This window comes from Apium graveolens, chromosome 4, assembly GCF_009905375.1.
Source record: "Apium graveolens cultivar Ventura chromosome 4, ASM990537v1, whole genome shotgun sequence".
In the NCBI taxonomy this organism is placed as follows: domain Eukaryota; kingdom Viridiplantae; phylum Streptophyta; class Magnoliopsida; order Apiales; family Apiaceae; genus Apium; species Apium graveolens.
Genome location: NC_133650.1, coordinates 301305739 through 301366686, shown reverse-complemented (window position 1 = coordinate 301366686; position 60948 = coordinate 301305739). Strand labels below are relative to the sequence as shown.

At 36.4% G+C, this 60948-nt stretch overlaps 4 protein-coding genes across 4 annotated transcripts; 3 read left to right on the top strand and 1 right to left on the bottom strand.

Annotated features, from left to right (window-relative positions):
- The first annotated feature begins 5832 nt into the window (after nt 1–5832).
- On the top strand, nt 5833–6345 carry LOC141719948 (transcription factor bHLH94-like). Its single transcript, XM_074522307.1, has one exon. The coding sequence runs from the start codon at nt 5833–5835 to the stop codon at nt 6313–6315; it is 483 nt and encodes a 160-aa protein (XP_074378408.1). The 3' UTR covers nt 6316–6345.
- A 40083-nt stretch (nt 6346–46428) lies between these two features.
- On the top strand, nt 46429–48052 carry LOC141721417 (histone H3.3). Its single transcript, XM_074524342.1, has 5 exons — nt 46429–46577; nt 47079–47150; nt 47255–47331; nt 47435–47525; nt 47625–48052. Exons 2-5 carry the CDS (start codon nt 47079–47081, stop codon nt 47793–47795), a joined length of 411 nt encoding a protein of 136 aa, XP_074380443.1. The 5' UTR covers nt 46429–46577; the 3' UTR covers nt 47796–48052.
- A 1680-nt stretch (nt 48053–49732) lies between these two features.
- Nucleotides 49733–53996, top strand: LOC141721415 (uncharacterized). Its single transcript, XM_074524341.1, has 4 exons — nt 49733–50080; nt 50173–50240; nt 50434–50590; nt 50746–53996. The coding sequence occupies exons 2-4, from the start codon at nt 50221–50223 to the stop codon at nt 53656–53658; spliced, it is 3090 nt and encodes a 1029-aa protein (XP_074380442.1). The 5' UTR covers nt 49733–50080; nt 50173–50220; the 3' UTR covers nt 53659–53996.
- A 2144-nt stretch (nt 53997–56140) lies between these two features.
- On the bottom strand, nt 56141–57917 carry LOC141721414 (14-3-3-like protein). The gene is made up of 4 exons (XM_074524340.1): nt 57329–57917; nt 56896–57018; nt 56537–56653; nt 56141–56455 (listed from the first exon to the last, which is right to left on the bottom strand). The coding sequence occupies exons 1-4, from the start codon at nt 57803–57805 to the stop codon at nt 56405–56407; spliced, it is 768 nt and encodes a 255-aa protein (XP_074380441.1). The 5' UTR covers nt 57806–57917; the 3' UTR covers nt 56141–56404.
- Between the last annotated feature and the right edge of the window lie 3031 nt (nt 57918–60948).

Here is a 60948-nt window from a genome sequence, read left to right as displayed (position 1 = left end):
TAACCAATTAAAAGGTGTAACGCATTCCGTGAATGCGCCACAGGTGTGTAACGCATTCCCGGAATGCGCGACACCCTTATTATTTTTTTTATTATTTTCTACAGCCGCCTGACAGATTCCCTTTCTCGGTTGCCGTGCAGCTCTGTGTCTTTGTCTCCTTTTCTCCGTGCAACAGCAGACAAGCAGTTATATATACATATACAAACTTATAATTTATATATATATAGATATATGATTTATTTAATTATGAATTTAATTGTAAGATCTTCAAAAATTCATAATAAAAAATCTATACATCATAAAATTATGAAAAAAATACACAGACGATCTACAACACTTGTAGAACCCAGATCAACATTAAAAATTATTCTGAGAAACGATTTCTCATCAGACAAAATTAAACCATGATATAACTTCTAAAAATCATAATTAATTCATACAAGCACATAAAATTCTGAAATTTTTACCACAGATCTATATGCATACAACCTATGCTCTGATACCATTGTTGGATTTTAAACGCAGCGGGGGCATGGCAAAACACTTTTACACATATAAAATCCAAATAAAAGCATACAGATCATGAATAAAAATTCGAGGGATCGAATCTAACCTTTAAAATAATTCGGAGACAACGATCAGAGATCCTTAGCAGTTGCTCCTCAAGTGTGAAGCACTCCACCGGTATCCACCAAGAAAACGATGTTAAGGAGGAGGAAGAAGGTGGAGAGAATTGGGTTTTCCAAACTTTTTGGGTTTTGGGGTTCGTCGGTTCGAATAAAAATAGGGTCTATAATAGTGTATTTATTGGCAAAATTTTCAGCTGAAATTTTCCCATAAATATTATTATTATTATCCCATTTATTATTCTCATTAATAATTAAAACACCTTTTAATTATTAATCCTTTTTCTAAACACTTTAGAAATAATTCTCTCTCTTGATTTAATTTCCAAAAATTAAATCCTTAATTAATAATATTAAGAACTTTTCTTAATTAATTTATAATCAATTAAATCTCATTTAATCAATTATTAAATTTTCCAATTAATTATTTTTTTCACAAATAAATAATTATTAGCCATTATTAATTAATTCATCCACCATTAAATCATTCTCTTTTTATGGTGTGACCCTGTAGGTTCAATATTAAACCGGTAGTAGAAATAAATAATAATAAAACTATTTTATCATTATTTATATAAATTCTCTAATTTATTAAATATGATTAATTAATTTATCACATTTTTCTACATCGTGAGGGATACTTCTCAGCATATCGCGACTATCCAGATAATATGAATTCACTGCTTAGAATACCAATAACCTATTCAGTGAATAGTTACCGTACAATAAACTCCTTCTACCCTAAAATGTCCCGATTAAATACAAGGCATGGATCTCGTGTCAAGCCTATCTAATTCAATCACTTGCTTACCATTTACTATGCGTAGTTCTATGCAAATTAGAAACTCCTTTCTAATTTCATTCACTCTGGCCAGAGATTCCTGAACTAGCATAAGTGGATCAGCCTTGAACATTCGCTTCCTTCACTGGAAGGGGTAGATCCTTTATTGATCATACACTATCTTCGTGTATAAATTCCTATACCCAGTAGAGCCCTAATAATTGTCCCTGGAGACTAAGAACTAAACCAAAGCATAGTTCAGTGTACACAAGATGACTATGATGACCTCAAGTCTAAGAATACTTGTACAACTATCACTATGTGAACAACTGCTGACACGTGAGTGAACTCCATCAGTTGTTCAGCTGTGCGAGTCATGTTCAGTGAACTTATTCCATAATAAGCACCTACATACTAGCTATAGTGTCACCACACAAATGTCTATGAGAACAGACATCCTTCATAATGAAGCAAGCATAGTATGTACCGATCTTTGCGGATTATTAATTACCAGTTAGTAATCCTATGACCAGGAACTATTTAAGTTTAGAGTTATCATCTTTTTAGGTCTCACTATTATGATCTCATCATAATCCATAAAAAGCTTTACTCTAAACTATGGTATATCTTATTTAAACACTTAAATAGATAGAGCCCGTAATAAAAACAAAATAAGTCTTTTATTAAAATCAATGAAATCAAAACAAATTACATAAAGAGTTATTCCTAAATCCTAATACATGATTGGGCTTAGGACATATTCCTTTCAGTTATCTCGTTTGAAGGAGTGTCTTGGAATCCAATTAAGCAACGAAGATCTGAAGACGCTAATTCTGGAAACGTAAAAGAATGGAGATCAGCATGAAATAGGACTTCATAAGCGTGCAGATACGCCCCTCGCAAAGGAAGAAAGGCTTCGCGACAGTGAATGCCCTCATCCCGGAAAAAGGTAAAGAAGCTATGAATATAAAAGGAAAGGAAAAGAACCCGAAGACGTCGGTTGTAGGAGCCATAGCTGGGGAAGTAGAGGCAATACTCAGAATGGCTCATACTGACAATGATGGAGGGGTAGAGATACACACACCCCAATAGTTAATGATGGAAGAAGGCCACATGAAAAATATCAAGAGTCAACAAGCTGATAAAGGACCAATGCTCATAATTCTACACGGTAAAAATCATAAGTAATAGTGCCACCGCAGCCGCAAGGTGTTGCGCCACCATAGCCGTAATATGTTACACCGAAGCATCCGCGAGGAGTCATGCCACATCCACAAATTATTGCACCACTGCAACCGTAGGTTGTAATGAAAACTCAAACTCATATCACAGCAACACATGCGATCTTGACGTAACCTAATACTCAGAACATACCTGGAATAGAAAATGTCAACATATTACGATCACATTTTATGATCTTCGTCCATGGAGGTAGAACAAAATCTGAAGATTGCGGCCACGGCTATGAAGTAACTACGTTGGATGAAGGTTTGGATTTATTGGGCAAGACAAGAGATTGAAGAATTCTATTTAGGTTACAAGAAATTAAGAATTCTATCGAGTTTTAAAGACTTAACTAGGAGCAAATTGGAGGATGATCATGAGGAAAATGCTTCAAGAAGAAGGAAGAAGATCGTAAAGGAGATTTTACATGAAGGAAATCCCCACAAAATTCCTTGACAAGGATATTCGAGGCCCAGATCACTTCCAACAATTTTCAAGAGATTTCGTTGATCGGACATGTCCGTATATCTAGGATGTGTCCTCCAGGTAACATTTAAGGTTCTATTTTACTTAAAATTTCGCATGTGGAGAATCATATATAGGATTACAAAGACAATTAGACGCTCTAATATATTAAAGGTGCGGGCACGCTTTTAAGAGAAAATTCAATTCAACTGTTTAAAGCTCCGGAGGAAGCGAGGAGGATTTTCTCGCTTGAAGAATCACTTGGACAAACTTTTTGAAGGATGAATACTCTTGTCGTTATGACGCTTATCTAACAGAGGAAGCTCTCTCCAACGGTAACCGCTCTTGTCGAGGTATGACGCTCCTCTAATAGAGGAAACTCTCTCCAATGGTAAGCGCCCTTGTCGAGGTATATGACGCTCCTCTAATAGAGGAAACTCTCTCCAACGATAACCGCCCTTGTCGAGGTATGACTCTCCTCTCGCTCCTCTAATAGAGGAAGCTTTCTCCAACGGTAACCTCCCTTATTGAGGTACGATGCTCCTCTAATAGAGGAAGCTCTCTCCAACGGTAAATACCCTTGTCTAGGTATGACGCTTCTCTAACAGAGGAAGCTCTCTCCAATGATAAGCGCCCTTGTCGAAGTATGACGCTTCTCTAACAGAGGAAGCTCTCTCCAATGGTAATTTTAGAAGTATGCCTGATCTTGAAAAACTTTGGAGTAATTCTGCACTGAGCACTTATAATCTAAGGATGTGTCTGATACTTGAGGTGAACCATGGCTATACCTGTATTCGTAATCAAAAGGAACAGCTGGTGGAAGAATGTTATTCTTATGTAAATGGTGCATTATTAGTGAAGTCCCGCGATTATAGATGAGCCTTGAGCCTTTGCGGTTGAACCCCGTAATTAGACATTTTTAAAGCCATAAAAGGACCTCGCAAAATGGAATTTTCGTAAAAAAAAGACACGGAATCAACGCAAGAGCTTGAAGGAAAATAGATGAAAGAAAAGCTCAGTCCTAGTTTGTGTATCCTGCTTGATTAACACAACGCTGAAGCTATGAATGAGAAATAGAATGAATGGCGCGGCATAGGCCCCTTATTAGCATACGTATATTATTATTGATTCAAGTAGGGATTAGCCTGAATGGTAGACTATTAGAAATAAAATTCCTTCTAGCCTAGGGGGTAGTACATAAGCAAGAGCGTATTAAGCTAAAGTGTATTGCACATCATTGATGAAATTTTGAAGTTTTTGATTTCAAGATATAAAGATCAATTCTCGTCGTTATGTTTATTTCAAAATGCGAAGTGCAAATAAAAAGACGCATGAAAGTCGAAGACAATTTCCGAACACGCAAAGAATAAGAACATCGTTCAAGTAAACGAGAAGATGCAAAACTTTCGAGGAAGCTCACCACCCTTAGGGCGCGCCCTAGAGGGTCCTCCTCCAACATTGAAGTTTTTTAATTCAACTTGTTTGATCTACGAGTTTACTCGTCTTCTTATTTTAATTTTAAATTTCAAGACTATCAAGAATAACTTATGGGCACGCAAGGAGGAGCAAGGCATTCCGAAGGAGCCGTATACTTTCCAGGGCGCACCCGAAGAGGGTTTCCCCCCAAGGGAAGAATTTTTGGAGTTACTTCATTTTAGTTACAAGTTCCTTGGTTTTTTCGCAAGATGAAAATAATCTAAGACAAAAGTGAAATGACAACATGCGACAGGATACACAATATGGAGTTTAAATGCAAAGTGTGATAAGTAAACGAGTTTGTATAAATTACAGAGATTTTACAGAGGCTTGCACCTCAAATAAAAGTCATAGCGATAGTCAAAATATAACAAAACATATGGATAGCAGCACAAGACCTAAAAAGCCTAAAAGGGGCACTTCCATAAAGAAGAAGGGCTTAGCAAGCAAACCCCTACTTTCTGGGGGTGGACAGAAGATAGAATGTGTAGGGAGAAACCATAGTGGGAAGAATATCACTCACTAGGAGTAATATCATCTTGAGGAGCACCACCTCTTACACCAACTCTCATATGCTTAGGAGAAGGAACTTATAGCATCATTTTAGTCCATTTGAGTATTTATGACTTACTGACTTAAAACGCATCTAAAAAATTTTTAATATATGTATATATATATTATTTATTTTTATTTTTATTATTATTTTTAAATTACAAGAAACACGACATAAAACGTATACAAAATGAAGGTACGCCAACACGAAATGAATCATTAACGCTTGGGGTTTGGGTTAGGCATTCGTGACACGAAACATAAAAGTACATGACACGGAAGTAAACGAAACGAACAAATTACCCGCTCTAGTTATATGTATGCAAACACACGTACAAATACAGACATCTTAAAGTTATACAAGACGATTTTATAATCGAAATTAATCAATAAGATAAAAATTAAATCGAAATTTTTAAAATCAAAATTAAACCAATTAATTCGATTGAGATTGCTACTATGAATTTTAAAAATCGGGAATATAAAATTTTGGTTTCAGTTTTATCCAAAATCCGCTACGATCAGACCTGCCCTCTACTCTGTATTAAACATACAAATTCGCCCCCGCATGGCCTTTAAAAGGCGAGCAAACAAACCTACTTTCTTATTCTATTTACACTTCTCTCTTTGATTCTTATTTCCTCCATCTTCTTAATTAATCTCTCTTTCTCTCTTACACACATCCACAAACATCAAAAACACATATAAATGGCACTAGAGACCATTGTATTCCAAAAGGACCCCTTCACCAGTACTTACGGATGTAAAGATATTTACGCAATTGATGATTCTGAAGGTGCTTACTACAAAGGAGTCATGTTGAGTCATTTTAATGATTCCAAAAATCAACAAAACATGGATAGTACTAATATTACTTGGATCTCTCCTCCTAATTCTTCAGTGGCCCAAAGCTACGCAAAAGATTATTATTCGCCTGAAAATGAGGTCAGCACCGATGCATTCTTTACCGGAACATACCCTCCTCCAGCCACTGCTTATCGGAGAAAAAGGAGGCGGATCAAGGCATCGAAAAATAAAGAGGAGGTTGAGAACCAGAGAATGACTCACATTGCCGTTGAACGTAATCGCCGTAAGCAGATGAATGATTACCTTGCTCTTCTCCGATCACTGATGCCACCATCCTATGCTCAAAGGGTACGCATTTGCTACTTAACTTCTAAATCTGACTAGTTGTAGTTTTCTTTTTTATCCTTTCAAACATTTATACGGTTTTAACTTCTTTTTTTGAAACAAATTATATTACTGCAAGAATATCACTCACTAGGATAACATCATTTGTAGGAGCAATATCATCCTGAGGAGCACCACCTTTTACACCAACTCTCATACGCTTAGGAGAAGGAACTTATATCGCATGAACAACCTCCATAGGAGGAGGACTAGGACACATCTTGTAGGGAAAAGAAGGCTCAATAACGTTCATCTTGGGAACCACCTTCTCAGAAGTCAACTCAAGCCTAAAGCATTTCACAATCTGAGGTGCCATACCTGAGCGTTAAACATAAGACGACTCAACACGATATACGCAAGTAAGGTATGACATTTGAAGTGAATATATGAAGAAATGATATATATGTAAAGACATGAGCAAAGTGAGCATGGAGATGATATATGTGTGTATGAAGTAATATATGCAAAGTGTAGCACATAAGGGTGTGTAAAAGAAGTTAAGGTAAAAAATAAAGGGAGACTACTCCTAACGGGTGCACCTCTAAGGATTTACACCTCTCAGGGTGTATACTACCTAAGGCGCACCCGGGATATACCGGAGGAAGAAGGGAAACCCTTCTTGGAATCTGCATCATTCATTTTCTTAAAAAAAACTCATTTCTTGCACTTCAAACCCATAACGGGGTGGAGAACATCAATCTTTCTAAGATTATCTTCCTTACCCAGAGTCTAAAGAATAAAGGAAGTAATGTCACAAAAAGAAAAAAATATTGATAAGACGCCAAATGAAAGACAAGTTAGAGAGACGTACGAACACCCAAGTTAAATTGACAACTTGTGATGAAGATCAAGTAATGAAGACGACAAAGGAGATGGTGATCTAAGTGGGGTGGTGAAAAACCCCAACTTATGATTGAATTCCACAAACAGATGGAAGGGAGTAGGCGAGTCGTCGTCTAGTTGTATAAAGAAAAAGGAAAAGTAGTTAGGACGCGCCACAACACCAACAAAAATTATAATATATTTTAAAGGAGTTAAGGCACGTCCCAACAAGGAAACAAGATCGCGACCTGGGCTCCGAATCAGCTCTGGGCGCGCCCCGCATAGTGCAGGCCGCAATCAAAAAGTCCAAAGGCTCCGTGCGCGGCCTATACTATGTGAAGATCGTGACGCACAAACCCGGAAGCTCCGGAAACGCCCCCATGTATGAAGTGGGTGTAATTGATGTCCTAATTTTCAAATTCAAACTATGGACAAACATGATTGGAGCACAATGTGAAGATTTTATAAGATCTACAAGTTATGCATATTTAATATGCAAGTCAATGGGAAAGTGTATCAAGATGAAGAAGAGATTTATGCCTAGAAGCAAAATTTAAAATTCATTAAAGTTTCAACCCCGGAATGAACCCCCGGGGGTACGGCGCGCCCCGACGGAGAGGAAGATATTTACGGAAATATTTGCAGAAGACATTTGAGGAAAATATTTATGGAAGATTTTATGGAATAAAAATTGATGTACTTGTCATGGAAACTTAGAATTTTTTTACGACAAATCATATCAACTAGACGTTTTTCAACGAAAGAACAAGGTTACGCATATTTATGGAAGGAAGCTTACTAGGAAATGATGAAGTACAAATTTTGCGAAAAAAAAGACTAGAGCTACTCACGGAAGATAGAAGGAAGTAAAGAAGATTTTCCACTTTATTTTTTAACAAACTAGAAAATCGGGGGTATTTGTTATGCCATAAAATTGTCATGGATATTTTATTAGATCTTCGAGGAAATGGGTCGGATCACCATCAAGTAAGAAGAAGTACGGGCGTCGGAGAACGCGTTTCCGGCGCGCCCTATACGGGGCTAGCCCTGAATGGGATTCGTTTACGACGAATATCGAAGATAAGGAGTTACGACGGCGATTACTAAAGTTCTATATAAAGGCGTAGGATGATCATTACATTGAAAGTATATAGTGATTATAGTGAATGAGGCATACGACGGCTGCTACGACAAGAGTGTTACGACGGCCGCTACAGCAAGAGTGTTACGAAGGCCGCTATAGTAGAAGACGACGATGAACAAGTATTGGTGAAGAAGTCCTTAATAGCTGTTGTGAAACTAGGGGAAAGCGTAGGGCTTTTAAGAAGCAAGGAATGGTCCGGGCTCTGGGGAAATGTCCCCGGACCCCTTAGGGCGCGCCCCGTGCTATATGGCCACACGGGGTGGCCGCTCCATAAAACAAGATGAAAAACTATCAAGGATTATTAAGGAGGCTGCTCCCACAACTAAAATGGGAAGTGAATGAAATATTAAAAGAATACAAGTGAAGAGGAGGAGCCCCGAAGGGACCTCCCATGCCTAAGGCGCGCCCTAAGTATGCGGGAAGCCTCTAGAGGACTCCAACCTTCTTAGGGCGTGCCAAAGAAGAATAAAGGGGCCTCCGGGAGCCCATTTTCTCGAAAACATATTGAAAGCATCGTTCTGTAGTCTTGCGAATTGTCCTCGTAGGGAACGATCGTAAACACTTAGTGTATGCTTTGGGAGCCCTGTCTCTGCATTCGTCGGGTTGTCCTCGTCAGGAGACTTTGGGGTTATCTCACACTTTGCACTTATATGCTTGGGATTACTTGTGTTTTAGTCTGGTAGGTTATCCTCATCGAGGGGAAAGGATGCGCTTGAGTATTTGCGGTAAGTAATGGCTATATCTGCGGTTACGATCTACGAAGATTGCGGTAGCGGATGGGATATCCATTAGCCGGGGAGTTTCCATATCTGTGAAGTTCCTAAGTCGTAACCGAGCCTTGGGCCTTTGTGACTAGTTCACATCACTGGGCACTCCTAAAGCAAATCAATGTTCGAGTTATAATTGGAAGTTGGTTCGACAACTCCTATTGGGCCACGGAATGAGAAGCCAAGTCCATCTAAGTTTCTTGCTCCAAGAACTACGTAGGGCTTGATCCTCTATAAAAAGAGGTACATAGGCACATTGTAGGGAATTAGAAGCGATAGTTCTATACGCCACACCAAATAGCCTTGCGATCTCAACCCCCGATTCTGAATATAGCTAATCGCCGGAAAATACGTTTTTTTAGAGAAAAACGGTCAAAATCTTATTAATCAGGTCAAGAATCGGGTAAGGAAGTTGCATTTGGAGAAGACGGTTACATAAAAATGATAGGCATAATTATTGAACAGAGTAGTCGTCGATGACACAATTTTTGAGATACCTTAGATCTGCCTAAGAAAATGAGAGTGGAGAGAGAAAATGGAGAGAGATAGTGAAAAGGAAGGGAGAGATGCTTGACGGAGGAGATAGAAGTGTACAAATTACTCTTTTCTTAGTTCAATATTGAATAATAAAGATGTACTATGTAATATTTGTATAGTAAGCATTTTCGGTAAAATGCGAAAACTTTACTTTTTTTAAAAAATAAAAAAAAAATTAATATTCAACATTTTTACTTTTAAATTATAAAAATTATCATTATGTTTATTTATTTATTATTTAAATGTTATATTCAATTTTCTCTTCGATTAATCCCCAATTTACCGATTAAATCATAATCAATACATACACCAATTAATGTCGATTTCCGATTTTTACAACCATGCAAAAAAGAGATATTTAAATAAAAATAATTAGGTAAGACACTTTTTTTACACGTGGATAAATTGTATCAGGAACCGGAGCAAGGAAATCTTTCATTCAAGAAAGTTTATCACGTAACCATCGGACATGCAGAGATGACTGTGAACATTTTGATTATAAATCTTTAATGTTTGGGAGGAAAACACCCATCTAGAATCTCTATCAATGCACCCTAAAAATAAGAAGAAAAAAAGTAGATAAGTCAATTAATACACCAAAAATAAGCATATAATTTATAAGGATTAAAAAGTGAAACAATATTGAATACGTGAAATTAATAAAATATACAGAAATATAATTACTATATAATACACGAAACATTAAAATTTTGGTAGTCGGTTGGTCGATAGTTGATGAAATTACTTAATTACCCTTACTTAATTATTCATGTTATACTTGAAAAGGGCAGGGGTTCCACTAGATTACCTAGAATGTTCTTCTGATATTAAAATTGTATAGCGTATCCTTGTGGGTTGTGGGTATTATGTTGCATGTTTTAATTATGTTGTCTTGCCAATTTATTTGGATATGGGTTCTTTTGATGGGTGGGTTCAAAAGTTACTAACAACAAAGAAGTTGTGTAATTTGCCGTTATGATGTGTTGGACAGCTTGGAAAGAGCAAAATAAAAGGTACTAAATGAACATATTCATTATGTCTCGGAATTGGGGTTATGCGCAAAACAAAATCTTGAATAATGTAAAAATGCTCAAATATCTAAGTGTTGTTTGGTTATTGATTCGTCTTAGGTAATCAAAATCAAGAACATTGGATTAAACCCCAATTGAATCAACTCAAAGCTAATGTAGATGCTGACGTCTTTAAAGAGTCACATTGTTTTGGCTTTAGTTGTCTGGTTAGAGATTATCATGGATGATTTATTCAAGCTATTAGTGCTTGTTTTCAAGGCACACGTAGTCCGCTTGAAGCTGAAGATTTTGGAGTGAAAGAAGTGCTTAATTGGATCAAGCTAAATGGGTGGCATGATGTTATAATTGAGTCTGACTGTCTCACGATCGTACAAGCCATACAAAGTTCTATTATTATGATCTATTTCTTTGACTCAATTATCTCATGTTATAAAGTTTTACTAGTTGATTTTTGTAGAGTTTATGTTAATTTTTTTAAATGATTTGCATCTTGTTCATCTTCAGGTTATATTAAAACGGAGATCAATGCTCCTAATGCTCTGATTTCCTTCATTTATGAGGAGAGAGCTTATTGTTAGAAAATGTGGGTATTACACCCCACATTTTCGAGTCATTTTGACCCGCGCTTGAGTGGTTGGTTGTTGCGTGTGTGCAACGAGTGACGCTTGGAATGTGTTCTCCTTCACGAGAGCTTTCCGAGGCACTTTGAATCACTCAAAATAATTAAGGGATTAGTGAGATATGATTATCCAAAGATGGTCCCTTAAGAGTGGAAAACATTTTACAAAACCTTAAGTCCCACATTGGGAAGGAAAAGAGATCTCCTTAGCTTCATATAGCAACACACATATGTAGTGTTCACTTGTGTTGTCTATGTGTTTCTCCATCACCTACGCGGGCGTGCAGGGGGGTGCAAATTGTGGGCTTTCGAGGGACAATCCAAGGCTTGCGAAGCCTTCGAGCTTGCCCGCATGTGCGACGTGCGGACATGAATGTAGCATAAAATTGGCCCGAATAACGCCAGACTAGTTTTTCTGATTTTTATTTTTCGCTGGGCCTGGGCTCAAATAAATTGACTTACGTTTTTATTTTTTTATCGGTCGGATTAATTGATTAATTAATTATAATTGATTGACCACCGACCTACCGACCTAATTAATTAATGTGTTTTAATTAATTATGGTAATTGTGTAGCGCACAAGTTTTTCCTCCCTATATAAACACCTCTAGGGCGTTAGGGTTAAACACACAAATACACAGTTGTTCCTAAACACCTACCCTTTAACCCGTGATAGTTTCCTACTTGCTTTCAAGCTCGCTGATAATGTCAACCTTCGGCGTCGCCACTGTAATCCGTTTTATCTTGGGAAGTTTTTCGCTCGTACAATACGGTGAGGGAAAATAAGCTTCAAGGAGACAGTTCTACACTAGACCCGGATTTTTCTATTCTTCGCCATATGCTTCATGTCTCTGTTCTTTTTCTGTCATTCGATTATCGCTTTTGCACACACACACCTATACTTATATTTGTTTTTTACATAGATTGTTGCTAACAATCTTAAAGCTTATTTTATAATCTGTGACTGACAAATCTGTCTTGCGTGGTTTTTGTTTAACAGACTAATGGAGAACGTGAACAATATGACTGGTAACGATGTGGTTGTTCCCAACGCACAAATTGTAACATCTGATGGGGATCACCAGCCACCGCTAAACCCTAACGCACAGGTACTGGTACCTGATAGGGGTCAGCAGCCGGTTAGACATGTGCTTCCGGGACATGTGCCTTGGGGAAGAACACCTTGGGGACATACTGCCTTTGGACAGTTCCAGGTGCCTCTTGGGCAGAATACTGGTGTGAAAATAACGGTAGTACAAACACTTATTACGACTGTCACACATGTTGCGCCTACGCATCCTGTAGTGCCTGTTGCACACGCTGAGAAACCTGAGAAGTTCAATAGATCGAACTTCAAGCGCTGGCAGCAAAAGATGCTACTTTATCTGACCACACTGAACCTTGATCGATATCTAAAGGAGGAAGTATCGTTACTCACTGCTGAGAGTGATGTGCAGACTGTGTATGCTGCGGATGCCTGGAACCACGCCGACTATATCTGTCAAAATTATGCGCTAAACTGTTTGGCTGATTCATTATATAATGTATATTGCTCAAAATCATCAGCTAACGTCTTATGGGAATCACTTGACCATAAGTATAAAACTGAGGATGCTGGGGCAAAGAAGTGGATTGTTGGTCGCTTTCTTATTACAAGATGGCAGATTCTAAGACTGTGGTCAATCAGGTGCAAGAACTACAAGTGATCATCCATGATATTCATGCTCAGAAGATGGTCATAAGTGAGTCCTTCCAAGTTGTTGCTGTGATTGAAAAGTTGTCGTCTGGTTGGAAAGATTTCAAGAACTACCTTAAGCACAAACGTAAGGAGATGTCTATGGAGGATCTTATTGTTAGACTTCGTATCGAAGAAGACAACAGAGGATCCGAGAGGAAAATCAATGTTGCCACTGAAAAGGCGAAAGTGGTGGAGCATATAACGACTCGTGTATTTGTGTATTATTTAAATACGTAATTATGGAATTATTAAATAAGCAAAATATGTGTATAGCTTCTGTCAGCTATGTGTTGTTTTATTATTATGTATGTGTAATTTTTTATATACTGGAATTGTCATCGTAATTAATTATGGACTTGTATTGAATTATTTTCACTTTTAAAAGTGGATTTAATACAAGATTATTTGTGTAAATATGTGGATTGTCTCTAAAATTGTCTTCATGACTTTATAATCTCAATATTTATTCTTGAGATTTTATAAAATTTAGAAATCAATATTTCATCAATTATTTAGCCCTGTATGATTTTCTGATTGCATTTATTTGAAAAATCTGTATTTAATTCCCGAATTCTTCAAAAAATTATGAAACTCATATTTATTTAAGTTGGGAATATTCCGGGAATTTTAAAATTATTTTGGGGATTTTTGAGATTAATTTCACCCGCGCGTTGATTCTTTTATTTGTTAAAAGCAGGTATAAATTGCGTTTCAAAAATTATTTTAAAATTATGAGAATTGCATTTTTATAAACTTCGGGATATTTATAACATTTTAAGACTGTTTTCGAAATTTTCTGGATTTGTTTAAAGTGTAGCTCGAATCGTGAATCGTTAAATGCAGGTATGTTTTGTTGTTCGAAAAATGCTTTAAAAATTAAGAAAAATTTTATTTTCCTAGTTTTTAATTACTCTTGGAATTTTAAAATTATTTCGATAATTTACCGGGTTATTTTCACCTACATATTATATCATCAAAAGACGGTGCGAAATCAGGCAGTCAGAAATATAAACTACACGTGTCAGGAGTTTAGATTATAAACTGATACGTGTACTTTAATTTGATATACGTGTCTGAACCTGGTTACTTCAGATTCTCAGCAAAAGAAATTATACAAAACAAAAGTTTTGTTTTGTTTTTTTTATATATACACCCTCGACAACAACCCCCCATTTCTTTATTCCCTGGCTTCCCTATTGTTTCGCCTTGTATGCTAGTGAGTTCAGCTGGTTAATTCTGATGGTTCCTTTGATTTCTACCCCTGTTTCCGCTTATTAGCCACTCACCACCGTGTTCTTTTTCAGGCGAGGCTGTGCATATCGGTGTGGATTCAGGTGGTGGTGTGAGCTGTTGTTGGTGCCGTCTGTTATCTCTGGTCATTTGTTGGTGTTGCTCCGGTAAGCTCGGCCGCCGTCTAAAATCCCGGCCATTCCCCTGTTCAACTATTTGTTTATGCTTCGTCCGATTGGAGGATGATGTATACACTATGTATTTGCATGTGTGCTGACTGCGTTTTGTTTTTCTTCCTGGTGTTCCTAATTTTCAGAGATTATTCGTCGCTGTCCTGTGGCTATTGTTCGATGTTCGTGATTGTAATTTGTATACTCTGTAGTTCCGATATACGGTGATTATTTCGGATAATTGATGATTATTTATTCGATAATTTTCTGAAATTCTGAAATAAATATTTAATATATATATATCCAGATTATTTTGGTAGATATTTCGAATAATCGGCGGAATTTCGTGTTGGAAACCCGAAAATTATTCGGGTACCCGCGAGTATAAATATAAGATGTAGTAATAATAATTAGTTGGTTAAATCGGTGTTTGGGATTTGTGAAATGGATTTCATTTGTATTGGTGGAATGAATCATTGGATTGTTTGTTGTTGTGATTTGACGTCGAGTTGTTCGACGGGTAGGCCGATAAACAGTGGAGGTGTTGCTCGAATTTTTGGAAATTAAATTCATAAATTCGGGATATACCCTATAATTATTGGAATGTCGAACGAGTATAAATAAGTATATACACATATTCTGTGTGAAACGTGATTGTATGTTGTGGTGAATGTTCTGTTAAAACTCAATAACCCTAACTTCGTAAAATGATGAGTATACGTATTTCCTGAAAAAGAACACAGAACCGATTTCCGAGATTGTGAACCCTAATTGTTGCGTGTGTTATTATAATCTTCATAATTACGAGTCGGGTTTGAGTATCGTTGGGTAGAATTGGTATCGAGGATATGTCAAGCATACCTGGTCGTTTAACGTAGGGTATTTCGGCTCTGTAGGTTCTAGTCGAAGGACTCAAGAGTTGATATCGAACTAAGATAACCTAGTGATCAGTCGACAAGCGCAGCGAGGTTCCTAAGCGAAGAACCTGGGCTTTGAAGTCAGATCCAGGATAGTCAAATAGTAAAGCGATAAAGCCGAATGTCCCGAATCGGTTCAAGGTCAACCAGAGATAGTTGTAACGCTCGGCAAGGCAAGTACCCCTGACCATTCTTTTATGGTTTAGTACGTATGAATAGCTAAATGTTTTATTCTCGTAATGGAACAGAAACGTTTTAAGTTACATATCCCCTGTACTTGAAAATGTTGTTTAAAATTATATTTTGGGGAAAAGTAACTTCTGAAAAAACCTATCTCTAAACGTGATTAAAATGAAAAGAGGATTTGAATAGTGTGTTGTGACAGAATTGATTTTAACAAGAGATAGGTAAAAGTGATTTTGAAAACTGGATAAAACGATCAGATATGGGATACGTTGGGGCCAGAGTAGGCCTATTGAGGTTGCGTAAGAGGCTAATTCGGTTATGCGCACTGTATAACCGATTAGTCCAGCAGGTCAGAGACCTAGCTATTCTCTGAGTCCGAAACAGGTATATAGGCTGGCAGTGGGAGCTGTCCAGTGTTGATAGCCTGATCAACTGTCACCACATATCCACTACGTATCTGATTTGGGTTTTGTGGTTCCCGTAACGGAACAAGTGGTTATATAGTGGATTTGGAAATGAAGATAGCATGCTAAGATTAAACTCCGGTATTTATACACAGCACACTACTGATGATATTATTTTACAGAGCATGCTAGTTTTGAATATCCAGTTTACGTATATTTTTACTTGATGTGCAGCAAATTAAAATTTCTGTCCCGATAATCTTTTTATCATAAATTGTTTTATCTATTATTCATATAGCGGTACAGCTGAGCAAGCAATTGCTCACCCTTGTAGAATGTTTTATACATGTATTGCAGATGCCTAGGAGATTCTTCCGTGATAGTCAGGGCAGAGTTCCAGTTCCCTTCGTGTCAAACTCCTCTGAGATGGTTGTGCTGGACCAAGGGTGGTCTGTTGAGTTGATGTGTTAAGTTAGCTGCATCGAGATGATTGTTGTAAGTTTGAGTTGTGTTAGATGGGTAACCTAAGTCATACTTAAACCTGGAAAAGGTCTTGGTAAAGGGGTCGTAGTTATGTATTATTAATGAGTTGGACTGAATTATGATTTTTATTACTGTTGTTGATGACATCAACTCCTGACCCCGGGGTTGAGGCCGTCACAGTTGGTATCAGAGCTACAGGTTTGAGTCCCTGATTTAGGTTAGGAGTAGAGTAGAAAGAGTACAGGAAGGTTTATATATATATATATGTGAGTCAGCAACTCAATCAGAGGAGCGAGTCTAGGAGTTCAGTAAGGGGTTTCGGAGGTGTAACCCTGACGTTTATTGGGGATTGACTAGAACTGCCCTAGCCTAGAGTACACTTCCTTCGCCTATGTATTATTAGTAATGTTCGAAAGAGAATCATAGTTCTCCCTTCGAGGAAACAAGTCTGATCGCGGGAATTCAACCCTTGCACGAATCCTTGGTGTGTCAGTTATAGAAACACCCATATTATCCCTAAGTATAGCATTTTCGACGTCAAGGAATGTTAAAGAATCAAGTGTGCGACCTCGGTGAATTTAGATGGAATGCTAATAATCAGTGGTTGTTATGATAGCCAAGTCTCGTAATGAATGGAGACTAGTACGGTGGTTTATATCTTGAACCCTATACTTCTTTCTTGAGGCATAATTTTGTTTTTGGAATAATTGTTTACTATTTCATAAGTTGCTTATTCATCCTGTGAGCAAGTTAGGGGCGCGAAATAAGTAACTTAAAGTTCTGTTGACCTCATTATAAATCAGATTCTTTCTTTTCTGTTTGTGAATTTCTTATCTAAAAATTATTTCTTTCCTCGGTGACTTTTTTGGTTGATTGGGGCAAACAATGCATATGAATTGATCATTTGTCTATATGACAAAAGGGTCTGGTAGGACGCCACCGAGTTATGTGTTGTGACTGTGCTGTACTAAGACTGGCCATCTTATGTACTTGTATGGTTGCTCTCAGTCATACCTACATCTTCTTCACAGTTTCTTCTTATTCGATTCCCTTGAGTTTGAAATTTCCTTTGATATTCTATGATGATAAATTTCTGTGATTGGATGGTCCTCATTATTGAAAGCAAGTCAGAGTAACTGTCAGGAAGAAGGAAAGCCTTATATCAGGGTATTATTTAAGAGTAATGGTAACCGTGAGAGCTCAGGATCTAAGGATGAAGTTATAGCCTCGGGAAAGGTAATTCAGTGATTGATGAATAACTAGAGGGTGATAATAAATCATCCCTGGAGAAAAGGTTGGTTAAAATTTGGACTATGGTGCTTAGAAGAGTCCAGCGTTCCTTAAGTTCACCTGATTTACCAGTTGTTCTAGGTAATTGGTGGTTGATATAGCCATCCAAGTTTTGTGGCATATCAGATTAGTGGTAATATGGTAATTGAGTAGTGACGGGAAGTTAATCAGCTATTGTTATATTGAGGAGCCATTCTACGATGTTTAGTTTCTTTGTATTTCAGTTTTCCTGTACTGTTGTTGATTCTGCTACTGTTAGTGTTGCTATTGTTGCTGGTGCTGTTAATCTAGATCCCTCTTATAAATGGACCCTGATATTAAGGCCATGGGTATTTGATTGGGCAGCATTTTCCCGATTCAGGTGCACCGTTTAAATGGTGATATCTTCTGTCAAACCTTTTTGATATATTTTGAATAAACTCATTTCTATAGCTCAGGAAAATGCCACCCAACAAGGTTACCCAGTTTGAAAGAGAATAGTAGTAGTTTTGCTGTGGGTCCATTTATCAATGAAATTCTGGATTTGTTGTGCCAGCAGCAGCAACAACAATTGTAGTTAATCCAATAGGTTCGGCAGTGGTAACTACTGTTGCACTAGCAACAGCAAGGAGGGAACCCAGGTGTTTGTTTCAAATCTTATCAGAGTGTTAAGCTCTCTAAGTTTAAAAGTGACCCTAATCCAGTAACTGTTGGAGCATGGGTAAAAGAAATCGAGGAAGTTTTCAACCTCGTTCTAGTAAGTGATAACCTTAAGACGGACTATGCAAGCTATTTTTTCAAAAAATGAAGTGAATTATTGGTGGAAGTCAATCAGAGTGTTAGAAGGAGAAGGCCCTGTTCTATGGGCTAGGTTTACTAAGTTGTTTTTGGAAAAGTTTTTCCCAGATTGTGTGCGGAGTCAAATGAAAATTAAGTTTCTAAAACTGAAACAAGGTGAAAGAAGTGTGTTGGAATTTGAGGCCAAGTTTACATAATTGGCCCGATTAGTTCCTGAGTATGTAAGTACGGAGAGTCAGATGGTAAGGAGGTTCTAACAAGGGTTGAAGCCTGAAATTCACAGAGGAGTTGTGGCATTGTAACTCAAGACATACTCCTCTATGGTTCAGGCCACCCTAGTAATAGAAGGTGACCAGAAGTTGACTGTTAGGGATGAAAGTGAGAAGAAAGTAAGTCGGAAGGTGTTAAGGATAAAGCACACCAAGGAGAACCCATTTAAGGATTTGAGAATTGGCTTGGCTGGAACATGAGTAAGAAATTTCGGAGGTAAAGTTTATTTCAAGATAGATCTAGTGCTACTTCAGTTGCTTCCACTCCAGCTCAGTCAGTCGAGTGAGCAGTGGATTGCAAGTTCTGTGACAGGATACACAGTGGTTCGTGTAGAAAGAATGTGCAATGTTTCAAGTATGGATATAAGGGTCATTATGCATCGAAATGTAATCCAGAAAATCCAGGAGTTATGCATCGCAATTATGGGAAGAGTGGCCATATTGCAAGAAATTGTAGAACGGTTATTCAAGATATTACATCCCAAAGGCCAACATCCAGCACAGTTAGAGATATAATTTTTCACAAGAACCAAGAAATCAAGCGTTTAGAAGTTGGACGTAGTTGCAGTTGATCTGACACCCTTCGAGCTAGAAGAGTTCGATGCGATTTTTGGATCGAGTTGGTTGTCCTGTAGTAAGGTAAGGAGTGGTTTTTAGAAGAAGCGAAGTGTAAAGTGTACAGAAGCCAATAGTAAGGTAAGTTGCTGAATGCAGAAGCAACATAAGAAGTTCTTCCAATTATGCTGGGAAAGGAGTAATAAGCTAAGAATATAAGGTAGATCCACCATGTGTAAAGATACGAAGAAGAGAAAGTTGGAGTAATAAATAAATGCCCTGGAGTCTCTAGAGGTCAGTGGAACGAAATAATTAGTGCGATGATTGTGAAAGTGATTGGAAGGGAAGTGAGTATACTAGATAGAGACCCCTGAGATGCACCAGTAATGTTGCTGGAAAGAGGAATGAAAATTATGAGATTGTGTACTGATTATTGGGAATTTAACAAAATGATAAATAAGAATAGGTAACCTCTGTAAAGGATTGGTTACTTATGTGACCTAATTCAAGGAGTGTATGATTTCTACAGGATTGACTTAAGATACATCATGAAGGCATGTCAAGGATTGCGATTAGGATGAGTTATGAGCGTTGTATGGTGGGTGATATCATGTGGAGTGACAAGTATATGAGTCGTCTATAAAGATTTAAAGAACGTGGTGTATAAGGAGTACTTGGAAAAGCCCATTGTATTTATTGATAACATCCTCGCCCATCTAAGGGCTAAGGAAGGCCAAGTTGAAAACCTAAAGAAATGTCTGCGAAAGGTTGAAAAGTAGCAATATATACTAAGCTTCAAAAGTATGAGAATTTGATCAAAATTGATTATGAACCATGGTTGTTTAAGTGATTACCCACCAAGAAGGGTCCATTCAGGGATAGATGTCTTGAATACAAAAGAAAATTGAATATTATTAAGATTATTGAAGAGTTATCAGGGGAATGGAGGAAGTTAGAAATTGAATATGTAAGTACCTAGAAGTAATGGGGAGTAAGTGTATGAGATCACTTTTCAATCAGAAGGAATGGGAAGAATCAAGAAGTGTTAAAAAGAAGTTATGAATCAAGAATTGGGTAGTTTAAATGGAAAGGAAAGTTGTATCCAAAAGGACAGTAGATGGTCCTATTTACCTGGAAGCATTCGGACGTCCCAAGACATGACAAAGAACTTTTGGGCAATTGTTGATTAGTCGACGAAGTCTGCATGTTTTTCCCCAATTAATGAAAGGTACCCTTAGATAAGCTAACAGAGTGGTATTTGAATAAAATTATGACAAAGTATGGAGTATCTGTTCTTAATGTGACTGATTAAAACCCGAGGATTTACTTGAGGTTTTGGATGAAGTTCCAGGAATGCTTGGGGATCGAGTGAAATATAAGTACCACTTGTCATCCCCAGACAAATGGTAAAAGTGAAAAGACGATTCAAACAATATAAGCTATATTAAGAGTATATATTTTGGAATTTAAAAGGAAATTGCGATAATCACCTACCATAGATTGAGTTTTTATGATAATAGTTACCCTGATAGTAAGAGAAAACTACTTTGTGAAGTGTTGTGTGGACATAAGCGTGAGTTCTCCCTCTGTTGAGAGAAAGTGGGAGTAGAGATATTGTTAAGTCCTGAATTAATTTAGTACATCAAGAGTTTGGTGGTGTACTCGGGAAATAGTTGAAACAACTCGAGATATACAAAGCGAGAAAGCGGATTTGCATCGAAAGGATATGAATATATAGAATGAGGATCGGGGTATAGGCAAAAGTTTTACCTTGAAAAGATTGGTTAAGTTGAATAGAAGGGACAAGTAAAGTCCTAAATGTGTTGAACCGTTCGAGGTATTGATAAATATAAGTAAAGTTGCCCATGAGTTGGCGTGGCTGCTGTAGTTGCAGTATATATATATATATATATATATATATATAATGTGTCTTGCATATCAATATTAAGGTGATATGTATCTGATTCGGACCAAGTTATTGATTAGGAGCCAATGGGCTCTTATCCAAATTTATTCCGCATGGAATGATTGATCCAAATTCAAGATCGTTAAGAGCGAGTTCTATGAAATGAGTCTATATCCCTAACGAATATGCGTTGAATAATCCTTGAGTCGGAAAGTTTACTTGAGAGTTAGAGTCAGATATGCTTGACAAATATCCTCATGTATAGTAAGATCAGATTCTGAGGACAGAATCTTTAAGGGAGGAAGGATATAACGACTCGTGTATTTCTGTATTATTTAAATACGTAATTATGGAATTATTAAATAAGCAAAATATGTGTATAGCTTTTGTCAGCTATGTGTTGTTTTATTATTATGTATGTGTGATTTTTGATGTACTGGAATTGTCCTCGTAATTAATTATGGACTTGTATTGAATTATTTTCACTTTTAAAAGTGGATTTAATACAAGATTATTTGAGTAAATATGTGGATTTTCTCTAAAATTATCTTCATGACTTTATAATCTCAATATTTATTCTTGGGATTTTATAAAATTTAGAAATCAATATTCATCAATTATTTAGCCCTGTATGATTTTCCGATTGCATTTATTTGAAAAATCTGTATTTAATTCCCGAATTCTTCAAAAAATTATGAAAATTATATTTATTTAAGTTGGGAATATTCCGGGAATTTTAAAATTATTTTGGGGATTTTTGAGATTAATTTCACTTGCGCGTTGATTCATTTATTTGTTAAAAGCGGGTATAAATTGTGTTTCAAAAATTGTTTTAAAATTATGAGAATTGCATTTTTATAAAGTTCGGGATATTTATAACATTTTAAGACTGTTTTCGAAATTTTCTGGATTTGTTTTAAGTGCAGCTCGAATCGTGAATCGTTAAATGCGTGTGTGTTTTGTTGTTCGAAAAATGCTTTAAAAAATAAGAAAAATTTTATTTTACTGGTTTTTAATTACGCTTGGAATTTTAAAATTATTTCGATAATTTACCGGGTTATTTTCACCTACATATTATATCATCAAAAGACAGTGCGAAATCAGGCAGTCAGAAGTATAAACTACATGTGTCAGGAGTTTAGATTATAAACTGATATGTGTACTTTATTTTGATATACGTGTCTGCACCTGGTTACTTCAGATTCTCAGCAAAAGAAATTATACAAAACAAAAGTTTTGTTTTGTTTTTTTTTATATATACTCCCTCGACAACAACCCCCATTTCTTTATTCCCCGGCTTCCCTTTGTTTCGCCATGTATGCTAGTGAGTTCAGCCGGTTAATTTCGATGGTTCCCTTTGATTTCTGCCCCTGTTTCGGCCAATTAGCCCCTCGCCACCGTGTTCTTTTTCCGGCGAGGCTGTGCATATCGGTGTGGATTCAAGTGGTGGTGTGAGCTATTGTTGGTGTTGTCTGTTATCTCCGGTCATTTGTTGGTGTTGCTCCGGTAAGCCCGGCCGCCGTCTAAAATCTCCGGCCATTCCCCTGTTCAACTATAAGTTTATGCTTCGTCCGATTGGAGGATGATGTATACACTATGTATTTGCATGTGTGCTGACTGCGTTTTGTTTTTCTTCCTGGTGTTCCTAATTTTCAGAGATTATTCGTCGTTGTCCTGTGGCTGTTGTTCGATGTTCGTGATTGTAATTTGTATACTCTGTAGTTCCGATATACGGTGATTATTTCGGATAATTGATGATTATTTATTCGATAATTTTCTGAAATTATGAACTAAATATTTAATATATATATATCCAGATAATTTTGGTAGATATTTCGAATAATCGGCGGAATTTCGTGTTGGAAACCCGAAAATTTATCGGGTACCCGCGAAATTTTACCGCCGTCCGCGATGACTTTTACGAGCGGACGGTGGACGGTGATGACGTTGTTCTGAGTCTTACAGATTAATAAATAAATACGAGTATAAATATAAGATGTAGTAATAATAATTAGTTGGTTAAATCGGTGTTTGGGATTTGTGAAATGGATTTCGGTTGTATTGGTGGAATGAATCATTGGATTGTTTGTTGTTGTGATTTGACGTCGAGTTGTTCGACGGGTAGGCCGATAAATAGTGGAGATGTTGCCCGAATTTTTGGAAATTAAATTCAGAAATTCGGGATATACCCTATAATTATTGGAATGTCGAACGAGTATAAATAAGTATATACATATATTCTGTGTGGAACGTGATTGTATGTTGTGGTGAATGTTCTGTTAAAACTCAATAACCTTAACTTCGTAAAATGATGAGTATACGTATTTCCTGAAAAAGAACACCGAACCGATTTCCGAGATTGTGAACCCTAATTGTTGTGTGTGTTATTATAATCTACATAATTACGAGTCGGGTTTGAGTATCGTTGGGTAGAATTGGTATCGAGGATATGTCAAGCATACCTGGTCATCTAACGTAGGGTATTTCGGCTCTGTAGGTTCTAGTCGACGGACTCAAGAGTTGATATCGAACTAAGATAACCTAGTGATCAGTCGACAAGCGCAACGAGGTTCCTAAGCGAAGAACCTGGGCGTTGAAGTCAGATCCAGGATAGTCAAATAGTAAAGCGATAAAGCCGAATGTCCCGAATCGGTTCAAGGTCAACCAGAGATAGTTGTAACGCTCGGCAAGGCAAGTACCCCTGACCATTCTTTTATGGTTTAGTACGTATGAATAGCTAAATGTTTTATTCTCGTAATGGAACAGAAACGTTTTAAGTTACGTATCCCCTGTACTTGAAAATGTTGTTTAAAATTATATTTTGGGGAAAAGTAACTTCTGAAAAAACCTATCTCTAAACGTGATTAAAATGAAAAGAGGATTTGAATAGTGTGTTGTGACAGAATTGATTTTAACAAGAGATAGGTAAAAGTGATTTTGAAAACTGGATAAAACGATCAGATATGGGATACGTTGGGGCCAGAGTAGGCCTATTGAGGTTGCGTAAGAGGCTAATTCGGTTATGCGCACTGTATAACCGATTAGTCCAGCAGGTCAGAGACCTAGCTATTCTCTGAGTCCGAAACAGGTATATAGGCTGGCAGTGGGAGCTGTCCAGTGTTGATAGCCTGATCAACTGTCACCACATATCCACTACGTATCTGATTTGGGTTTTGTGGTTCCCGTAACGGAACAAGTGGTTATATAGTGGATTTGGAAATGAAGATAGCATGCTAAGATTAAACTCCGGTATTTATACACAGCACACTACTGATGATATTATTTTACAGAGCATGCTAGTTTTGAATATCCAGTTTACGTATATTTTTACTTGATGTGCAGCAAATTAAAATTTCTGTCCCGATAATCTTTTTATCATAAATTGTTTTATCTATTATTCATATAGCGGTACAGCTGAGCAAGCAATTGCTCACCCTTGTAGAATGTTTTATACATGTATTGCAGATGCCTAGGAGATTCTTCCGTGATAGTCAGGGCAGAGTTCCAGTTCCCTTCGTGTCAAACTCCTCTGAGATGGTTGTGCTGGACCAAGGGTGGTCTGTTGAGTTGATGTGTTAAGTTAGCTGCATCGAGATGATTGTTGTAAGTTTGAGTTGTGTTAGATGGGTAACCTAAGTCATACTTAAACCTGGAAAAGGTCTTGGTAAAGGGGTCGTAGTTATGTATTATTAATGAGTTGGACTGAATTATGATTTTTATTACTGTTGTTGATGACATCAACTCCTGACCCCGGGGTTGAGGCCGTCACAGTTGGTATCAGAGCTACAGGTTTGAGTCCCTGATTTAGGTTAGGAGTAGAGTAGAAAGAGTACAGGAAGGTTTATATATATATATATGTGAGTCAGTAACTCAATCAGAGGAGCGAGTCTAGGAGTTCAGTAAGGGGTTTCGGAGGTGTAACCCTGACGTTTATTGGGGATTGACTAGAACTGCCCTAGCCTAGAGTACACTTCCTTCGCCTATGTATTATTAGTAATGTTCGAAAGAGAATCATAGTTCTCCCTTCGAGGAAACAAGTCTGATCGCGGGAATTCAACCCTTGCACGAATCCTTGGTGTGTCAGTTATAGAAACACCCATATTATCCCTAAGTATAGCATTTTCGACGTCAAGGAATGTTAAAGAATCAAGTGTGCGACCTCGGTGAATTTAGATGGAATGCTAATAATCAGTGGTTGTTATGATAGCCAAGTCTCGTAATGAATGGAGACTAGTACGGTGGTTTATATCTTGAACCCTATACTTCTTTCTTGAGGCATAATTTTGTTTTTGGAATAATTGTTTACTATTTCATAAGTTGCTTATTCATCCTGTGAGCAAGTTAGGGGCGCGAAATAAGTAACTTAAAGTTCTGTTGACCTCATTATAAATCAGATTCTTTCTTTTCTGTTTGTGAATTTCTTATCTAAAAATTATTTCTTTCCTCGGTGACTTTTTTGGTTGATTGGGGCAAACAATGCATATGAATTGATCATTTGTCTATATGACAAAAGGGTCTGGTAGGACGCCACCGAGTTATGTGTTGTGACTGTGCTGTACTAAGACTGGCCATCTTATGTACTTGTATGGTTGCTCTCAGTCATACCTACATCTTCTTCACAGTTTCTTCTTATTCGATTCCCTTGAGTTTGAAATTTCCTTTGATATTCTATGATGATAAATTTCTGTGATTGGATGGTCCTCATTATTGAAAGCAAGTCAGAGTAACTGTCAGGAAGAAGGAAAGCCTTATATCAGGGTATTATTTAAGAGTAATGGTAACCGTGAGAGCTCAGGATCTAAGGATGAAGTTATAGCCTCGGGAAAGGTAATTCAGTGATTGATGAATAACTAGAGGGTGATAATAAATCATCCCTGGAGAAAAGGTTGGTTAAAATTTGGACTATGGTGCTTAGAAGAGTCCAGCGTTCCTTAAGTTCACCTGATTTACCAGTTGTTCTAGGTAATTGGTGGTTGATATAGCCATCCAAGTTTTGTGGCATATCAGATTAGTGGTAATATGGTAATTGAGTAGTGACGGGAAGTTAATCAGCTATTGTTATATTGAGGAGCCATTCTACGATGTTTAGTTTCTTTGTATTTCAGTTTTCCTGTACTGTTGTTGATTCTGCTACTGTTAGTGTTGCTATTGTTGCTGGTGCTGTTAATCTAGATCCCTCTTATAAATGGACCCTGATATTAAGGCCATGGGTATTTGATTGGGCAGCATTTTCCCGATTCAGGTGCACCGTTTAAATGGTGATATCTTCTGTCAAACCTTTTTGATATATTTTGAATAAACTCATTTCTATAGCTCAGGAAAATGCCACCCAACAAGGTTACCCAGTTTGAAAGAGAATAGTAGTAGTTTTGCTGTGGGTCCATTTATCAATGAAATTCTGGATTTGTTGTGCCAGCAGCAGCAACAACAATTGTAGTTAATCCAATAGGTTCGGCAGTGGTAACTACTGTTGCACTAGCAACAGCAAGGAGGGAACCCAGGTGTTTGTTTCAAATCTTATCAGAGTGTTAAGCTCTCTAAGTTTAAAAGTGACCCTAATCCAGTAACTGTTGGAGCATGGGTAAAAGAAATCGAGGAAGTTTTCAACCTCGTTCTAGTAAGTGATAACCTTAAGACGGACTATGCAAGCTATTTTTTCAAAAAATGAAGTGAATTATTGGTGGAAGTCAATCAGAGTGTTAGAAGGAGAAGGCCCTGTTCTATGGGCTAGGTTTACTAAGTTGTTTTTGGAAAAGTTTTTCCCAGATTGTGTGCGGAGTCAAATGAAAATTAAGTTTCTAAAACTGAAACAAGGTGAAAGAAGTGTGTTGGAATTTGAGGCCAAGTTTACATAATTGGCCCGATTAGTTCCTGAGTATGTAAGTATGGAGAGTCAGATGGTAAGGAGGTTCTAACAAGGGTTGAAGCCTGAAATTCACAGAGGAGTTGTGGCATTGTAACTCAAGACATACTCCTCTATGGTTCAGGCCACCCTAGTAATAGAAGGTGACCAGAAGTTGACTGTTAGGGATGAAAGTGAGAAGAAAGTAAGTCGGAAGGTGTTAAGGATAAAGCACACCAAGGAGAACCCATTTAAGGATTTGAGAATTGGCTTGGCTGGAACATGAGTAAGAAATTTCGGAGGTAAAGTTTATTTCAAGATAGATCTAGTGCTACTTCAGTTGCTTCCACTCCAGCTCAGTCAGTCGAGTGAGCAGTGGATTGCAAGTTCTGTGACAGGATACACAGTGGTTCGTGTAGAAAGAATGTGCAATGTTTCAAGTATGGATATAAGGGTCATTATGCATCGAAATGTAATCCAGAAAATCCAGGAGTTATGCATCGCAATTATGGGAAGAGTGGCCATATTGCAAGAAATTGTAGAACGGTTATTCAAGATATTACATCCCAAAGGCCAACATCCAGCACAGTTAGAGATATAATTTTTCACAAGAACCAAGAAATCAAGCGTTTAGAAGTTGGACGTAGTTGCAGTTGATCTGACACCCTTCGAGCTAGAAGAGTTCGATGCGATTTTTGGATCGAGTTGGTTGTCCTGTAGTAAGGTAAGGAGTGGTTTTTAGAAGAAGCGAAGTGTAAAGTGTACAGAAGCCAATAGTAAGGTAAGTTGCTGAATGCAGAAGCAACATAAGAAGTTCTTCCAATTATGCTGGGAAAGGAGTAATAAGCTAAGAATATAAGGTAGATCCACCATGTGTAAAGATACGAAGAAGAGAAAGTTGGAGTAATAAATAAATGCCCTGGAGTCTCTAGAGGTCAGTGGAACGAAATAATTAGTGCGATGATTGTGAAAGTGATTGGAAGGGAAGTGAGTATACTAGATAGAGACCCCTGAGATGCACCAGTAATGTTGCTGGAAAGAGGAATGAAAATTATGAGATTGTGTACTGATTATTGGGAATTTAACAAAATGATAAATAAGAATAGGTAACCTCTGTAAAGGATTGGTTACTTATGTGACCTAATTCAAGGAGTGTATGATTTCTACAGGATTGACTTAAGATACATCATGAAGGCATGTCAAGGATTGCGATTAGGATGAGTTATGAGCGTTGTATGGTGGGTGATATCATGTGGAGTGACAAGTATATGAGTCGTCTATAAAGATTTAAAGAACGTGGTGTATAAGGAGTACTTGGAAAAGCCCATTGTATTTATTGATAACATCCTCGCCCATCTAAGGGCTAAGGAAGGCCAAGTTGAAAACCTAAAGAAATGTCTGCGAAAGGTTGAAAAGTAGCAATTATATACTAAGCTTCAAAAGTATGAGAATTTGATCAAAATTGATTATGAACCATGGTTGTTTAAGTGATTACCCACCAAGAAGGGTCCATTCAGGGATAGATGTCTTGAATACAAAAGAAAATTGAATATTATTAAGATTATTGAAGAGTTATCAGGGGAATGGAGGAAGTTAGAAATTGAATATGTAAGTACCTAGAAGTAATGGGGAGTAAGTGTATGAGATCACTTTTCAATCAGAAGGAATGGGAAGAATCAAGAAGTGTTAAAAAGAAGTTATGAATCAAGAATTGGGTAGTTTAAATGGAAAGGAAAGTTGTATCCAAAAGGACAGTAGATGGTCCTATTTACCTGGAAGCATTCGGACGTCCCAAGACATGACAAAGAACTTTTGGGCAATTGTTGATTAGTCGACGAAGTCTGCATGTTTTTCCCCAATTAATGAAAGGTACCCTTAGATAAGCTAACAGAGTGGTATTTGAATAAAATTATGACAAAGTATGGAGTATCTGTTCTTAATGTGACTGATTAAAACCCGAGGATTTACTTGAGGTTTTGGATGAAGTTCCAGGAATGCTTGGGGATCGAGTGAAATATAAGTACCACTTGTCATCCCCAGACAAATGGTAAAAGTGAAAAGACGATTCAAACAATATAAGCTATATTAAGAGTATATATTTTGGAATTTAAAAGGAAATTGCGATAATCACCTACCATAGATTGAGTTTTTATGATAATAGTTACCCTGATAGTAAGAGAAAACTACTTTGTGAAGTGTTGTGTGGACATAAGCGTGAGTTCTCCCTCTGTTGAGAGAAAGTGGGAGTAGAGATATTGTTAAGTCCTGAATTAATTTAGTACATCAAGAGTTTGGTGGTGTACTCGGGAAATAGTTGAAACAACTCGAGATATACAAAGCGAGAAAGCGGATTTGCATCGAAAGGATATGAATATATAGAATGAGGATCGGGGTATAGGCAAAAGTTTTACCTTGAAAAGATTGGTTAAGTTGAATAGAAGGGACAAGTAAAGTCCTAAATGTGTTGAACCGTTCGAGGTATTGATAAATATAAGTAAAGTTGCCCATGAGTTGGCGTGGCTGCTGTAGTTGCAGTATATATATATATATATATATAATGTGTCTTGCATATCAATATTAAGGTGATATGTATCTGATTCGGACCAAGTTATTGATTAGGAGCCAATGGGCTCTTATCCAAATTTATTCCGCATGGAATGATTGATCCAAATTCAAGATCGTTAAGAGCGAGTTCTATGAAATGAGTCTATATCCCTAACGAATATGCGTTGAATAATCCTTGAGTCGGAAAGTTTACTTGAGAGTTAGAGTCAGATATGCTTGACAAATATCCTCATGTATAGTAAGATCAGATTCTGAGGACAGAATCTTTAAGGGAGGAAGGATATAACGACTCGTGTATTTCTGTATTATTTAAATACGTAATTATGGAATTATTAAATAAGCAAAATATGTGTATAGCTTTTGTCAGCTATGTGTTGTTTTATTATTATGTATGTGTGATTTTTGATGTACTGGAATTGTCCTCGTAATTAATTATGGACTTGTATTGAATTATTTTCACTTTTAAAAGTGGATTTAATACAAGATTATTTGAGTAAATATGTGGATTTTCTCTAAAATTATCTTCATGACTTTATAATCTCAATATTTATTCTTGGGATTTTATAAAATTTAGAAATCAATATTCATCAATTATTTAGCCCTGTATGATTTTCCGATTGCATTTATTTGAAAAATCTGTATTTAATTCCCGAATTCTTCAAAAAATTATGAAAATTATATTTATTTAAGTTGGGAATATTCCGGGAATTTTAAAATTATTTTGGGGATTTTTGAGATTAATTTCACTTGCGCGTTGATTCATTTATTTGTTAAAAGCGGGTATAAATTGTGTTTCAAAAATTGTTTTAAAATTATGAGAATTGCATTTTTATAAAGTTCGGGATATTTATAACATTTTAAGACTGTTTTCGAAATTTTCTGGATTTGTTTTAAGTGCAGCTCGAATCGTGAATCGTTAAATGCGTGTGTGTTTTGTTGTTCGAAAAATGCTTTAAAAAATAAGAAAAATTTTATTTTACTGGTTTTTAATTACGCTTGGAATTTTAAAATTATTTCGATAATTTACCGGGTTATTTTCACCTACATATTATATCATCAAAAGACAGTGCGAAATCAGGCAGTCAGAAGTATAAACTACATGTGTCAGGAGTTTAGATTATAAACTGATATGTGTACTTTATTTTGATATACGTGTCTGCACCTGGTTACTTCAGATTCTCAGCAAAAGAAATTATACAAAACAAAAGTTTTGTTTTGTTTTTTTTTATATATACTCCCTCGACAACAACCCCCATTTCTTTATTCCCCGGCTTCCCTTTGTTTCGCCATGTATGCTAGTGAGTTCAGCCGGTTAATTTCGATGGTTCCCTTTGATTTCTGCCCCTGTTTCGGCCAATTAGCCCCTCGCCACCGTGTTCTTTTTCCGGCGAGGCTGTGCATATCGGTGTGGATTCAAGTGGTGGTGTGAGCTATTGTTGGTGTTGTCTGTTATCTCCGGTCATTTGTTGGTGTTGCTCCGGTAAGCCCGGCCGCCGTCTAAAATCTCCGGCCATTCCCCTGTTCAACTATAAGTTTATGCTTCGTCCGATTGGAGGATGATGTATACACTATGTATTTGCATGTGTGCTGACTGCGTTTTGTTTTTCTTCCTGGTGTTCCTAATTTTCAGAGATTATTCGTCGTTGTCCTGTGGCTGTTGTTCGATGTTCGTGATTGTAATTTGTATACTCTGTAGTTCCGATATACGGTGATTATTTCGGATAATTGATGATTATTTATTCGATAATTTTCTGAAATTATGAACTAAATATTTAATATATATATATATATCCAGATAATTTTGGTAGATATTTCGAATAATCGGCGGAATTTCGTGTTGGAAACCCGAAAATTTATCGGGTACCCGCGAAATTTTACCGCCGTCCGCGATGACTTTTACGAGCGGACGGTGGACGGTGATGACGTTGTTCTGAGTCTTACAGATTAATAAATAAATACGAGTATAAATATAAGATGTAGTAATAATAATTAGTTGGTTAAATCGGTGTTTGGGATTTGTGAAATGGATTTCGGTTGTATTGGTGGAATGAATCATTGGATTGTTTGTTGTTGTGATTTGACGTCGAGTTGTTCGACGGGTAGGCCGATAAATAGTGGAGATGTTGCCCGAATTTTTGGAAATTAAATTCAGAAATTCGGGATATACCCTATAATTATTGGAATGTCGAACGAGTATAAATAAGTATATACATATATTCTGTGTGGAACGTGATTGTATGTTGTGGTGAATGTTCTGTTAAAACTCAATAACCTTAACTTCGTAAAATGATGAGTATACGTATTTCCTGAAAAAGAACACCGAACCGATTTCCGAGATTGTGAACCCTAATTGTTGTGTGTGTTATTATAATCTACATAATTACGAGTCGGGTTTGAGTATCGTTGGGTAGAATTGGTATCGAGGATATGTCAAGCATACCTGGTCATCTAACGTAGGGTATTTCGGCTCTGTAGGTTCTAGTCGACGGACTCAAGAGTTGATATCGAACTAAGATAACCTAGTGATCAGTCGACAAGCGCAACGAGGTTCCTAAGCGAAGAACCTGGGCGTTGAAGTCAGATCCAGGATAGTCAAATAGTAAAGCGATAAAGCCGAATGTCCCGAATCGATTCAAGGTCAACCAGAGATAGTTGTAACGCTCGGCAAGGCAAGTACCCCTGACCATTCTTTTATGGTTTAGTACGTATGAATAGCTAAATATTTTATTCTCGTAATGGAACAAAAACGTTTTAAGTTACGTATCCCCTGTACTTGAAAATGTTTTGGGGAAAAGTAACTTCTGAAAAAACCTATCTCTAAACGTGATTAAAATGAAAAGAGGATTTGAATAGTGTGTTGTGATAGAATTGATTTTAACAAGAGATAGGTAAAAGTGATTTTGAAAAATGGATAAAATGATCAGATATGGGATACGTTGGGGCCAGAGTAGGCCTATTGAGGTTGCGTAAGAGGCTAATTCGGTTGAGCGCACTGTATAACCGATTAGTCCAGCAGGTCAGAGACCTAGCTATTCTCTGAGTTCCGGAACAGGTATATAGGATGGCAGTGGGTGCTGTCCAGTGTTGATAGCCTGATATGCTGTCACCACATATCCACTACGTATCTGATTTGGGTTTTGTGGTTCCCGTAACGGAACAAGTGGTTATATAGTGGATTTGCAAATGAAGATAGCATGCTAAGATTAAACTCTGGTATTTATACACAGCACACTACTGATGATATTGTTTTACAGAGCATGCTAGTTTTGAATATCCAGTTTACGTATGTTTTTACTTGATGTGCAGCAAATTAAAATTTCTGTCCCGATAATCTTTTTATCATAAATTGTTCTATCTATTATTCATATAGCGGTACTGCTGAGCAAGCAATTGCTCACCCTTACAGAATGTTTTATACATGTATTGCAGATGCCTAGGAGATTCTTCCGTGATAGTCAGGGCAGAGTTCCAGTTCCCTTCGTGTCAAACTCCTCTGAGATGGTTGTGCTGGACCAAGGGTGGTCTGTTGAGTTGATGTGTTAAGTTAGCTGCGTCGAGATGATTGTTGTAAGTTTGAGTTGTGTTAGTTGGGTAACCTAAGTCATACTTAAACCTGGAAAAGGTCTTGGTAAAGGGGTCGTAGTTATGTATTATTAATGAGTTGGACTGAATTATGATTTTTATTACTGTTGTTGATGACATCAACTCCTGACCCCGGGGTTGAGGCCATCACAAAGTACTAGAGCTCCAAGCCCAAGAAGAACAATTTTGGGAAAGGGGGAAAGCTGGCACCCAAAGGAGGAATTTTGAAGTCGTCGAAGTTTCAAGGAAAGTGCTACAACTGTGATGAAGTGGGGCATAGGTCTACCGATTGCAAGAAGCCCAAGAAGCACATCAAGAAGAAGGAAGCAAACATGATTGATAATGTGTCCAAGGAGATGGGTGATATAGACCTATGTGTTACAATCTCTGAAGTAAACCTCGTTGGCTCAAATCCATGGGAATGGTGGATTGATACTGGGGCTACAAGGCATGTTTGCTCGGACAAGGCGATTTCTCTTGCCTCAAAGTTTCTAATGCTGGTGAGAAACTCTATATGGAGAACTCTGCAACCTCTACGATTGAAGGAGAAGGCACTGTGATTCTGAAGATGACCTCAGGAAAGAATCTGACTTTGAAGAATGTACTTTTTATGCCTGATATTCGCAAGAACCTGGTGTCTGGTTCTATGTTGAATAAGCATGGCTTTCGCATTGTAATAGAGTCAGATAAAGTTGTTTTGTCTAAGAGTGGTATGTTTGTAGGTAAGGGTTATGTAACTGATGGGCTTTTTAAGGTCAATGTTATGTCCATTAAGGACGATAATGAAATGAAGAATTCTTTTGCTTACTTGCTTGAGTCTCCTAATTTATGGCATGCAAGATTAGGACATGTTAATTATGACACTTTACGAAGGTTAAGTGTAAGAGAAATACATACCAAAATTAACAATTGATTTAAAACATAAGTGTCATACTTGTGTTGAGGCAAAATTAATGAGATCATCATTTAAACGTGTGGAAAGAAACACCAAAGTGCTAGACCTAATACATAGCGATATATGTGATTTAAAATTCGCTCCAACAAGAGGAGGAAACAAGTATTTTATTACATTCATAGATGATTGTACAAAATATTGCTATGTATATTTGCTGAAAAGCAAAGAAGAAGCTATAGATAAATTTAAAACCTATAAGGAAGAAGTTGAGACACAATAATCTGAGAAAATCAAAACGATACAAAGTGATCGTGGACGTGAATATATTGAACCTTTGGGGAATTCTATTCACAACATGTTATAATCTATGAGGTCACTGCACCATACTCCCCTTAGTCAAATGGAGTGGATGAGAGGAAGAATCGCACTCTCAAAGAGATGATGAATGCGATGTTCCTAAGCTCTGGACTTCCGAAGTCGATGTGGGGGGAAGCCATCTTAAGCGCAAATAATATCTTAAATATTACGATGCGAAAGAATAAGGATGTAAGTCCTTATGAATTATGGAAGAAAAAGAAACCAAGTTATCAACACTTGAAAGTATGGGGGTGCCTTGCAAAGGTACTAATCCCTACACCTAAAAAGGTGAAGATTGGTCCAAAGACTGTGGATTGTATCTTCATCGGCCACATAGCACTGCATATTGGTTTCTTGTTTATGAATCTAAGATTCCTGATATTCAAAAGAATACCATTATGGAATCAAGGAATGCCTTATTCTTTGAGACAACGTTTCCATGTAATCCAGGAAACGAAAAACCTACGACGTCTAAACGAACTCATGAGTCTATAGATGATAATAATGAGAGTGAAGAAAGTGAAGACAAAAATGTGGGGGTTGTGAGAAGGAGAAAAAGACAACATACGGAAAAATCCTATAGGTCTGATTTTATGACCTATTTGCTCGAAGAAGGTGATCCGAAAACCTATAAGGAAGCGGTTACCTCACCGGATGTGCCTATGTGGAAAGAGACCATCAAGAACGAAGTTGATTCGATTATGCAAAATCATACTTAGGAATTAGTAGATTTGCCAATCGGTTGTAAACCATTAGATAGCAAGTGGGTGTTCAAGGAAAAGTTGAAAACCGATGGCACTATCGATAAGTATAAGGCCAGACTTGTAATCATAGGATACAAGCAACAGAAAAGCATTGACTACTTCGATACATATTCTCCTGTAACGAGAATAACATCCATAAGGATGATGTTTGTTATCGCTGCTATGCAAAATCTAACAGTACATTAAATGGATGTGAAAACAGCTTTTCTAAATGGGGATATAGATGAAGAAATCTATATGGAACAACCTGAAGGGTTTGTTGTTCCTGGACAAAAGAGAAAATTCTGTAAATTAGTGAAATCACTATATGGTCTAAAGCAAGCGCCTATGAAATAGCATGAAAAATTTGATGAGATCGTGCTGGCAAATAGCTTCAAAATCAATGAATCTGATAGTTGTGTCTATTACAAGGAAAACGAGAAAAGCTATGTCAAGGAAAATGACAGCAGTTATGTCATGATGACATTGTATGTAGATGATCTACTTATTGCCAGAAGCAATGATAAAGTGATCAAATCTACTAAGGACAAGTTGAAATCAAGATTCGACATGAAAGACATGGGACTAGCAAATGTAATTTTAGGAATTCAAATTTCTAGAACATCATAGGGACTCGCACTAAGTCAACCTCATTACGTTGACAAGATCCTAGAAAAGTTTCTTAAGGATGACTTTGAGAAAGCTAGGACACCTGTGGATATGACTTAAAATCTATCCAAGAATAAAGGTGTAGGAGTCTCCCAAGGGGAATACTCGAGAATAATCGGAAGTCTGATGTACCTTATGAGTTGTACAAGACCAGCCATTGCATACTCAATTAGCATGTTGAGTAGATTTACAAGTAATCCGGGAGCTGATCACTGGAAAGCAATCATAAGAGTACTGAGTTATTTGAGGAAAACTCGAGACTATGGACTCCACTATGGCAGATATCTAGCAGTATTAGAGGAATATACTGATGCAAACTGGATATCTAGCAAGAAGGCACTAAAGTCTATGAGTGGTTACGTATTTACACTAGCCGGAGCGGTATTATAATGGAAATCCTCCAAGAAAACGGTGATAACTCATGCCACGATGGAAGCGGAGTTCGTGGTACTAGATAAATGCGCTGAAGAGGTTGAATATCTACGCCAATTTCTGGAGGATATTCCAAGATGGCCAAAGCCTATGACTGCAATAGGGATACATTGTGATCGTCAATCGCTATTGGCAGAGCACGGAGCACGATGTATAATGGAAAGTCCTATCATATACGACGACGACATAGTTCCATTAGACAATTAATCTCAACCAGAATTATCACCATTGACTATATATCGTCAAAAGATAATATCGTGGATCCGCTAACCAAAGGGTTATCAAGAGAAATGGTTGAGAAATTATCGAGAGGGATGGGCCTTAAACCTATTGCTTAACGGCATCATGGTGGACACCCAACCATTGCTGACTGGAGATCCCAAGAACTTGGTTCAATGGGACAACTAAATCATGATGACCAAATCACTGTGGGGGTAACCCCTGGCCTGTTCCTATGATGAGAAACAGTGAGACCTGTTAGAGCGAAAACACGCGCTAAAATTACACGCAAGTATACGCGTTCGCAAGTAGTATAAGATATAAATCAAATTCTTTCCCACAGAGACTCTTTTTAGTTAACTTAAGATTATGCACCTATACAACAATGGTATGGCTATCGCTCAATGCTAAGATAATAACAAGTTGAGATGTTTATAACTAAGATTAAATTAACATGCAATTAACTAAGAGATTAAAAGTGATTGAATTAACTATATGAGACAAACATGGGATTCTAACTTTATTACTACTTCATTCAAAGTCATTGTTCTTAACCTGAGCATGCGATGGTGATGACAACTAATCAATGAAACTAGTAAATGCCAACTTTCGTTGCACGAATACCCTACTACCAGACATCCACAAAAGAGATAGAAGCTGAATAGACACCAATTATGTTGAGACCCTACATGTCTATAGAATTTGACAACATAAAGGTTTAATGTGCAAGTTATCTATCATGATTACATAGGGCAAGTAAGATGGTTAAAATTACCTGCGAATCATGCATAACAATTATACATGAATCTATGCTATTATGGCAAGTTCTAAACCTCTATATTCACTGTCGTTTCAATAGAGATTAATACGCTATCTTATATGTTAGCTACGCACATAAGACGAATAAGCACAACCAATACTAGGATATCAATCAATCACCACACACCAAGATATCAAAACAATTAACTATAAAAATCTAAAAATATATCCGTTAGAAACCCACGATAACAATTAGTTCATAACCGAACTCATCGTCACCATGGGTTCCAATGAAAACATGATAATAAACACAATAAGAGTATTTGGGTTCAAAGACAAATCGAAAATAAACATCCAAAGTATCAACTATATTAAAGAAAATAAAAGTCTTCTTTTCCGCAGCCGTCTCCTGCTCTCTAGGTCTTCTTGTTGTTCTCACTGGTCTCCTTGTTATCAAAAATGTCTTATTTAGGGTATATGTAATACCCCGTCCCACATCGAGGAGATTTGGGGCTTCTGTTCAGTTTATAAGGTGAAGTACTACTACTATGTGCACCAACAAATCATGATCTTTTGGAGGCCTGTGGTGGGCTTGTTGTAACCCAAGTTGGCTGCACCCGGGACAGTATGCTTCGGCTTATTTCGGACTCGTAATCGGGACTTGACCCGGTTTTTGAAAAAAGCTCGGGATTTGACCCAGGTTGTCACATATATCAAATCCTGAGATTTAACGACCAATGATGTCAAGCACATGAACTAAAAATTAACACCGAGTCCCCGGCAGCGGCGCCAAAAACTTGTTAGAGTGAAAACACGCTCTAAAATTACACGAAAGTATACGCGTTCGCAAGTAGTATAAGATATAAATCAAATTCGTTCCCACAGAGACTCTTTTTAGTTAACTTAAGATTATGCACCTATGCAATAAGGGTATGGTTATCGCTCAATGTTAAGACAATAACAAGTTGAGATGTTTATAACTAAGATTAAACTAACATGCAATTAACAAAGAGATTAAAAGAGATTGAATTAACTATATGAGACAAACATGGGATTCTAACTTCATTACTACTTCATTCAAAGTCATTGTTCTTAACCTGAGCATGCGATGGTGATGACAACTAATCAGATAACACGAAACTAGTAAACGCCAACTTTCGTTGCACGAATACCCTACTACCATACATCCACAAAAGAGATAGAAGTTGAATAGACACCAATTATGTTGAGATCCTATATTTCTATAGAATTTGACAACATAAAGGTTTAATGTGCAAGTTATCTATCGTGATTACATAGGGCAAGTAAGATGGTTAAAATTACCTACGAATCATGCACAACAATTATACATGAACCTATGCTAGCATGGCAAGTTCTAAACCTCTATATTCATCGTCGCTTCAATAGAGATTAACACTCTATCTTATATGTCAGCTACATACATAAGACGAATAAGCACAACCAATACTAGGATATCAAACAATCACCACACACCAAGATATCAAAATAATTAACTATAAAAATCCATAAGTAAATCCGTTAGAACCCCACGATAACGATTAGTTCATAACCGAACTCATCGTCACCATGGGTTCAAATGAAAATATGATAATAAACACAATAAGAGTATTATGGTTCAAAGGCAAATCGAAAACAAGCATCCAAAGTATCAACTTTATTAAAAAAAACAAAAGTCTTCTTCTCTGTAGCTGTATCGTGCTCTCTAGGTCTTCTTGTTGCTCTCCCTGGTCTCCTTGTTATTAAAAATGTCTTATTTAGGGTATATATAGGCTTCAGGATGATCAAGGCTTTAATTCTCTCAAAAATCAAGTAGAATCAGGATCCGACCGGTATAACCCCGCGAGGCCGCCCCGCTTTGCGCGCGGGCGCGCGCTATTTCTGTCCTTCTAGCGCGGCCGCCCCGCATTCCAGCATGGGCGCATCGTGCTACTGTTCTTTCAGTGCGGCCGCCCCGCTTCCCAACGCGGGCGCGCCGTGCTTCTGGATTTTTGCTCCAATTTCTATTTTTTTATGGAAGTTGAGTTCCGTCTGTAAGATTTCGACGATACAATAGTCCACGCGAAGCTCTCGAGATGCTCTTCAACATGAGAATGGTCGTGGAATCAAATTCTGACCTCCTCACAATATATTACCTTGAAAAGCTCAATTAATCATCCAACTAATGCCTGTAATGCACAAACATAAAAACACATCAAAAATACCAACAATTTGAGTCCAAAACACCAACTTAAGCCTGTAATGAAGCGTTCCAAGTAGATATAAAATCTACTCATCAAGACCCGTAAGGTACGAGGTTAAGTTTTTGAGCTTTTAATGATCTTTGATGAATACATGAAGTTCAGAAGTGAACACATGGAATTCAGTTGAGTAAATGTGGATTACTTTATAAGATAAAGATCACCTATATGGCAGAGAAGTGGGGTCGCTTCAAAGGAGAATTGCGAAGCACAATTCTTTAGAAACTCCTGCAGAACTAGGATGATGTTCCATGGCCAAAATGGACATACCCATGAGAGCTGAACGAGTCAGAAAAGATATAGTGATAAGTATATCATCGTTTACACAAATATTTGAACAGTATAAGGACAAGCACATCTACTGTCTACTAGTAAAGTTGGTATGCTTACTCGAGCGAAGGTTCAAGGAGCATTCTCTACCTATCGTATGCTATATTTGATCGAAGAAACTATCACCAAGTCAAACTCCGTGTTTATCCGTCTGATGTGTGCTACTGAAATTTCAATCTCACTCATGTGGGGGATTGTTAGAAAATGTGGGTATTACACCCCACATTATCGAGTCAATGTAAGTCACGCTTGAGTGGTTGGTTGTTGCGTGTGTGCAACGAGTGACGCTTGGAATGTGTTCTCCTTCACGAGAGCTTTCCGAGGCACTTTGAATCACTCAAAATGATTAAGGGATGAGTGAGATATGATTATCCAAAGATGGTCCCTTAAGAGTGGAAAATATTTTACAAAACCTTAAGTCCCACATTGGAAAGGAAAAGAGATCTCCTTAGCTTCATAGAGCAACACACATATGTAGTGTTCACTTGTGTTGTCTATGTGTTGCTCCATCACCTACGCGGGTGCGCAGGGGGTGCAAATTGTGGGCTTTCGAGGGACAATCTGAGGCTTGCGAAGCCTTCGAGCTTGCCCGCGTGTGCGACGTGCGGACACGAATGTAGCAGAAAATTGGCCCGAATAACGCCAGACTAGTTTTGCTGATTTTTATTTTCCACTGGGCCTGGGCTCAAATAAATTGACTTACATTTTTATTTTTGTGTTGGTCAAATTAATTAATTAATTATAATTGATTGACCACCGACCTACCGACCTAATTAATTAACGCGTTTTAATTAATTATGGTAATTGTGTAGCGCATAAGTTTTTCCTCCCTATATAAACACCTCTAGGGCGTTAGAGTTAAACACACAAATGCATAGTTGTTCCTAAACACCTACCCTCTAACCCGTGATAGCTTCTTACTCGCTTTCAAGCTCGCTGATAGTGCCGACCTTCGGCGTCGCCACTGTAATGCGTTTTATCCTAGGAGGATTTTCGCTCGCATAATACGGTGAGGGCAAATAAGCTTTAAGGAGACAGTTCCGCACTAAACTCGGATTTTTTCTACCCTTCGTCATATGCTTCATGTCTCCGTTATTTTTCTGTTATTCGATTATCGCTTTTGCACGCACACACCTATACTTATATTTGTTTTTTTACACAGATTGTTGCTAACACATATCAATGAAGTTTCTAATTTAATTTAACAAAGAGCTCTCCGAGGGCATGGAATGTCTCATTTTTTGTTCAGAATCTCCATAATAATGTCTCTGTTAGATTCTCCGGTCGAAATACGGGAAAACTCCATTCAATTCTCGATGGAAACGGAGTTTTGCGAATTATCCCCAGAACTGGTAGAGCATTTCGAGATCTTCGAAAAAAATATTCATGTTATTTTTACTAACTGCCCTTATTTTATATTTTTCAAAACCTATTTATTTTAAACCTATTTTAATCCTAATTAGTACAGAAGCTTTGCTTATGTACTAATTAGGATTAAAATATTCATACTTTGCTTCCAGTTCAAGATAAGCTTTGTCTTTCTTGGGTTTCCTGTATTATGTAGCAAAATGGCCTAGCTCATCACAGTTATAGCACCTTATCTTTGATCTGTCAGCAGATCCAGTTTTGTAGTCATTTTTGCTATCAGGTGTGTACTTCCCTTTTTCTTTCCAGCTGCTGTCTTTGTTGAATGATTGTCCTTTTCCCTTGAAAAATCTTGGATTCTTTACTATAATGTTAGAGAACTTTCTTTTCAGATAGGCCATTGATTGATCTAGATCATCAAGTTCATCCAGGGTGTAGAACTCATCTTCTTCTAATTCCAGTATGACTTGCTCATGTGAATCATTGTTTATTTTCTCACTTGTTGAGGCATCTAGAGTCTGGAATTTTGTCTCATCATTTGAGATCTGGCTTTCATTAACAATTAAAGCACTTGAACCATCTAGAACTTCCAGATAGAACTTCCAGAGTCATTCTTCTTAAGTCTCTCCCTTCTCTGATTGCTGAGATTTTCTGTTCCAAATGGTCAGGGAGTGTGAGCAAAAACTTCAAGTTCACTTTTTCAGCTTCATCATATTTATCATGCAGCTGCAAGTCATTAATCAGCTTGTTAAACCTTTCAAACACATCAATAATGCTTTCCTTTGGCTTAGCCATGCAAACCCTCATACGGTGAAATCAGTATCCTTCTTTGATTTGACCTAACTTCCTATGTTCCTTCACAAAGTATCTCTATCTTCTCCCAGATCTGCTTAGCAGTATCACAGTTAACAATGTTGTTGTACATTACATTGTCTAATGACTCTATAAAAATTAAGTTGCAAGCCACTGTCCAGAGAGACTTTTTCCTTTTCAGTTTCATTATATTCTGAAGGATCTTTAGGTGCATAATGTGCTTGAATAACCATGTCCCCATATGTAGATTCCTCAACTCTTACCATGGGAGTGAAAGGTCCATTTTTGAGGATCTTAGTGTAAAGTGGATTGGTCATCCTGATAAACAACAACATTTTCTTTTTCCATAGACTGTAGTTAGCCTTATCAAAAGTAGGGATTTTGATGCTACTGATTTTCTGTGTATTCATTCTTCCAGGATCTGGAATCTATTTACTTTCATATTTTTTCTCTGATACCACTTGTTAGGTAATGAATCACACATAGAGGGGGATGTGTTTTGGTGTTTTTCTGCTTTTCTTGAAGTGTTTATGGTGATGAACAAAGTAGATTAAAACCTTGTAGTGAAATATGTTAATACTGAATTTAAACAAGTAAGAACAGTGAACACAGATCTTTCAAAACTCACTTAATTTTATTTTAAAATTAAGAATGTTTTGCTACAAAATTTCTAGGCTCTTTGTTGTTAAAGAGCTTAGCTTCTTCCTTGAGAGAATACAAAATTTATTATCTAAAATTGTTACAGCTAACAAAGGACCAGTGTTAACTTTATAGAATAGTTAAACACTGGTTTACACAACATGTAATAAGAAGTGTTGATCACTTTAACAAACTGTCACTAATCTTTCCATTTATGGCTTAACATATCTTTCCATATTGTGTTAACTTTGATCTTCCTTTGTCAGTTAATCTTTACCCTATATCTTGCACTCTTCAACCTGCTTTTTGTAGACTTGACAATCCAATTGATTGGATCGTTTGTTGATTGATAATTTTGGATATTTAACTTGATTGTATTCTGCATTTGAATTTCATTGAGGTCTCCAGTTAGCTATTAGAGAACTGACATCTCGATAAGTATAAAGGCTTATCGAGGTCTCGCAGTTCTCTAATGATTCTTAATTTAATTTAACTTATCATTATAATTAAACCAATTATACTGTTTTTCAAAAAGAATGTATTTTCACAACATATTTATGTGGTAATTCTTTCTTCTTCCTAAAATATATTATAATAAAATCTAATCTAACAAATTTGTTTTAATTTTCCATTTGTTTGTTGTTAAATTCTTTTCAAATTATTAAATTGTACATGGTATATTCAAAAGTGTCTAGCACTATATTTATATAATTTTTTTTCTTTTCTTTCATTCCACTATCCAAGTAAATGATATGTTCTTTGCTTTTGTAGGTTTTGTGCTACTACCTGTGTGTCTTGCGTATAAATTTCCAATGCTTTATTTTAATCTGATCATACTCACAACATTATTTTAAAGGATTGTTCAATCAGAAGCAGATAAAACACAAATGGAGAGTTCATAACCATTTCACATTACATTTCAATTAACCTTACTTGACAAGACCAAATGACACCTAGTAAAGATTAACAAAACAGAGCAAAACACAGTATAATGCACACATATATAATAAGCACAAGCATATAATTTCGGTATCTAACAGTCCCACAAAATTTTAGCACTAAGTTAACTTAAGCAGATAATATATTGTCTGAGACTACATAAGCAAACACCCGAGACACTACCCAAATCATAAAGTAAACATAAGAGACATTATAACAATTAACTTGATTAATTCTCAATACTAACACACAATTATTCAATATTTTTTAAAACCAAACAATCTAAGTGAATATGTAAATCAAAGAGTTATACTGTTTATACACGTGTACACAAGTATACAATATACATATAAAATAGTAGATAACTGTATGCATAGGCAGAGTGGGTTTATTACAGAATCGATGCAACTAAGTCACAAGACTCACCTAGTTTTGACGAATCAATCATCAAAGGTTCACAAAATGAATAACATGAATAACAAACCGACTCGATCCAGCTATTTATTGCATCTGTAATAAGTGCCACTACCTAAAATCCAGTTAAACATGAAAGATAATAGTGAACAGGACTATCTTTGAAATGCTCGAAACAAAAAAGTTAATTAATGTACATCACCTAGACAGCTTTTCCAAGATAATTGTATCTACGCTCCCTGACTCCTTGTCAAGTACCGACTATCTGGAAACAAAATAAAGTAATTAAAATTACAAAATCTATAAAACCACACAAATAAGTTTCATGGGCTAAGGATTTCAGCACCCGATAAACATATCACTAGAAAACAATATGAAACACAAATAGCATATCCAAATAAGTATACAAGAAACAAGTACTAAGCAATAAACATAAAAATATGAGACTTGTTCCAGTAGAATCGTAGAACTCGTTAAGTTCCAGAAATCCAAGCAATCTTCATTTCCACCTCGTAGTACTCCAACCAAAGGGCTTTTCAAATCTGATGTTTAAAACGTCATTTACAATATGAATCCATCACGAAATAATCAGAAAATCATCGATTGGTTTGAGGTTTAAAAGATGGGATTTCTAGGGTTTCGAGAATTGAAAGATATTGAGATTTTAAAGAAAAGTAAATTGTGGAATTTAACTAATCGAGGCTAGAGAACATGGTTTTGGTGTATATTTTCATGAAAAATGGATAGGTTGGCCATCAAATGGAAATCGGCGGTAAAGGTTTGCAAGACCAGAGGAGTAAGCGGCGAGAGAACTAGGAGTTTTGTGTAATAATGTTAACTGTATATGATAATGTTTAGGTAATATTATTTTTATCTTATTTTATTATTTTATAATCTTATAAACTTTACATGTCTGGTCCGACTAAACAGGCACATTTGATTAATCTTTATGGGCCTGTTTTAAAAGAACAGGCATACATAACTTGCTAACAGCCACAAAAAAAAAATCTTATACATCTGTAAAGATATAACAGATGTATAAATCTATCTTTTTCATTATATGCGTCTATCTTTTTCATTATATACGTCTGGGAAGGATACGACAGATGTATAAAACTATTTTATTCGTTTGTTCAGCTTATAGCAGACGTAAATGAAGAGACGCGTATGATAGTTTTTGTACTAGTGTATATTATCATTGGAGCTAAAATGAATTTATATAGTTAATCCAAGATAATAAATTAAAATCAAAAAATAATTAGAACAACAAAAAATAATAAATACTTTTATAAGGGTTAAAAAATTATACAATATATATGAACTTAGGTAAATTATATTAAAATTTGAATAAAATTACTTGGATTTTGCCTATTAAATGTATTTTAAGCTAAAACATAATAATGTGTATAATTCAAGGCTAAAATCGAATTAAAAATGGTTTTCACTATTGATTATGTTAAAATATTAATATAAATAATTAGTAAAATATAACAAATTTAAATAATAGAATATTAAAATTAAAAAAATAACTACAATTCTGTGTATCGCACGAGTCATTAGCTTGTATTATATAATACATAAAGATACATAATTTGTCAAAATTTACTAACCACGTACATTCATTGTTTCAGAAATCGACGATTTTGCCGATAAATCGGCGTTCGGTAAGTTACTGATCTATTATCTTCAAATCGCCGGAAAAAACGTATTTTGAAAAGCGGGTCGAAATCGGTGCATATCGGGTTAAAATCGGAGATATCAGAAGAGTTTATGGATGACAAGGTTTAAGAGACGACGAGAAAAAGTTATACAAATAGATATACAGGAACATCAAAGTGAAAGAAGGAAGAAGATGAAGCGCACAACTCCCCAGACCTCTCTGCCTTTGCTTATAGATATAAAAAAGGGGCATTAACGTAATTTTATGTGTGTTTATATAAAATTCTTATTACTAATTTATTCAATCATATACGTATTTTTAGAAAATAATCGTATAGTTTAACAAATAAATCTAATATAGTGACAAAATAATAAATCTCTTAATATAAAAAAAACTTTTAAAAGTAAAAGTTTAATATATTTGTGTTTATAATAATAATAATAATCTAATTTGATATATATTTTATAAAAATAATATTTAAATATATCCGAATTTTTTCCGATTTTATATATCGATAAATCCCCGATTTTCGATAAATCGCAAATCTGTAACTCAACCCGATTTCCGATTTAGCGTACATTAGTGAAAAATTTGACAAAATTATCAAAAAGGACAATAATAGTAACAATTTCCTGATTCACCGCCAATGAAAATAAAGAAACGTTGCATCGCGATCCGAAACAAACAAACACAGCTCATCGAAGCCGTCCATCCAGTCAAAAAACAACGCGAACACAATTAATAGCCGTCCGATACCTAATCTAAAACACACCCCTCCTATCCTAATCCTAACTAATCATAGCCGCCTCAACTCAAATCCACAGATCACCTATAAATACCCATAACTACCCCGTTTTATTTTAAATTTTCATTCGCAGCCTCATAAATTTCAGGAGAAATCAGCGATTTTTTTACAGCGATTCAAACAATTTTAAGGTCATTTTTTTCTCTTCCTTCTTCAATTATTTACGTTCAATACATATAATAATGTTCCTTTGTTGAGCACGGTTGGATAGCTCAAGTGGTAAAGGGTTTATCCTCTGTCGTCCCAGATCCTGGGTTCGATCCTGGCTCACCCCGAGAATTGTTGAGAACAGATACTCATTTGTAAGGCTATAAGCCAAAATTAGTCAAAAAAAAATAATGTTCCTTTGTTTATGTATCTTTATGTTCATTTTTTTGCTTCCTGTTTGTATATCAAATTTGATTTTATTTTTTGCGTGTTTGTAAATTAGGGTTAGGTGAAATTGTGCAATTTATTATTTACTGTAGATTTTGTGATTGTAATCGAAGTCTGTGTTATTTAATTTGTGATTTTGATGCTTATGTTGGCTAATTGATATGAGAATTGAAGAAATTAGGGTTTAATTAGGGTTAGGTGAATTGGGGGTTTTCTTTAGGAGGTGTAATTGAAGTTTATAATTGTGAATTTTGTAGATGGCTCGTACTAAGCAAACTGCTCGTAAGTCCACTGGTGGAAAGGCTCCCAGGAAACAACTCGCTACCAAGGTTTGTTTTTCGACGTATTTGTTTGGTGAATTGTGTTTCTGTTTTAATTGTGTTAATACATTGGATTGTGCTTATGTTTATGTGTTGATAAATTATGAATGCAGGCTGCTCGTAAGTCGGCTCCAACTACTGGTGGAGTGAAGAAGCCCCACAGATACCGTCCGGGAACTGTTGCTCTCCGGTATTGATTTGTTATGACTTAGGACTTATGACTTGCTTGGTGTGTTATAAGCTGGATTTGTGTCAGCATTTTTCAAATTGTTTAAAATGTTTCTTTTGTGTAGTGAAATCCGAAAGTACCAGAAGAGTACGGAGCTCTTAATCAGGAAATTGCCATTTCAGAGGCTCGTTCGTGAAATTGCCCAGGACTTCAAGGTATTCATTGATGATATTTTTGATAAGATTTAGGCTTTTATTATGTAGCATACCTGTTTGCTTAATAATTTTTTTTGTTCTTGCGGTATTTTGGTGCAGACTGATCTCCGGTTCCAGAGCCATGCCGTGCTAGCTCTGCAGGAAGCTGCAGAGGCTTACCTTGTGGGTTTGTTTGAGGATACCAACTTGTGTGCTATCCATGCTAAGAGGGTGACTATTATGCCCAAGGATATCCAGCTGGCTAGGAGAATCCGAGGTGAACGTGCTTAAGTTGCTACTGGATGATAGCATCGTGTAAGGTGGTGTGGCCTTGTTTTTGCTTATGTTGGTAGATATCGGTTGTGTGGCTTAGTTCTAGCAATGAAATATTGAATTTTGTTTCCTGGGTATTTGGTACTTGGTGACTGTTGACTAGGCATTTATGTTTTGTTTTTTGGAAACATTGGCATTGTTTGTTGAACAAGACAATCAACGTAATTGATGTGTTGTGTTGCTCATTTTATCGTTTACAAAATATGTGTTTGTTATGTTTCTTGTTTGATAGGAGAGTATAAGCTACCATATATTTTGGCTATTCTTTAATTTTGTCTGACAGTGTACCCCAATTTTTTTCAAGTGTATGGCCAATTTGTCATGTAATCTGTGAAGTTTAAATTTTCCCTAGTTTGGGGCTTTTGGATGGTAATCACGGGGTAAATAAAAATGATATAGAATAATGAGTGAAGAATGGAGATCCGACGAAACCACCATGAGATTCCATTACATATAACTAAATTTTTATTAATCGGAATATTTACAAATTAGTTTTCGTTAACCGAGTTCATTAGTCATGAACCGAACCAAATACCCTGGATAGGGATGAAGCCTCGTTAATGAGCAAATCAGGAAATCAATATATGGCCTGAAAAGTGTCTAGACGATGGAAAGTTTTTCTTGAACCTTAAGCTGATGTCTGATGTTCTTATTTGGTCCTAATTAACCCAAACCCACCTGATACTCTTTGATGTCTAATCAAACTCAACCTTCCCAAGTCATTTAACTTCAAGATGAGAACTCAATAAATTAAACAAAATGCAATAAACTAAATAATGTAAGTAATTGGTAACCAAGGATTTTAAAGTTAACAAAGACCATACTTGAAGGGCTAATTGCCTCCAACAAATCTACGGTCATCGCTACCACCACAAAACTATAATAAGCAGAAAGGGATGCCAATTTATAAAACTCAAGAACCTGCCTCAAAGAATAATAATACTCTCTCTGTCCCGTTAAACATTTTCCCTTTTAACTTTTTGTATAGTTAAGGGTAAATGATTGACTATTAATTTACGTCTAATCTATATGATCAACATAGTTACGAGTGATCTTGTTGAATTCGTATTTATGAATATTTTAATACAATGAAATTTTTATATTTAATACTAGTACGAAATTAAAAATATTAACAATAAAAAGTGTACATAGGCATACATGTGCAACACAAATAGGAAACGTTTTAGGGACTGAGGGGGTAACTTATAAAATCCGATATTATAGTTGACTTGTAATAGAATACCAGGAAACTGTCTGTAGACGAATGTGATGACATTAATGAGCAGGCCCGTTGCAGAGGTCAGATTTGTAAGAGTTCCAAATGTGCGGAATAAAGATTTATAAATTTCTAAATTAACGAGATTCGAATTACCAATATTGTTGTACTTTTGTCTGTGGGCCAGAGTCGAGAGTGAAAATCAGGATGCGGGATAACAGAGGATAAACCTTTAACGAATTATCCGATCGCAGCTCTTAAGTTTGTATAAAAATGAAACACTTAAAAGTATAAAGATCTAAAAAAACAACTAAAAAAGTGATGAATATCACTAAAAACTGATGAATATCCTGACAAAAAAATTTGATGAAGATGGTATATTTTTTATGTTAAAATTCAGTGTTCTAAAAATACTTGATAAATTCCCGATTCAACCGATTAATCCCTCATTAATCCCCTACAAAGTACTCGACCGATTCGATTTTTGAAATTCGATTAATTTTTATAAATTTTTCTTTATCGGAGTATATATAACTATTTAATAATATTAAAATACTATATTAATTTAAATATGAATAGCTATAGAAATTATGATACAATAAATATATATTTGTTAATAAATAACTAATATAATCATAATAATATATTAACTCTAGTTTAATATTATAGTATTTCCGATTTTTACTACGATTAATCCTTCCGATTAATCCCCGATTTTCAATTAATCCTAAATCGATAGCTCAACCGATATTTTTCGATTTCCGATTTTTAAAACACACATAAAAATAGGTAAACGGAGGGGGTCAGATTTGGAAAACTCCTGCCAGGCATCATGAATAAAGTCAACTACTAATACATAGAAGTACGAATCACGCACACTATGTCCTTTTCACTGACTCGTCGTTAGGCCAAATTCATGTCTTAAAATTATACATTCATTCATATACTACTACCAGAAGTAGAACTAGTAATAACTATTACAAACAACAAAGAATTCCCCGCCAACCTCGGACCTTGTTCAAAACCAGTAAAGGCTTAACAACCTCTCAATCTTTTGATTTCTTGTATGTGTGTATGTTTCTAATATTTGTCTTGTGTTTTGTGTTTTTCTAAACATAGTACAACAGACAAACGAGATATATAACACGACTATAATCTTGTTCCACCATGTTGCGCTCCAAATCAAGGTGAGTACTATATTTCCTCATCCCCCCCCCCCCTATCTTGTTGCCTATTTTCTTGCTCATCTTTACATACCCCTCTAATTTGTTTTACTGGTTTTTTTACATGCTTTTTTTGTGTTTTCATTCTTGTTGTCATGCTTCTTCTTTTTTTTTTGTGAATTTGAAATTGGAAATATGAAAATTACGGTGTTTTTAGATCCGGGGCTTTAGATGGTGGAGCAAAGCACCATTCATCAATTGTTTCCAGGACATTGTCTTCCTCCAGGATTTGTAGAGGGGATCCGTTGATCGATAAAAACGCTCTTGTGTCCATTGATAGAAGGCCCTCGGCCAAGATTATCTCCTCGTCCGAGGTATTTTATTCATACACATTAATCTAACAAATTTGATGTAATATAGGAAAAAAAATTTGGTTTATATGCAAACATGTAGTGTGTTGTTTTGAAAGTATTGTTGATTGATGAATAATGGTTTTGTTTATTGTCATTGGTTTGGTTTTGGGATATAGAATCAGATTGTAAGGGTCTCCACGATGCAAAGGCAGATGGGGCGGATCGAGGATGAGCTGAAGTTGACAAAGGATCAACTTGATGCAGCTGCAGAAGATAGAGATCGAGCCCTTGATCAACTCCAGGAGTCGAAAATGATGGTTCACGAGGCCAACTCAAGATTGAGTGAAGCCTTGTCCCCTCGAAAGGCTGAAAAAGTATTTGATGAGCTTAAGTCTGTGAAAGAATTGCTGTCTAATTCTCAAAAAGAGTTGGCTGCAAAGGAGAAGAATATTGAATCTATGAAACTGGAGCTTGACCAGGCAAAGCAGTCGGAGAACAAATCAGCTGATAAGGTTTCATCACTGAGCAAGTTGGAAGAAGAACTTCGCATTGCCAGGAGTTCCGAGACTCGTGCTGTGGAATTATGTTCGGAAAGTAGGAAAAGGATTGCGGTGCTTGAAGATGAGTTAGAGAAAAGAAAACAATCAGAAGATGAATTGTTGGAAACAGGAGTGTCCCAGACTAAAGAACTTGAGGCAGCAAAGATTGAACTCAAAGAATCTAAGCTTCAAATAGTTTCTCTTCGTGAACAATTGCAAAGCTTGCAAAGTTCATCAGCAGTGAGTATCAGAGAGCAAAGTGGAGTTAATAAAAGTAATCATATTGATCCTAAGATTGAACCGAGTCAAAAGTCTGCAACTTCAGAAGCAGGTGCTCTACGAAGTGAGATCGATGTTCTTAAAAAGCAGCTAAAGGCTGCACTTGAGGGAGAAGAGCACAGCACAAAGGCCATGAATGATCTAGCTTTAGCATTAAATGAGGTTGCAACTGAAAGCAATCATACGAAGGAAACACTTATCTCCACAGAATCGGAACTAGAGCACGTGAAGGAGCAGGCAGAACAATTGAAACTCATGGTAAGGAGCATTGAAGATGAGTATCAAAAGCGTATGGATGAAGAAAAAAAAGAAACTGAGCTACACAAGAACACTGCAGATAGACTGAGACTGGAAGCAGAGGAGTCAGTTTTGGCATGGCACGGTAAAGAAATGGGATTCGTTGAAGTCATAAAAAAGGTTGAAGAGGAAAAAGCTTGTACAGAACTAGAGAATGTTAAACTCACGGAATCTTTGAAAGCGGCTGAGAATACAAGTAGAAAAGCAAGAGAAGAAAATCACAAATTAAGGGATGTCCTGAAACAGGCCCTTAATGAAGCTAATGTTGCTAAGGAAGCTGCTAGTATTGCTCAACAAGAAAATTCTGAGCTTAAGGATTCTCTTGCAGAAAAGGAGGAAACACTTGACTCTCTTATTCGAGAGAATGAAAAATTGAGAATCAGTGAAGCTGCAGCCAATGAAAAGATGAAAGAGTTAAATAGACTGCTCTCTCAAGCTCATTCAGAACAGAAGACTGATATTAAGGACCCTGGCACGGCTTTCATGTCACCAGAGTCTGTCTTTACAGACCACGAGGAAGATTCCAGTAAACAACATATGGAAGACTATAGTAAACAACATAAGGAAGATAATAGTAAACAACATGCAGATGATGAAGCAATCAAGAAGGGGTTCAGTTTTGATCACCAGATGAAGTTGGATGATAAATCTGAAGATGAGGATGAAAATGACACGCAAGTAGATGAGGACTCTGTAAAAGATGAGGCACTCAAGGGATCAATATTTAACCCTTCCACCGAAACACCAAAGTCGGAGGCTCGTAAACCAAAACTACTAGCGCCAAAACTTGATCTTCCTCATTATCATCATCTGCCAAAGAAATCTTCATCGTCAAACGTAGAAACTTTGGATTCGGATGATTTGGAGCATCTAGATGGTGATTCAAACCATGATAGTGAAGGGAAACATTTTAAGGAAGATAATAGTAAACAAGAAGATTTAAGTAAACAACATAAGAAAGCCCCATCACTCAAGAAAGGTTTCAGTTTTGATCTTCACAAGATAATGTTTTATAATAAATCTGAAGATGAAGATGACACTCTGGTAGACGGAGAACCTGTTAAAGATGAGGCACTGAAGGGATCAATATTTGACCCTTCCACCGAAACACCAAAGTCAGAGGCACGTAAACCAAAACTACTAGCGCCAAAACTTCATCTTCCTCATCATCATCATCATCACCATCACCATCACCATCAGCGAAAGAATTCTTCGTCAAATGTAGAAAATTTGATTACGGGTGATTTGAATCATCCAGATGGTGATTCAAACCCTGACGGTGAAGGGACTCATTACAAGGAAGATTATAGTAAACAAGAAGATAATGGTACACAACATAAGAGAGGTTTCAGTTTTGATCTTCACAAACACAAGGAAAATCATAGTAAACAAGAAGATCATGGTAAACAACGTAGGGAAGCTGCAGCATTGAAGAAAGGCTTCAGTTTTGATCTTCGCAAACATAAGGAAGATAACAGTAAAAAAGAAGATTATAGTAAACAACACAAGGAAGCCGCAGCAATCAAGAAAGGTTTCAGTTTTGATCTTCACAAAATAAAGTTGCATAATAAAGTTGAAGATGAAGATGAAGATGGCAAGCTGACAGATGAGGACTCTGCAATATCTGAGACACTCAAGGGATCAATATTTGACCCCTCCAGCGAAACACCAAAGTCAGAGGCTGGTAAACCAAAATTACTAGCACCAAAACATCATATTCCTCATCATCGTCATCATACGAGCAAGAAATCTTCGTCGTCAAATGTAGAAACTTTGAGTTCGGATGAGTCAAACCATCAAGATGGTTATTCAAGCCATGATAGTGAAGGAACGCATTCTGATGATACAGCTCATAGAAGAAAAAAATCAGTAGCGTTGAAGAACTTTGGATATCTACTAATGAGGAAAAATTTTCCTCAACATACAAGTCATGCAAAAAAGGAATCAACCACGCCTAGCCGTGATCATGAGTAGCCCTTTCCTGAAGCCGTGTCTGTCATATAACAGAATGAATACTTTGCATACAATGTAGGTTTGCTAAACAAAAAGCCGAGGCCATCTCAGTGTTAATACGTATACTGTTTTGATTCTAAACAACTAAACCTACATTGTAGTTGCAATGTTGTGAACTAATTCCCGGTTTGTATCGGATTTTGGTGATATCAGGGTGAAGAGAGGAGAGTTTCTGGTTTTTATGTATGGCCTTATAGTACTATTTCTCGTCATTGTCATGGAGTAGCTTTTACCTTTGTTTGATTTCATATGTTGTTTTATTACCTTAGTTCCTCACCAATACAAGAAAAAAAAACATCAGCGAATTGAGAATTGACGAAATTCAGTAATTCATCAGTGCTTCATTAGTACATCAATAAAATGGAATTTCATGAATTTGTTAGCTGCGCGCAATAAACAACCGGGATAAAACAAATAATGAAATAAAAAAAATACATAAAAACAAATTCCATCAACATGAATTAACAGATTGACGGAGTTTGATGGGTCGCATGCTCTAACTGTACGATACACTGCAAATGCTATCATTTCCTTGCTAGCCTTTTTTCGGGTATTTTCCGTTGTAGGGTATGTAGTCCGGTTGTTTTATAAAGAGTTATTTATAAAGAGTTATTTGTAAAATATATATCTGATTTGCCCAAATGCATTTCTTTACCTATACTTTATTTAACTGCCTTTTGCATCCCCTTATTATTTTCGGCGCGGCAAATTGCACCATTTTCGCTAAAATTGTTAAATTCTCGGTATCGTTCTCTACAACTTTCATTCTTGAAATTTTTTCACAATGTATCGTTTAGAGGGTCAAAAACCTTAAATAAAGATCTAGAAATAATTTAATATTTTAATTTTCTAAAATACCCCTGAAAATTTTAACAAAATTAACGAAAATGGTGCAATTTGTCCCGCCGAAAATAGTAAGGGAATGTCAAGTGCAGTTATATAAAATATAGGTAACAATTGTATTTGGGCCAAATCAGGGATGCATTTTGCCACGGGAATGCATTTTGCAAATAAATTTTTTATAAATTTTATTTGGATATATTGTGTGTCAATTTAAAACGATACATTAAAGGACAAGTTCTATTCCAACATTTAAATTGTTTTTCCAATTTCAATATATAGCAATAACTATACGTATTGAAGCATCGTGTCGTGTTATATTTCTATTTCGTAAATATAAGACGTTTGTGTATATATTTTTCCTCTCTTAACACCTAAAATAGAGTTGATGGTTAAGAGAAATGGTCAAATGGGTATGAAGGTAAGAAAGCACCCATTATATTTCTGTTTCTTAAATATAAGACGTTAGTGTACATGTTTTTCCTCTCTTAAACACCTAAAATAGAGTTGATGGTTAAGAGAAATGGTCAAATGAGTATGAAGGCGAAGAAAGCATCCATTATATTTCTGTTTCGTAAATATAAAACGTTTGTGTATATGTTTTTCCTCTCTTACCACCTAAAATAGAGTTGATGGTTAAGAGAAATTGTCAAATATCCATGAAGGCGAAGAAAGCACCCAACTTTTAAAGTATAATTAATGGTCAAGTCATAATGAGAAGTGGTTTTGAATGGAAAGAAAGCACCCACTATGATCATAAGGAGATAGTTGAGCCCAGGAACACGCGTGTTGCGTGGAATGGAAATTGTGAACATTCTTCATCACTTTTTCCATCATGATCATAAGGAGAAATGACGGTTCTTTATCACTTTTTCCATCATGATCACAAGGAGAAATGTTGATAAGCAGAAAAGACCAGCCAGGGAGAAGACGGTGGAAGGACACTAGAAACGCAAGAAATGGAAATTGTGAAAGTCACTTGCCTCCTTCCTAAGTTGAAACTTCTAAGAGCACCTACCGAAATGCCTAACTAATGATCAATTTTGAAGACATTAGTTCTGTTTGATATTGTTTTCAATTCTTTGCTTCCAGAAAGGTGTTTTCAGGAAAAAGGATCAGATTCTTTTTTTTCTTTGTAGTTTTGAAAAATGAAGGTGTTTAACTTGATAACTGTTTTTCGATTACAAGAAGCTGATATTAAACAAAAATATTATGATAAGTAGTTGAATCATCATACAATAGGAAAAGTGGCAGAAATATTGTGCTAGCAAGTGGGTAACAACAAATATCAAGGTTGAATAGTTTCATTTAGAAAGTTTTAGACTCGAAAAAACAATTTTATAGTTTCAGATGACAACATTTTATGTTTCATGCTTTCTTCTTCAAAACTATTCCATGAAGGAGAAAACCTTTAAGTTATGAAGTCAAACGGGCACTTAGCTTCTTAGTTAGATCCTTGTACCCATACTTGGTCGAACTGAGGTAATATCACATACAAAATTAAAACTCCACTCTACGTTATGTGTATGGGAAATAGGAGATTAGTAGAAGGGTGCAACTACTTGAGTAATTTCTGTAAGGAGAAAAAAATAACAGAGCTGTGTAGTGTAGAGCACTTCAATCATAGAAAAGCACAAACATGAACTTCAACACAACAGTTGAAAGGAGAAAACAACCAAAAACAATCGAAACCATCTAAGCAATGGCACATAAAATCAAATAGCCATATCACATTGCTGATAACTAGAATTCAAGATATTCTAATACTAAAGTTGATACTCAAAAGAAATACACTACCAATATTCCATTTAAAAGCAGATTTAGTACATAGCATAGGCATGGCCAATTCTTGAAGAAGGAAACTTTACTATTCATCGTCAGGCTTAGGTGCTTCTTTGATCTCTTCCGTACCATCATCCTGCCGATTAAAGCAAACAATGAGAAGACTTGATTAATTTTTTAAACACTATGGAACTATAAAAGAGAAACAAAAGAGGACCTGCATATCTGAAGTCCACAAGGTGAGGTTATCTCGGAGAAGCTGCATAATCAAGGTGCTATCCTTGTAGGACTCCTCTCCTAGGGTATCCAATTCCGCAATCGCTTCATCAAAAGCCTTTCCAAAGTAGAGGAGCATATGCAAACGTGTTAAATCATCATTGATGCCAAATTTTACCATAAAGAGGATTAACAACATGTAACAACACTAATCTGATGTACGAACCTTCCATGCAATCAATTATCATATATAATCTTCATAATTTCCATATTAATTACAATAATATTCAAGCAACCAACCGTATAAAATCTAGTGACTTCTATAGAGAGAAGATAAAGATATGATAAAGCAATTGTCACCTGTTTTGCAAGAGTGCAAGCACGGTCCGGAGAGCTGAGAATCTCATAGTAAAACACTGAGAAGTTAAGTGCCAATCCTAGCCGGATCGGATGAGTTGATGCCAACTCCGCATTTGCAATATCCTACGATTACAAACATTCGTATACATAAACTAATTACAAACTAAATAAAAAAGTAAAATGTAATCAATAAAACCTACATTGCACAAGTACGAATGTAGAAAAACCCTGCAACATGAATATTAATGCCAACACCGAAACCAAATCCACGACTAGTCTAAACAGTAATAACCAAAGCTTCTAAGCATCATAAAACGATTAGCTACATATGGCATTCATCAGATCAAATTACTCTATAATCATAAAGCATAAATCATAGATATTCAATACAATTTCGCCAAATTAAGTAATAATAAACAAAAAATTACGAGACCTGAGCAGCTTTATAAGCATTAAGCGTATTCTCGGCAGCTTCTTTCCTTTCATCTCCGATCTTAAACTCCGCCAAATACCGATAATAATCACCTTTCATCTTCAAATAAAACACTTTCGAATCACCATTACTCGCCGCACCAATAAGTTTCGAATCAAGCAGCTTCAAAATTCCATCACAAATCTTCGAAAGCTCCGTCTCGATCTTCGATCTGTACTCGCGGATCGTCGCCACGTGCGCATCGTTGCCGCGACTCTCCTCTTTCTGCTCGATCGACGAGATGATTCGCCACGAGGCACGGCGAGCTCCGATGACGTTTTTGTAGGCGACGGAGAGGAGATTACGCTCCTCGACGGTGAGCTCGTCGCCGGAGTCAGAGGCGGCGACGACTTTCTCCATGAACTCGACCATTTCTTCGTATCGCTCGGCTTGCTCGGCGAGTTTCGCCATGTAGACGTTGTCTTCACGCGACGCCATTGATTGATAATTCTAGAGAGAGAAAGTAGAGAGGATTTTAGAGAGAGAGAAAGGGTGTGAATATGGAGGAAATGGAAAAGAGGGGTTAGGGATTGTGGTTTCCAATTTGAGTGTGTGAAGTGATTAAGAAATTTGTAATGGGCCGTAAGGGATAAATGCTACCGGATTATTTGGGCTTTATTTGGGTTTTGGGCCATTTCTTCTTTGGGCTTTGTGTGCAAAAATAATATTGTTTCACTTAGTTTTAGAAAAATATAGTAAAATTATCAAAAAAACATGATTCTGTTAGAATTGATTGTAATTTTTAAGTAAATGTAAAATAGTAAAGTTAGTCTTAGGAGTAGAAATTTTGATAATGGATTGAATGTTTTTGTTCTTCGACTTGGCTATAAATACATGGCATTGATGAATGTAAAATTTGCACCAAGCATCTTACATATATGCTCTCTGTCTCCCTCCGATTTTCATTCTTTCCCTCTCAGATTTAGTAGCCCCTTCTAAAATATTAAAATTAGTATATTACAACACGTTATAGCACGAAACCCTGTTGAAACTGAGAATATATAATTTTAATTTAAATATACATATATATGAGTAGACGTGGTTACACCCTCTACCTATAATTCAAATATATATAACCGGAGTAGATGTGGTTACACCCTCTACTAATAATTTAAATATATACGGCCGGAGCACCGCCTATTAAAATTATTTTACGGTACCATTTAATATTGGGTAATACCGAAGTATAGTGAGAACCTTGATTTATAAATTGCATACTTATCAGATAATAATTTTTTTTTCCCCTAACTAACTTATGCAAGATTGTCTACTTTAATTTATTATTGGTCGGAGATAACCTGCATACGCAGATGTCCGTATGGCGGGTGAAAATTCATTTGTCATTTTATATATAGAACTGTTTATAATATCAATGATAATAATGATATATACATAGATTATTGCGTACTTGTTAACGCACCCAATTAACTAGGATTTTATGTAATATTTACATTGATGAATTAAAATTTAATAATTTTCGTGTTAATTCAGATTTAGTATGACAAATATTACAAGCTTGTCGTTCGTTGCCTTGAACATTTCTGACGATAATTATTTATCATGGGTACAAGATGTAAAGTTGTACTTGGGTTCAAAGAAATTAAGCGATACAATAAAGGCAGAAAATAAATCTACGACCGAAGAAAACTTTACCTTTATAATTTTTCTCCGACACCACATGCATGAAGATTTAAAATCTGAGTACTTAGAAGTCGAAGATCCCTTTATTTTATGGGAAAATCTAAAGGATAGGTTCGATCACCAGAAACTAGTTTATCTATCTGCAGCTGAAAATGATTGGGCTAATTTAAAACTTCAGGATTTTAAGAGTGTCTGAACATATAGCTCTGTTTTGTTCAAAATAAGTTCTAGGCTTATTATGTGTGGTGAGAAAGTTACGGAAATAAGAAAAATCGATAAAACACTATCAACTTTTCACCCCAACAATATCAACTTAGCAGAGATGTACAGGGAGCGCAAATTTACTAAGTTCGGGGATCTTCTATCAACTCTCCTCGTTGCTGAACAGAATCATGAATTGGTGATTACGAATCATCAATCCCGTCCAACAGGATCTGCCCCATTACCTGAAGTAAATAACATGTCATTCCCGCAGAATGTACGTGGAAAGGGTATAGAGGTGGACGGGGCCAAGGGCGGTACCGTGGACGAGGTCGAAGCCACGGGCATTTTCGTCCATATAACAACTCTGGTCACCGGAAGTGGCAATCTGAATCACAGAGTAAAAGAAAGGCATCACGAGGAGAAAAAACTGAAAATGTTTGCTATAGGTGCGGCATGGATGGGCACTGGACACGTACTTGTCATGCCCAGATCATCTTGTTAAGCTATACCAATCTTCTCAAAAATCAAAAGAGAAAATGGTAAAAACAAATTTCGCCAACAATAACATGGATGATTTCCCGAGAATCACAAGTGGAGGAATAAGCATTAATGGTCCGAATGAACCTGACGAAACTCCCATATGGGAGGCTGAAGATTAGTTTCATATAATTACTATAGTATTGTGTATTGTGTGCTTTATTTTGTTTGAATTATGTAGTGTGTTATGTTCTTATCAAATAAATTATATTTCTTAATTATATACAGAATGGATTATGAAGATATATGCATTGCTGATTGTGGTACAACTCATACGATTCTACAGAACCGAAAATATTTTACCCAAATAACCAAAACAGAAGCTCAAGTCGGAACGATTTTCGGCATATCTAATATAATCGAAAGTTTTGGAAAAGCTAGTTTTATCCTCCCTAATGGTACCCACATACACATTCCAAATGCATTATATTCTAGTAAGTCTACTATAAATCTTCTTAGTTTTAAATATAACCGACTCGATGATTTTCACATCGAAATTACCTCTGAGGCTGATAGGAGAATATCTTTTTATTCCTTCCGCTAATTCTACAAACAAGAAAATCTTAGAAAAGTTTCACTCACTTTCCTCAGGATTATATATGATGAAAATTAGAACTATTGAGTCATACAATGTCATTGCTTCCAAACTCATATATCCAAAATCTTTTACACTTTGGCATGAAAGATCAGGTCATCCTGGCGTCTCTATGATGCGTCGTATTATAGAGAATTCTACTGGTCATCCTCTTAAAGATTTTAAAGTTCTTTCCAACAATGACCTTCCATGTTCAGCATGTTCTTTAGGAAAATTGATTACTCGACCATCCCTAACTAAAGTTCAGCTTGAAAACCCAACTTTTCTAGAAAGGATCCGAGGCGACATATGTGGACCTATACACCCATCATCTGGCCCATTTGGGTACTTAATGGTATTAATCGATGCCTCAACTAGATGGTCTCATGTTTGTCTTATCTCAACTCGTAATGATGCTTTTGCAAAATTACTTGCCCAAATAATCAAATTACGAGCTCAATTCCCAGATCATTGCATTAAGTCAATTTATTTAGATAATACCGGCGAATTCACATCTACAACTTTTGTTGACTATTGCACATCTGTAGGAATCTCAGTTGAACACTCAGTTCCTCATGTACATACACAAAATGGGTTAGCCGAGTCCTTTATCAAAGACTCCAAC

Bases quoted from the DNA above. Each gene is read 5' to 3' on its own strand.
- LOC141719948 (XM_074522307.1), top strand. From the start codon at position 5,833: ATGGCACTAGAGACCATTGTATTCCAAAAGGACCCCTTCACCAGTACT.
- LOC141721417 (XM_074524342.1), top strand. From the start codon at position 47,079: ATGGCTCGTACTAAGCAAACTGCTCGTAAGTCCACTGGTGGAAAGGCT. The intron at 47,151-47,254 runs GTTTGTTTTTCG...TTATGAATGCAG, and splicing joins GGAAACAACTCGCTACCAAG to GCTGCTCGTAAGTCGGCTCC. The intron at 47,332-47,434 runs GTATTGATTTGT...TCTTTTGTGTAG, and splicing joins CCGGGAACTGTTGCTCTCCG to TGAAATCCGAAAGTACCAGA.
- LOC141721415 (XM_074524341.1), top strand. From the start codon at position 50,221: ATGTTGCGCTCCAAATCAAG. The intron at 50,241-50,433 runs GTGAGTACTATA...CGGTGTTTTTAG, and splicing joins ATGTTGCGCTCCAAATCAAG to ATCCGGGGCTTTAGATGGTG. The intron at 50,591-50,745 runs GTATTTTATTCA...TTTGGGATATAG, and splicing joins AGATTATCTCCTCGTCCGAG to AATCAGATTGTAAGGGTCTC.
- LOC141721414 (XM_074524340.1), bottom strand. From the start codon at position 57,805: ATGGCGTCGCGTGAAGACAACGTCTACATGGCGAAACTCGCCGAGCAA. The intron at 57,019-57,328 runs GTCTCGTAATTT...TTGTAATCGTAG, and splicing joins ATGCTTATAAAGCTGCTCAG to GATATTGCAAATGCGGAGTT. The intron at 56,456-56,536 runs GTCCTCTTTTGT...TTTAATCGGCAG, and splicing joins TGTGGACTTCAGATATGCAG to GATGATGGTACGGAAGAGAT.